Below are 72,089 nucleotides of genomic sequence, written 5' to 3' on the forward strand. Positions count from 1 at the left end.
AGCACAGTTTCAGAGATTTCTGTCATGTCTAGTAATCATGTGGAATTAACCTGCTGGGTATAGAATGGGGCTAGAAGTTGAATGGTGGTAGACTGGAACCCATTCCTACTACAGGTTGCAGCTACCATCACCTCCCCACTTCATCTTGTTGCTTGTAATTGCAAATCAGACTGTGAACCTGTGACTACAGACAAAGAAGTCTGCTATATTGTACAATGCTGATTAGGAGATGGTGCATGAGCATAACCTCTGGAATGAAATTTCTGATGAAAACCCTCAGGATAACATTCCTAATGAAAGCCTGATGAAAAGCTTGAGATTGACATTTCTGATGAAAACAGTGATACACCACCAACCAGTAACTACAGAGTGCGATAATCACGGAATTCATCATCACATAGCATTTGGTAGTTTGATTGAAGGAAAATCTTGATTTCCCATAAATGCACTTATACAAGCTGTAAAAATAGTATTGGTCATAGGAACATAGGAAGCTGCCTTATACTGAGTTAGACCATTAGTCCATCTGGACCAGTTTTGTCAACCCTCACTGGCAGCAGCTCTCCAGTTTCAGGCAGGGTTCTTTCCAGCTGTACCTGGGGATGCTGAGGATTGAACCTTGGACTTTCTGTTTGCAAAGGATGTGCTCTATTGCTGAGTTGCATCCCTTCTCTTTTAATGTTACTATTCAACTATATTCCAAATATGAATGCAGATTAAAGTTTGGGGAAAATTTGAAAGAAAAGTTAGATTTCAATTCATAAGACTTAATTAGTTTCAAACTTTCTTCCTGATTGTAGACATTAAAATCTTGGTATAGAAGTTACGTTGTGGTCTTTTCACTGTTCTAGCAGTCATATTTGCAGACATTTTAAGGTATTGTCATAACTAGTGAACAAAAAACCTGGTATAGGTCATAAATGGAATACTTCACTCTGAAATTTTGTTGTAAATACAAAAATCATGGTACAAAGTGGTACAGAACTACATTCAATTTCCATATTCACATAATATTTTTCATTCCGAGATGGTGGCTATTTTTGCTCAGGACTTTTAGTATGTTGTTCAGGAGGTCAAGCTACAATTGTGTATTAAATTTAAGCTTGTTTTGAATTTATTACATGTCAAATCCTAATATTTCTGTACTACATCTAACTGACGGCAGCCCAGTTATCACTGATGCCTTAGCTAGACCTAAGGTTTATCCCGGGATCATCCCGGGGTCGTCCCTGCCTGCTCCCGGGATCCCCTGTGTGTCATTTACATGAACAGGGATGACCCCGGGACAATTCTGGGATAAATCTTAGGTCTAGCTAAGGCCTAAATTTCCACTGAAGCAATTTCTGTCTCACACTGAAACAAAGGCTAAACTAATAAAGCATCTTGCTGAGAAATCTTTATTGTAGTTCTCACAACAACATGACACAGTTTGTGATTTTGTCAGGAAAAAACAGCACATTGCTGTTGTAGCTGGAGAAGGTCAGCACAACAAGGAGGAACCTTACAAAATAATTCCCCTTCATGTCATTGATACCAGTAAGAATTCCCTTCCAGGAGAAATGGACATATATTCAACTGACAATGTTCCTCTTGTTGTTAGTGCACTGGTGTCCACAGCTCTACTGAACACCCAGTTTATTACAATAGCTCCCCAAAGTGCACCAGTTGAGCCAATATTTTGAGCCCTGGGTAACGAAAGAACCAAGGCCCTTCTTGGCTTTCATGCCTTCACTGGTGCTGACACAGCAAGACAAATTTATGGCATAGGCAAAGGTACATTGACCATATTTTGGAAACCAAAAAGGAGGGCAATATGGTCGGCCAACAAGTGGGTGTGTCCAGCACCAAGGGGAGATGCCCACCCGAACATAGGTCACATATCTGATTTTACAGCACTCTAAAAACTGTAAAATTTTGAACTTAAAAAAAAATATCCTAAAACTTAATGGATAATGGATGATCAGATCTGTTTCAAACTTGGCATAGCTAAAGTCCTTGTTAAGAGCAATCATGGTGCCAAGTTTCATCTCTTTATCTTTAAAAATGACGGTTTTAAAAATAATAATTTTAAAACCTCAATATAAAAAAATCCCTAAAAAATCAATGGATGAACGGATCTGTTTCAAATTTGGTGTGGCTAAAGCTCTACCTACAACCTATCATGGTGCAAATTTTCATCTCTTTATCTTTAAAAATGACAATTTAAAAAATAATAATTTTAAAACCTCAATTTTAAAAAAATTCCTAAAAAATCAATGGATGAACAAATCTGTTTCAAATTTGGTGTGGCTAAAGCTCTACCTACAACCTATCATGGTGCAAAGTTTCATCTCTTTATCTTTAAAAATGACAATTTAAAAATTAATAATTTTAAAATCTCAATTTTAAAAAAAATTCCTAAAAAATCAATGGATGCACGGATCCGTTTCAAATTTGGTATGACTAAAGCCCTACCTAAGAGCTACCATTGTGCCACGTTTCATGTCTTTATCTTTCAAAATGATGGAGTTATAAGCATTTTTGTTAATTCCCATTAGAGCTGCTCTTTGGCTGGGGAAGATTGAAAAAAAATCCGGATTTCCCCTCCCCCTCCTGGATTTGTCATCAAAAACCCGGGCAAAACCGGTCATATGGTCACCCAAATCTGAGCCGTAGACTTGGCCATGAAGCAGAACCTTATGAAGCCTTGAACTTGTATGCAGATTCAGTAACTATAATACACCACAGAGAGAGACTTTGGAACTCTGTTAGAATTTGTTTATGCAGAAGCATGCTGAAAGGGAGAAACTGTCTCAAACTAATGGATCTCTATTTTCAAATATAACAAGAATACATTAAAACAATATCATAAACATCATAAAGACAATTAAACATATAAAACATATATGCAATACATTAAAAAAAATCCCAGCAAAGTAAAACACAGAAAAACAGTTTTAAAATCCAAACCAATACCAGCAATTAAAAGTGAATTGGAATAAAAAGGCATTTAAGGTATTTAATTAAAGAGGGGGACAAATGCACATTCCATGGGATTTTCACAAAAACAGGGCCACCACTTTAATGGTATTGAAAGGGTAAGGGGAATCCAAATATAAAGACAAAAGTACTCCTAGATACATCCTTGTCGCTGATGGCCCAGGTGTATTTTGGATAATCTGCCAGCTATGGCCTTTCCTGGACAGGGACAACCTATCCACAGTAGTGCATGCGCTGGTAAGCTCCCGATTAGACTATTGCAATGCACTCTATGGAGCTACCCTTGAAGAAAACTCAGAAGTTGCAAAATGACTGCTGACCAGAACATCACGTAAATACCATATAATACCATTCTTAAAGGAATTACACTGACTGTCTATACATTTCCAATTCGAATTCAAGGTGTTGGCAATGACAGTTAAAGCCCTAAACAGCTTGGGACCTTGATACTTGAGCGAGCGTCTCTTCCTATATATGCCTGCCTGAGATTTGAGATCTGTAAGAATAATCTAAACTTCTGAAGTGCTAAACAGTAGCACTGCTACCCATGCAAGCTAAAGCTACCAATGGCTACTAGTTATGATGTCTATATAGAGCTTCATCCCACATACCCGTTTCCCTCGAATTATCCCTATAGCATAAAGCTGTTGTTGTTAGCTAAATCACACCCTGGGCTATGGCGCTCCTAAGATCCTTTGCGTACCAGGAAAAGGGTTGAAGGGGGGAGAAATGTAAAAAATCATTAAAAAAATCAACGGATGACCCAATCTGATTCAAATTTGGTGTACTGAAAGCCCTCCTTAATATATATTACTGTGCTGATTTTGATGTCTTCATCTTTAAAACATATGCAGATGTAAGCATTTGTTTAATTTGAAGTTTAAAAATCATCCTTCTGCGGCCCCAGCGGAAGCTAACAGGACAAGGAAGTATGTTAAAATTAGCCTTGGGATTGTGGGGGAGTAAGAAGAGTTGCTCTTTCCACAATTCTATTTTCGGCACTTCTTTTAGGAAAGCAGCGCAATCACAGCAGGATGCATCGGAGTACTTCACAATAAAAGCAGATTATAAAGTTGAAAACATTGGAGTCCTTTGCATGTAATTCGCAGTGAATGCACAGTATAACACTTGTGTGATGAAGCTCATATTCTCTTCAGCATCAGGGGCAGTATGACAGTTGCTGGGAATACAAGTGTGTGGGGGGTGGGGGTGGGGTGCTGGGATGCTGTTGCACTCACGTCGTGCTTGTGGGCATTGTATGGGCATCTAGTTGGTCACTGTGCAAACAGAAAGCTGGCCTAGTTAGGCCATTAGTCTGATCCACTATGGCTCTTCTTATGCAATGTCCCCCGCCCTTGCCCCACCTTTGTGACCTTTTAACTTTTTAAGTACTTGAAGCTATTGCACTGAACGGGAGTGAACCTTTCAGCATTTTTTAATTTGTTTTTAAAGGAATGAACAACAGCCCAGCTATCCTCTTCCCTCCAAGCCATTTTGCCTAGACAGGATTACTTTATTGAATAAGAGAGACGGATGCATAAAACTAAAATGCACCCACCAGTTTAGAGCTAGTGTCTTCTTGCATGCATTGAAAAGGGTTGGCGGCGGGGGGAGGAACCGTCTCTTTGTGAGAATGGCAGAGCACCTTAAAGCTCGCTGCAACACGAACACTCTAGAACTTTTTGCACTCATGGAAAGTTAACTCAGGAAGACAATGCAATGTTATTGAACCACCCCACCCGACCCCATAAGCCGGAACTGGCCCCGTGCAATTGACTTCACGGCGAGGGGAGGAAGGAGGCCTCTGTTTGCGCTCCCCCGCCCCGCATTCCCTCGTCTCCCTTTTCCACCGCCTCTTCGGTGCCTGGGAAAGGAAAAAGGAATTAACAGCACAGAAGCTCCGGGCTCAGCAGAGCAGGAGCGTTGCCCAGCAACCGCCCCTCCCCCTTCCAAACAGCCAAGCAACCGCTGGCGCCGCAGCCACCTCGCGCATGCTCCGTATGGTGGGAAGAGGGAGGGGGCTGCGTGGAGGGAGTGAAGGCTCCGCTTCCCCTTCCGGCTGGTGGTTGGCTTGGTCCACCGGCTCCTGTCAGGATGGGAGCAGCGAGGGAAGAGCTGCGGAGCCTGCTCTTGGCAACAGGTACAAGGGGCAGGGGCGGGGGGTTGGTTTCTCCTGGGCGGGGGCGCAGAGGCAGCTCAGCGGGGGCGAGTGTAGCTGGCGGAGGCAGGAGGAGGAAGAGAAGAAGGGTCGAAAGCTGCCTCGCTGAGGGGGCGGGTGACAGGGGGTGGTCATGGGCGGGGTCGTGGGTGCAGGGAGTGGGTCGGTGGGTGGGTCGCCTTTTTCGGGAGGCGGCGGCTGAGGGAAGTGACGAGGAAATGGCAGCGAGCGTGGGCTGATGCCGCAGGAAGTGGGTTGGAGAGGAAGGAAGGCGACTGCAAGACCGCTCCAGGGCTGCCTCAGAGTCAGTGCCTGGGCAGCTGCTCGGGCCCCAACGCTTCAGGAGGGCCCCAGTGGCTCGACCACTGGCCACCCTGGCGCCGAGGTGCAGTTGGGCCCTGGCGCCATGCATAGAAACCCAACAGCCTCTCCTCGCCCACCCACCCACCAACCCACCGTCCCCAATGGGTGGGTGAGGAGAGGGTGGCAAACAGCAGCAGCTGCCTGTGTGGTTGTGAAAGCCAGTCAGGAAGTGATGGTTACAAAGATGGGCTGCCATTGTCACCCTGCCTTGTTCAGGAGGGCTGGGAAGTTAAGAACATAAGAAGAGTCCTGCTGGATCAGACTAAGGGTCCATCTAGTCCAGCATCCTGTTCACACTGTGGCCAACCAGATATTGACCAGGAGGCCACAAAGCAGGACACGGTGCAACACCACCCTCCCATCCATGTCCCCTAGCAACTGATTCATATAGGTTTGCTGTCTCAGATGCTGGAGGTAGAAAAGTTAAGGAATGTGTGGGTAAGCAAATGGGCAAGAGGAGGCTTTGGCTACCCTTGCTTTTGCTTGTTTGCTCCTTTCCTTCTGTCTGGGCAGTACAGCAGGGGGAATCGGAGCCAACAGGGCTGCCCAGAAAGAATATGCAACCCGGAAAAGTGAGGAGCTTACTCCTTATAGGAACAGTTGTGTTTTTCTCTTGGTTGCACATGCTTTCTTCATGTGTGTGTGTGTGTGTGTGGGGGGGCAATTGAGTTCCCCAGGACTGCTCAGAGAATCATCTGCCTTCGCTTTGCTTCTCTCTCAGACTCCAGTGTCAGCCATCATGGCACTATGAGGAGAGTCATGGCATCATGAGAAGAGCAGAGATGTGCAAGCAGGCAGAGCTGGCTCCTTCACTTGCTCGCTCACTGCTCTACTCTCCCTGTGGATAATAAAGCACAGAAGCTTGGACCCAGTGAATCCTATCCTCCTTACTCTGCCACCTTGAGAGGAAAGTAGAGTAAGCAAATAAGCTGTACAGAACAATCCCAGCTTCGGCTTACTCACTCTGTTCTGGGCAGCGCAGCTGGGCCTAATACTCTTTGCTGTACAAATCAGGAAGAGTGGGTGAATTAGTAAGTACAGCCTCCAGAGAGAAATGATCAGAAGTAGTGATGGCTGCTCCTTTCAATCAAGACTTGCCCCTGCTACTAGGGGTTGGGAAGTGGGCAATTGAAGAGACACAAGCTCCTCCACAGTGCCACACTTTCCATAGTAAGAACATAGTGCAAGCTGTGGTTGCTCCTTTTTCTTGCCTCTCTGACACAGTTCACATGATCTTGGAGGGGGAAATAAACTACAGTGGTTTATTTCTCCCTCTGTGTGTGCCTGTTGCATGCTGAGGGAATTAGCGTAACCCAGCCAGGGTGGCTTGTTATGGGGAACAAGCCATCCAGAAGCCATGTTGATGTTACCCACATGACTTATTTCCCCCCTGATGATTGTGCAAGCCCGGTCCTTATGAGTGATGCCATGTAGCCAGGAGGATTGGTAAAGTGTTGGTTCAAATCACTTGCCTTGCCCCTCTGAGAAGCTCTACCTGCTTGCTTGCCCTGTCTTTCGTACAGCATGTTGGAGGGACAAAAGATTGTAGCTAGTAGGGCCTACAAGAGTCAAGAGCTGCTACCACTGATGGTGTTTGTTTGCTCTCTGTCTCTCTGGTGGTTGTTTGTTGCACAAAATCACCAGTGTTCAATTTCCCCCGGGGTGGGGAGCTGCTGAGCAAGTGAAAGGATAAAATATTTGCTCCTTGCAGAAGCATTCATCTTTGTCTGCTTGCATGCCTGTGGTGTCCCTCTGCTTTAGTCCCAGGGGGCCTAAGTCTTCCTGCTACCACATCCAGAGAGAAAATGCTGGCAAGTGTCAAAGGCAGCAGTAGAATGTGCTGGATAGGATATGAACTAGGATTAGTGGGTATCAGACTGAAATAGATTGATACCCAAACATATTCTCTTTTTCTCTTCTGCCACCTTTTCTCTGGTAGTTGCTGGCCTTATACTTTCTGTAGATGCATCTTTCGTCGAAGATTTGGATGACTCGTAAGTATACAGTGTTTCTCTTTTGAATTATGGGTTTAGAGATTTGCATTTACATATTAGGTGAAGGTGCTTTTTCTTTAGCTTGATTCAATGATGGGTTGCTTGATACATCATGCTCTTCCTGCACATGAGCATGTTGGTGATCACGAATACAGCACACCATTACTGCATGGTAGCACTTTTCTGTACCAGATATGAAATACCTGAGAGAGAGCCTTCTCCCTTACCAACCTGCCTAGTCACTGTCATCCGAGGGTCTGCTCCTGGTGGTCCCACATAGATCCATCCTCCGATTGGAGTCCACCAGGGGAAGAGCCTTCAGCATGGTGGCTCCCCTCCTGTGGAATTCCCTGTCTCTGGAGGTCAGGCAGGTGCCAGCTTTGTACTCCTTTTGGCGCCTCCTGAAAACATCATTATTCCAGGAAGCCTTTCCTTAATGTCCAGCCATTAGTCACTGTATTTGCTTCTTTTAAAATCTTTTTAAAGTGTTTTATTCTGGGGTTTTTTATTCTCATTTTATCTCCAAAATTTTCAATGGGGAGTGGTACGTAAATATTGTTAATAATAATAAGAGTAACTAGTGCATTTAAGAAGAAATAAAAATGTGAGTTTGAGTACATGGCTCCTATTAATAATGTATTGTCTAATATTTCTAGACAATATACACTGTACAAAAATTAAAAACACAGGTCCTGTCTAAAGATTGTTGCATAGTCTCAGAGTATCTTAAGATGCAGTCATTTCTGTTCTTCCGTTTAGTTATTCTTAAAAGCTGTGGCCAGTCCCTCTTTGTATCAATCTCCAAATTCAGTTGAAACAAAGAAAATAGTCCAAAACAAATTCCTACTTATCTTCCTTCTTTGGAAGAAAAAAATCCCCTTATTTGGCTTGTAAGGTTTATTTATTAATTTACAAAATACAATATAAGAGCATCAAAAATCAACAAAGTTTGAGATATTGCAGAAGCACTTGAATGAGATATCTTAAAATTCCAACAGACCTAGCTTGTCAGATATCATTTCAGTTGCAGTTCTATAAAACTAGTGCCGATTTGGCTAGTGCTGAAAATTTATTTATTATTTATTTATTTATTACATTTTTATACCACCCAATAGCTGAAGCTCTCTGGGCGTTTCACAAAAATTAAAACCATGATAAAACAACCAACAGGTTAAAAGCACAAATACAAAATACAGTATAAAAAGCACAATACTAGTGAAAAGGCCCAATACTGATAGCTGTGGCTCATAGAGCAGAATGTCTAATTATTCATTCACACCCATTTCACTGTTGAGCTCAGGTAGTTATTCATGGAAAAACCTGATGCCAAGGGAAGAAGAAGAAAAAGTGTTACTAACATACTCAGCTTGGTATGTACATTGAAGTACCCCAGCTTTAATAAGCCATGAATCTTCAATACTACCTAACAAGCTGTTAGGTAATGTGGTGGATGGTACTCCTTTTCTGTCGCAACATCCCAGTACCACAATAACGCACACTTGAAATGGACTATCGTTTCAACAGAAACCTGCCCACTGGTTTCCAGGGTCTTCGTAAGGCATTTGGTTAAAAGTTTTGATACCTCAAATGTATTTTAGCATTACTGTTAATTGCTGTTTTTTTATAAACTACTTGTTTGTTTATTTGGGTTTTTAAGATTGCTGACTTTGTTCAACGGTTTGAATTCCCTTTCAAGGAAATAGGTTTTTAAATTAAATAAACACGTAATTTTTTATATTATAGTAACTCAGTATCCTAGCTGATTGATCTTATGTTGCTCCTTTATGGATCAGTAGTTTGGCCTAGGTTGGTCCCCTGCTTGATCTAGTCAGGTGTGTTTGTTATTTACACCAGATCAGTTCCTTGATGGTATTGTCCCTGATCGAAGTTTTATTATGGACTGACATGACATTTAAGAGGACCAAATTAAGAGTAAATGGGATCCAATGGCTAGTTAGAGACCTGAAAAGAGACCAATATTCTTTATGATGTGGAAAGGTCCTAAGGGCTGATTAGATGTGATGATGTTTCAACCCTCATAACAGGCTATTTACTTGGGTGCTTTTCTCTTCAGTCAAACTGTGATATTGGCAGTGATCTTGGTTACAAGAAAAGCACTTGGAGAGGGACAGTGAGGATGTGAGAGGCCACTATAAGGCTTGTCTCTTCCAGATTCTGGTTCAGTTTCTGAAACCATCTATATATTTTGAAGCTTCCCTCCAACATATGAAGGTTTTGAGAGAGAGAAATACCTGAACAAATTGGCAAAAATTGTTTTCCAAAGCATGGAATTATTAGACTGGTCTCTTACTTCAGCTCCATATTTAAGCACTTGCCTGGTAGCCACAGGAAACAAGGAGTGCAGGCTGGTGGAGAGAGGATGAGGTGCTCTGTCCCCCGCCTGCGCCAAGCATAGAAACAAAGCAGGCTGCTAAAAGAGGGAAAGCACCATCTTCTATGCCTTACACAGAAATGTAGTGGGCTGCTGAAAGAGGGCTGGAGTTACTCATCCCTCCTCTACTAACACCCACCAAGTTAGTCACATTTTTTAATAGGATAGTAACTGACCTCTGGGGGTCAGGCAGCCTCCAACCTTGTACTCCTTTCGGCGCCTCCTGAAAACATCTTTATTCCAAGAAGCCTTTCTTTAACATGTAGCCTCGGATTTCTGTGTTGTTGTTTTTTGCTTCTTTTTAAATTTTGTTTTAACTGTTTTATTCTGTTTTTATTTTCATTTTTACCTTGTACACCGCTCCGAAATTTTTCAATGGGGAGCGGTATATAAATATTATAAATAAATAAATAAATAAACTTTTGTGGGCTCATCTACAAAGATGTTCTACTCCATCTTTTTTTTTTAACTCCTTTTCCTGCCTTTATTGGATTGGTTACTTGTCAAGGGAAGAAAAAAAATCTTTGGGGAGAGTCTCTTTGTTTTGTCTCTTGAATATATATTATTATGACAATGATTATGAAGGATGAAAATAACGTAAAATTCCATTCAATAGTAAAGTATATGAAAAGCTAGTGCATAGTAAGCCCTGTTTCCAGTTTTTTTATCACTTTGTTAAAATATAGTTCACTTCTATCACAGAAATACCTCTGTCTATAAAGCATATTTCACCAGTTATGCTTCTTTCTTAGGTTTAAAGAGAATCGTAAAGATGACATTTGGCTTGTAGATGTGAGTATGACGTAAAAACTTTATGCAAAATCTTATTATTCCTTATTAGTTTGCTTTTTTAAAAAGACTGCAATTCATTCACATTTATCATAATCTCCTGCAGAAGAAAAAAGAAAATTAAGTTATAAATACGACGCAATTAATTATTCTTATTGAGAGTTTATTTTAATAATACACAGTGGTTTAATATAGGTACTCACTGCTTTGTACCTATTGGAACAGATTTTATATGGTAGAGAAACCTGGCATATTAATGTTAATGCTATTGACAGATGGATAATCCCTCTGTATTAAGATAATGATAATCTAGGAATTATCTTGCTTGCAATTTTGCAAGTATGTTGTCTTGTATGTAAGAACAAATATTGAATAATACCTTATTGCTCTCTGAGAAAGTCACTGGAGGTCACTATCATAAGCAGAATTTTTAAAGAAACTGGCATATAAAATTGTTTGATTTTGAATTTGTTTAATACCTTTTATTGAGTTTTGCGTATTTACAATAAGTGCTCTTTAACAGAATCAGTGTTTATGATTCAGGCATAGATTTGGAGGGCAAAACCCTCATTTTGCAGTAGAAATGTAGTGATAAAAAAGAGCATATAGTGTTGAATAGCACATTTGGTACTGATTTGAAAAATGTGGTAATTTTTCTGTCCAGATCAGTAAGCTCATGTCCAACAACACACAAGTCATCACAGTTTATTTGTTAACTACAAGCAAACAGTGGAAGAGAAAGGTTCAGTAGTTTTGAATGCTGAGAATACATCATACATAGTAGATGAAGAGTTGGGGCATATCCCAACTATCCTCCTATAAAGTTGGTTTCTGAATTAGTTATTGTCACTCAAGGAAGTAATTGTGAATAAGCCTCTGGAACTGCACTGCAGAGCTCTGTAGCTGTTAAAGCAGCAGAACGTTAGCAATGAAATACAAATATGTTTGTATTTTATATAAACAGTCTAAAACGTGTCTCTCTGTGTGGTGGGTTTAAACAAACGTATAATTTGTCTTTGCTGTGGTTAGAGTACAGTTCTGTTTTTCTCATCTTAAAAAACATGATGGAATTTAGGCATAATCAGGGATAAAAAGTCAACAGGACTGTTAAAAAGCACATAGGAAGAACCATGTTGCATCAGATCAAGGGTCTATCCAGTGCAGCACTCTGTTAACACAGGGGCCAACCAGCTGATTGAATTGAACCCGTAGCCAGCCAGCTGTTTGAATAGTTAAGTCTGACGATTTCAAAAATGGCTAGATGTTCTTGTTCCACATTTAGTGGTTTAGGGGGGAAACTGAAGGAAAACATGGTAAACTTTTCACCTTGTTATGTTAAGGTATGTTAAGAAATTAATTTGGCAGGCTAAAAAAAGGAAAAACAAAACCCCAAGACTTGTGCATAGCTGTTTCTAGAAAAACTCACTGAAAGCAATGACTGCAGGTAGTAAATGATCTAGAGTGGAGTCATCTGTTAGCTGTAGGACAAAAAGCTCAAGTACCTTGATCTGGTTTCTGACCATAATTTGGTTCCCGCTTTCCCCGAAACACTTAAGATTTATGCTATTTATTGCATTCTTAAACTGAAATAGGAAAGACGAATTTGCAGAAGCCCAGCGGAGGACATTTTATACGGAGGTTCCAAATGTATGTGTGAACGATTCTCTAAAAACTTCACTGACAGCTTATTTTTGGCTTGTTCTCAGTTTTATGCACCATGGTGTGGCCATTGCAAGAAATTGGAGCCAGTGTGGAATGAAGTTGGTAAAGAAATGGGAAGCATTGGTTCTCCAGTAAAAGTTGGGAAGATGGATGCAACTTCCTATTCCAGTAAGTGCACTGTTAAAGTCTTCTGTTCTGTATTAGAATTTGCATTTTAAAAGTAATAGAAAAGCTATCAAACAATATAAGAAAATTAGCTGTTGGTAGAGATATTGGCACAGTTAAAATTAAGAGCTCAATGAGTGAATGGGCAAGGCCTCTTACTCTGTCACAATAGGAAATACACTGCAAGTGTATGAAGATGAAAAGTTCTTCATCTGACAGCATACTCATAAGGTAGTTCTATGTATTAGCAGCTGTTTTAAATTATAGTATATTTGATGCTTTGCATTATATTTGTTTCCACAGGAATGCCAGTAAAATATTTTGGAACATTTGAATTGTGATAAGGGAAAACGTACCCTTTTAAATTCTTAATTGAACTGCTTTTTTTTAGGTGTTGCCTCAGAGTTTGGAGTTCGAGGCTATCCAACCATTAAGCTGTAAGTTGAATTCTGACTCTTGTGTCTTAAAATGCCAGTGCTTTATAGTGTCACTATTGTCTCCTACCCCAAGCATTCTTTCCTGTTGATGAATTCTGAGTCTCCATTCCCACCTCACTTAAAAGCTAACTGGCACTGTGAGAAGGATCCACTGTTCTTCTGCTTCCCACATACCCTCCCTGTAGTAAAGTTTTTGAAATGTATTGCTACTCTGTGTTGATAAAATGTAAGTGAGCCCTGTGTGGGGTTTTTTCACTTTGGTTATCTGTTGTGCAATGTTCTTCAAATATTCATCCAATATTATTTTATTCAGGTTAAAGGCTGACTTGGCATACAACTATAGAGGACCTAGGACCAAAGATGATATTATTGAGTTTGCAAACAGAGTAGCTGGGTGAGTATTTAATGGGCTAAGTCAAGTGTTGACACTGTTCTGGAAACGTAGGGCAACAAAAGAATGTGGCTAAGTCAGCCCATGGTGTCTATTACAGCCAGGGTGGCTCTGTGTCCTAATTGACAAGAGACCACACTTGGCTGAGGTAGCTCTTATTCTTTTGCTGTAATGTATAAAAATGCGAGAGGTTGTGTGAAGTGTTACTAAATTCACCAAAACAATGTATTTAATCTGCCATAGATATCTGTGAGCCCTTGAACCTGTTTCAGGCAGAAGATTCCGCTTCTCTCATGCCGCCTCCACTTCAGCCTTGCCTTTATGGTTTCCTCCGCCTCACCCTTAGATTGCTCTATTACAAAGTGTTCACATAGCTGGAGCCATTAATTCCCTGGACTTGATGGGGTCTATGATTTGATGTAAGGATTTGTCAGCCAAAGCAGCTTGATTATTAAGTTATTATTATATGTGCCTGTCATTCCAAGGTCAGTCCCTTGTTATACTGTCAGAAAGGAAGGGGAGAGATCTTTGTTTGCTATTGTCATTTACAGTGGTTTTCAGTTAAACCTGTACACAATTAACCAACAATTGTTGATGAATTGCTTGGTAATAACATAACATTTTTCCTAGACTTTCCTTCTGTGGCTTATTCAAACTTATAGCAAGCTGCTTTTGCATGTTGAAAGATTTAAATATAACACCTAGCTACCCAGTATGACTCCTTTTGGGTTTTTAAAGTAAACTATTTAAAAACCAATTTGTGGTGTGTGTGTTTTAAAAAATTGTTTTTTTAACATAACATCAATATCTGGCATTTAACATAACATCAATATTTACAGCTATAAGGTATGTTTGACTAAATTTCCATTAGCACTGGAACAGTTATGTAAAGCAGCTTAATGTGGTGTTTATATAGAACTGTTTAGATGACTGTAGCAGATATTTCTTCAACAAATGCCAATTACTATCATTTCTTAGAAGTCTTCACAAGTTAAAAGTGTAAGTGGAGCTGTGCTGAATCAGACCAAAGGTCTATCTAGACTAGCATTTATTCATACAGAGGCCAAACAGCTGCCTGTAAGAAGCCCACAAGTAGGATATGAGAGCCATAGCACCCTCCTACTTGTGTTCCTCAGCAAGTGCTATCTGGAGGTTTTAACTTCTTTAAAATGCAGCTATCCTAGTAGTAAATATTAGGACAAAATGCATCTAAGTGTATGATGAAATTGCCACTTACCATCCTTAATTAAATCTTTAAATGTTTCTATATTAACTTCATTAATGATGCAACTATAGAACATAGTTGCTGAACTGGTAAGATAGGATAGGGTGATGCAACATGTACTAATGACTGTTAGCAAGCAAGCCTTTTTATTTTATTTTTCTGTTTAAAACATCTTGATGCTCTTTTAAAGCAAAAGTATGCTAATGCTTTTGCTACATTCTGCTATTACTCTTAACTCTTAAGTATTTCTGAAATTATTTCGTAGTGTTGTCATCGGATACGTAAAAGCTCAGCCTTTAATTTTAACTAAAAATTCAATGGATAGTAACGAGTATATGAATTTAGCGCAATTTAGTTTATACGTTTTTTCCTACGTACATGTATCTATATGGGTTGGAAGTTACACTTTGGTTACAAGTTTAGAGTGGACTTGCTGGTGTGTTCAAGTACTAGTTGTGCTGAGTGCTTGTTGGTCCAGCTTAAAAGAAAAGGAAAAAAGACCCAAACGACAGAATAATTTAAAAGTTCAACCTCAGGAAAGGTAGTTAGGGAACTGTTTTGCTTATTATTATTATTTTTATTTATTGACCACATTGATCTGTTTCCCCCCTCAATTCTTCAGACCTGTTATCCGACCCCTCCCTAGCCAGCAGATGTTTGAGCATGTGCAAAAGAGGCATCGTGTACTTTTTCTGTACATTGGTGGGGAATCTCCATTAAAGGTTTGAAACTTCATAAAATTCAAGAGGTCTTTTTTCTTTTGCTCATTACAGAAGTATGTTCTAATAGTTGGCACCTCAGTGCTAACTATTTTTGCCAAGTGCTGTAAGTGTACAGTAGTTTACATTACAGCTTCAAAGTGATTGTTTCAAAAAAGGTTTAGCATAACGAAGGGTATATTTTATAATACTAAGGTGATAAAAGTACTATATATTTTTATTTTCAAAAAGAAAGAAAATAAGGCTCCTGCAAAGTTAACACCTTGGTAAAATATAAAATGGGTTGGCAGAAAGTGATATGAGATATTGGCTTAAAACCCAGTGTTGTGAGACTTGACATGCTCTTTGTCACATCCCCTCAGTAGCTACCCTGTTCTGGAGGGTCCCCCAACTCTCTGGATCAGATTTGGGAGGCCTGTTTGAGGAGCTGCAGGGGTCAGGGAGAATCTGTTTTATCAGTGGTTCCCATTCCCCCAGCAGATAGTCAAGGTTGGATACACTCAAAGCACAATATAAGCTGTAAAATTAGGGGTGGGTGGGGAGGACCAGGAAAAAAGCATGCTGTTATGATTGTCTGGCATGTTTGTAACAATTTGGAGTGGGGGACAGCTGGCAGTGGGGATATGTATTGGTGCAGTGTGATAATATTGAGATACAACCATAAATATGAAGAGCAAAAGATGAAGAAGCAATACAGTAGATTTTTTTGCAAAATAGGCTACAGCAAAGGATGTGTATAGTCTGCCACTTGTCTATGCAGAAGATACATTATTGTATATTTGGAATTGTATAGTCCCCCAGGCAAACCTTGTGGTCACTTTTAATCACCTTCTACACCCTGGAACTCTTCCCTTTAAATGCTGTAGAATAAACATTTAGCAGTGAATATTATGTAAAAATGTCTTAAAGTAGACATATTTATGAAGATTGAGATACTGTTTTAAAATATCTATTTGTATTTCCACAGGAAAAGTACATAGAAGTTGCTTCCGAACTAATTGTTTATACATACTTTTTTTCTGCCTCAGAAGAGATACTACCTGAGGTAAATTTAGGTAAACTGTATTTAAGTGTAACACTGATTCATATTAGAATATTCCACAACTTCCTTCTATGTTGACATTAGTTTACATGAATACAAGTTTACTTTTTCTCCATGACCTCAAAGAGTTGTTTATGTGACACAGGGAGATTTATTCAGCTATGGCTTTGTGAAGCAACCACATCTGACAAGGCAAGGTGTCATTTGACTTTAAAAACCGCTTGCTTCAGTAGCTTTGACACTGCGCTGTTTAAAATTTAACAGTAGAACCCAAACTGGACCCACACTTCAATGAGACTCACATGGTTTGGACCTTTTTTCCCCTTGAAACTCTTTCAAAAGGCTCAAGGGACTAATTTGTTTGTGCACGATAGATACGGAACTGTTGGGATATAGTACTGTCAAGTCCTTGTTGCCCATGAGCAACTGAAAGGGGAAACAGGGATGCCTGGAGGTTATGGGGTGATAAGAGTAGATCAGCCTGCACTACCCCCAAGAACCCCAAATGCCTGATGAGATAGTAGCCATTCTCTTTGCTGGTCTATCCACCTTCATTCTTGTCCTCCTGATAAGTAAATGATACTTCTACCTCCTCCTCATCCAGCCCTGATTGGCCAGACTGTGCTTTCTCTAGATCTCAGCCTCACAGCTCATATTACTAGGTTACAACCATATGGAATCTATTGCAGCAAGATGAGGCTGTGTGCAATCACCCAGGCTAATGCCCAGAGGCCCATGCCTAGCATGGGAATTAAGTCATTGATGCTTGCCCTGAATCTAGGGCTGAACTGGAGAAAACATGTGTTACTAGCTGCTGATATACATGAACATTTATCAACCTTGTATATCTTGTCCCTATGCATGTCCTTGGAAGAGATAGGATAGTAGCCTTATATTGCTGCATTAGAATTTTCACTAATGTTTTATATTATTGTTTATATAAAGACACCCAAATGCTACTTTACAGTTAGATTTGTAAAGCTATGCTATGATGCATTTAAGATTGGTAGATCTCTCCAAGTCTAGGTCATAAACTTCAGTTTGAATATGAACTAAGAGAGGTTTTCTGTACTAGTTATTTGGTGGGGAAGGTGTGGTCGGGAGTGGTGGTTTAAAGCCGAAAATCTGTGTAGCTTCAGGACAGAGCTTTACCAACCCACATCGACTAAGGTCTTAAAAAGAACAGTTTCAAAAGAACTGTTCAAAAGAACAGTTTCAAAAGAACTTTAAAAAACCAAATTCCTAAAAAAATAGATATTTGACAGTCATTATTTGGGTGTCAAATTCACACATGCTGATGGCTGATAAATCAAACAAGTTAAGTTGGAGATAAATTTGATCTTCCAAAATGTCTTGGTCTCATCTGCACGCACAGAATTGAGGTTTTTTTAAAAAAATAAATAAATAGAAAAACCATTTAAGACGATTTTTTAAAAAATAAACATACCCTTACTAATTCAGTTCACTGAATTTCACCAACACGATCGAAATACTCCTTTTAAACATTCTAATCTTAAACATATTTAAACTGGAATTTCACCTATGATATAATACACAATCTTCCGCATTTAACTGACATACTGACTTTTTGTATCTTGGTGTAGCTGATTTATTATAAGAGTGGCATCCTGTAGCTATCCTATGGCTGTGAGCATGGCCACTATGGTGGCAGACTCCTTCTCTTAGTATTAACTAAAAAGGGGGTTCAAGGCAAAGTTGGCAAGAGTGTTCATTGCATTTTTATTTTTTGACAGCAGAGTTTAATCGTTTATATTGTAAATATTTTTAGTGGCTCCAGTATACCTTTAGGGTTTAATATCATAATAGCAGCTATGAGGCTGTTTTAATTTACTCAGGGGATCATTCTACCTCTGTGTTGACTTGGATCTTAAGAGTTTGAAACCCTCAAAATTAGGACAAGGAATTTCAGGCTAGCTGGAGAATAAAACTGCTGGTTTCCAAATCTCTTTTCAACTCTAATTTTAAAAAATACACCTTACTGTTACAACATTATTTCTCCAAACCTGTCAAGAGCACCTTATTAAACTTAGGTGTAGCATAAACACTATGGAGTATCTAATTCCCCACCACCACCAATTAGTTCCATTGCTTAATATACAATCTGCTCCTTTGCTTAGGAAGCTGCCTTATGCCATGTCAGACCATGCTCTATCTAGCCCAGTATTATTGACAGTGAGTGACAGTGCCTCTCAGGGGTTTAGGTTGCATTAAAACAAATCATAAATTAAGAAGTCAAGTCGGCTCGACCAGCCAAAAGCCTATCTAAATACATTTTCTAAAACACCACAGCAGCCAATAAAACTGTCAAGAGACTTTTTTTTGTTTTGTTTTTAAAAAGAAGATTTTTCTTCTTATAGAAAGCCAGGAAGTCAAAATGTATGCAGGCTGTTTGTTTTGCGTGCCATTGAAGTGTTTACGTCATCTTACTTTTTGTCAACATTATGCTTTCAGCATGTGACACTTCCTGAGATGCCTGCTGTTCTGGTCTTCAAAGATGGAACTTATTTTGTGTATGATGGTAAGTTTAAGAGCATATCATGCTTTTTGTCTCAGCTAGCTTGGAACATTTGCCTGCTGGTTGATCAGTGGCAGTTTTGAAGCTTTCCGGGCTGCCACTTTACTAGCCGCTTCCAGCCAACTTCTTCCATTACTGCCTCCCAGTTTTGTTGTCCAACTGATTCAGTATTCAATAGGTACTGGGTATGTTCAGTCCTCATTAAGCTCTTTTTGGTCCACCATCCCCTTGTGTTTTTGTTTAGAGGATGTTTGTGGATAGTGCTGCTTTAGCTACATATGGGTTGACACTATTAGTATATATGATGTTGGGATGAGAAAGCATAAGTTAATATGAAATGCTGATAACATTCCTCTCACTCCCCCCTCCCCCATTTCTTAATGGTTTTTTTTAAAAGAATATGAAGATGGTGATTTGTCATCCTGGATAAATAGAGAGAGATTTCAGGGGTATCTTAACGTAGATGGATTTACACTCTATGAACTTGGAGACACAGGTATGTATTTCTTTCAAACTTCTATCATATATTTAATGACATATTTCTGTATCTAAAGTCATATTCCACGAGGTATTTCTGTATCTAAAGTGAGAGGTGGGGGTGTTTTTGTTTTTAACACATTTTTGGAATTCTTAGAAGGATTGTGTGAACATGTCTTTCCCACTCATACACCCATGCTTCTTTGGACCATGGTGTAATGACACTAAGCACCCACACTGTTACTTAATGCTAAGAACTGATCAGCACATCCGAAAATTAATTTCCCTATGGATATCTTAGATGTTAGGCTAAAACTTTTCCTCCCAGGCACTCTATCTTTACATGGACAGTAAATACCAAGAATGAAATTTCCCCCTACCTGTATGTTACTATTCCAGGATAACTGTACAGTATGCTTTTATTGAACATATAGGTCAGCCTATGTTGGTCACCAAAATATGATAGCCTTATATGCAAATAAGGCATCTTAAGAAGAAGGCTAATCATGGTGGGATTTCCTTATTTGAAAACTCTTACCTTCATCCAAATGATCTTCCTTCAGAGGTCTTATGTGGCTGGAATTCATTTTTGTTTGAGAAAGTGTTTACTGAATTACTAAAAAAGTGTTTTACTGAATTTGGTTCTTTGTTTTTTTCTAGGAAAATTAGTGGCTATTGCAATTATTGATGATAAAAATCTTTCTGCTGAACATACAAGGTATGCTGGTGGGTTATTCTGTATGTTAAAACATGACTCATCATTTAAAAGTTAAACCTCTTGAATTTAATACTATTAAGATCTTTAGATACTGATGAGAAAGACGACCCAGATAAAAATGAATCAGACTTCCTCAGATCTTAGGAACAAAGTAAATAGGGCTTTGATCCTAAGCATAATTACTAGGAAATAAGTATCTTGAGCTCACTTACTATCTGTAGGATCAGGCTGTCAGTCAGAGTTGTGGAGCTTCTTCAGTATTGAAAACCACAAAAATTTGAGTGAGAGTATCAGAGTTAACTTCTATGTTGTTTTTTCTCTAAGTTATATAACTAATGTGGCGTGTGTGTATATGTTTCTGTGGACATGGGGTTGAATGTAATGGGTTGATTATGCCCCCACTGATTCTTTCCCACCCTGCTAATTCACTTTTGCAAGTGGTGTGTCCCACTGATTGCATTGCACAATTGGGACCCATTGCTTACCCAAGAGAGACTAGCACTTCCTAGGGAAAGCTCCCAAATGAACGGAAGTACTTGTTCCTGGAAGAAGGCAGTTCAGCAGAGCTTCTTTATGGAAGAGCTAAATTGCCTTTCCACAAATGGTGGGGGCCGCTTGCGCAATGCAGTCGGTGGAACAGAACTACTATTGGTTAATGTGTCATTCTGCTGATGGTGGTATTGTTGTTACGATGCAAAAATGTGAAAAATCTGAGCCATTGTCTGAAAATTCTTAATACATGGATTTAGAAATACAAAGAATTGGACAAATAAGATGTGATGCTTTTTTCTTTCTTTTTTTGCATTGCTCCTAGAATCATTAATAGTTCTATGATAGTGATTTTGTTTTTGTTTTGTTCAGTGCTAGAAACCTGTTCTTGGGCTTTTTAAATATAATTAATTAATTGTTTAATTCTATGCTTGCTCCCAGAAGGAGTGAACGAATCTGACTCGGTTTCAATGTGTGCTGTAACTTGGATTTTTTATTTGCTTTGTGTATAGGAGAAATGTTTGTCCAGTTCAGTGAAAAACATTTATACAGTAGGTAATGGCAGGAAACTGAGTAAATGATAGATTTCTTGTAAAACAGGAGCCCAAAGGACAGTCCAAATGCAAAGGCCAGACTATAGCTTTGCCTTCATTAGCAGGCTTCATCCTTATGCACTATACTACATTTGTGTGCTTGGGGCCATTATGTTTCATTCCTAAGGGATTACTATTTAGATGCTGAACTCCTGTGAAATCTTTCTTTTACAGATTGAGGTCTATTGTTCAGGATGTTGCTAAAAATTATAGAGACCACTTCCATAGGTACGTATACATATTTTACAATGTATTATTTTTAGTGTTCGTAACTGTATGTCCTACTTGAGTGTTAAGTAAATATTTTGAATTCTGGTAGTTTTGATTGTGACACTTGTATAAAGAATCCTTTTGTGATCTCTGGGTAATGCATCTTTGGTTGAAAAGCTCTTTAAGTCTGGAAGAGAAATGGAAGAAACAGTGCAGTGCATTCCTGTGTATGCCTACTTAGAAGTAGGGCTTACTTCCAGGTAGCAGGTATAGGAATAGTGTGTAAATCTTTTGGCATTCTCTACACTTTCACAGTGTGTGTATAGACGTACACACAGACACAATATTTTCATTGTCTTTCCACATAATGATATCCACGGTGAGTAATAAATATGGTAAGATGAAAAATAAAACAGTTGATAGTATATAAAACAGGTGAAAAATATATCCTTAAACCCGACTGTTAAAAACAAAGGAGATGAAAAGGGTCAGTGTTCACATGTCATTGGAAGACCACTAGAGAAGGGGCTAATTCAGCCTCCCTAGGAAAGAAGTTTCAGAGCATCGGCCCAGCTGCTGAAAAGAAATTTTCCAAACACACTTCAGACATTGACCAGACAGAAAAAAAGGCCTCTGCTGATCTTGAAGACCTGTGTAAATTTGTATCAGAAAAGGTGGCCCTTTGGATAATCTGGTCTCAAGCCATTTAGGGCTTCATAGGTCAAAACCAGCACTTTGAGTTGTGCCCAGAAATGGGCTGCTTGTCACTGAAGCTCTTGTTGCAAAGAAGTGACATATTCAGTATGAACAGCTTGTCTTCAGCATTCTGAACCTGCAGCATTCTCAGCTGAAGTTTCCAAACACAGATCTTATTGTGAAGTAACTAAGCTCACCTTGACAAGTTTTTACAGCTGCAGGGATGGAAGCAGTAGGCATATTAGCACCAGCTGTGTAAAAACACTTCTGGCCACCACTAAGTCCAGGACTTCGAGATTAAAGGTTGAATCCAGGAGCACCCCTAAATTGAATACCTCCGTTTTCAAGGGGAGGGCAATGCCGTCTAAGACAGGTTGAATCCCTGTTCCCTTATCTGCCATTCTACTGACAAGGAGCACCTCTGTCTTGGCTGGATTAAATTATGTGCCCGTATCTAAGGTGTTACTGACACAGGAACCGCTGTAAGTCCCGTTACAGACTGGCGGTTCAGAATAGCAATCAGTTATGGAATTGCTGTTTCATAATATTTGTATTTTCCCATGCAGACAAATTTAGGCTGCAAAGTGGGAGTAAGCCTCATTGAAATCAGTGGGACTTGCTTTTGAGTAGACATGCATAGGATTGTGATGTTAGTGCTTTTTAAATATTGCCCAAATTTAAAAGATCCTTTTGTGATCAAACAATCCAAAACAAAATGGAGATCATCTTATGAACCAACTCCCACACTTGATAGAGCTTGTTGTCTTTTGTTCCAGTTGTGGAATATGCTTTGCCTTGCCTTACCACCATAAATTAATTTTATGTTCCCAGATGTTTCTGACCATAGTAATGTATGCCCAAGGGTGATCTATCCCTCTGCATCTCCCCCCCCCCCCCGCACCCTGTCCCTAATTGTCTTATGTTCTGACTGTGCCCATAGGGTCACATATTTTTTCTTTGACTCTACCTCCAATATGAAGAATGGATAGAAAATGGTCTGAGGAGTAGATGTTCCAAGGAGCTATAGACATGAAAAAACTATGGTAGATTTGGTTTAATTGCATTTCCAATACCTAGTCAGATTGGTTAACCACTATGGCCCCGTTCAGACAACATGCTTAAACCATGCTGCTTAACCACAAAATGCATTAACCTTAATGCTTTCTATTAGCCATTTTGTGGTTAAGCAGCATGTGGCTCCAATGATGAGCTGTTTGAAAATACAACTGTTAGATCATGGAGGCCAAGATCATTTTCTTTGTTTTAACTTTTGGGAACATGAACAGACTGGCAAATCCATGGTTGCAGTAACTAATAAAGGTTTGTCTGGCACTGCCCTTCTCAGAACAGTTCTTTTGTCCAGAGGGACCTGAGTGCAGGAGACAGCGAAGCTCTAGTACAATGTTGCCACCCATGGGTTTCATATAACTAAGGCAGCTCCTGAGGTTGCTGTAAATGATCTGTGAGGCGAATGACTAAAGGTTTAGAAATAGAAACAGCTTAAACATATTCTCTTATCTAAGACATTGTATCTCAGCACTAAAGTTTTCTGCCTGGACAATATAAATTCATGTGTACGTTAGCACAATTTTATGTACTTTATTTTCAGTTTTCAGTTTCTAATTCTGTTCTTTCTGGTAATGTGCTAACGCTGCCACGCTAGCAGCTTACATTCCCAAAGCACACAGGTGATTTTATCCTCAACTGAGCTCTGATACCAATGGTGACTGGGAGGAAAAACACTTTAGGACTGGTGGGCAGGGCTTGCCTGAAGGGTATATGGCAAGTAAAGGGTTGGTTCATCACTCCTCATGTTTTAGTTTAAAGGTTTGACTTCCCACCACCTTGCCACATATTTTACCTTTAGATAAATGGATTTACCATTGTCGTTAAGTTTGCGTTTAATTGGGATTTCTGCATTTATCACCCACACACTTTCAAACATACCTTCATACCCATATGAGCTAGAAACATGGAGGAGGGAAGAAGGACAGATAAAATATTCCAAAAGCTGAATTCTGCATCCAGTGCAACAATCTGTATCCTTCTGTACATATATATTTCTGTTAGTTGTCGGGCAGGGTCACTTACTTATAAGTTCCACATATGGCTATATCATTAGAAATCGTTTATTATAGGCATCAGCTATTGAATCGCATAGGTTAAGGAACTAATATAAAAGTAAACAGCAGTGTCACGTATCAACTTATTAACACTTTAATGATCACTCCCTCTAATAGATACTTTGGGTGGTGAGTGACAACGGGGTTAAAAGCCAAAATGGGACCACAGAAAAGAGGTACCGGCATGCTCGGGAGAACCCCAAGATTTACAGAAACTCTTTTTTAAAAAAAAAAAAAAAAAAAAGTCTAATAGATCAATTCCTTCCTTGGAGCAATTCCTGCTCCAAGATCCCAATGGAGGTTAAGCATGCTAAATAGGAATGTTGAGTGTTGGTTGGAAAAGGAAAAGGAGCACATGTTAGATGTGATGACAAAATTCAACATTTTCTTACAGGTCCTACATCTTCCCTAAATATCAAAGTCCTTCAGTTTGTTAATCTATGCAACCTTTAATTAGACATATGGGTTTTGTGAAATGTATGTTCAGATTCCAAGCTCAGCATAAATATGTTAGCTAGGGTGTATTGATTTTATTTATTTACAGTATTTATATACTGTTCCCAATTCAGGAATTTCAGAGCGGTGTACAACTTGAATGAAAGAATAAAAACAGAATGAATACACAATTAAAAATACATTTTTAAAAGAAACTAAACTGCAATAAAACTGTGGCTGGTCATTAGGGGGGAAGTCCAGTTCTTTGCAACCATCATTGTCCTTCAGTCGTGGCCATCAGTAACAGAAACAAGGGTGAGATGATTTTCCAGTTCCCTGTGCCATTGAGAATCTGCTTCTGAGGACTGGGGGACCTTTTGGAACTGCATGAGTGGGGGAAATAGGCAAAAACAGCCCCCTACCCTTTAGTTAGTGGAGGCCGCTGCTACATCAAAAAGTCTTCTTGATCTAACAAAGGCTGTGCTAATGAAAGGAGAGGAGACTCCTTCCCTTTGTGCAAGGTCAGCCTTGGATGCAACTCATTATTTATTTTAAGTTTAATTGACAGTTTTGTGTATTCCGTGTCAACAGGAATTTCCAGTTTGGCCATATGGATGGAAATGAGTACATTAATAGTTTACTAATGGAGTAAGTACACAATTTTGGGGGGATTTCATGCTATTAATTAATGACATGTGTAGTATAATTTCTGTTACTCTTATCTGCTGTAAGCAGGTTTGCAAGAAGATATAGAAAGGTAGTGTATAATCTGGTAAATAAAATAAAACTCAAGTTAGTCTTGCACAGTGTATGTTGATGTGTACTGTATGGTGACTGTGTTCATAAGAAGGGCTTTGTTTTCCCCTATGAGATTGTAACCCTAAGATTGTAACCTCTTGAAACTGGTCATTTGAATTGACAGTTCCAAAGTTATGACCTTTTCCTAGATTTATAATTTGTGCATTTTGGTGATTGTTTCATTTTCAAATATTTTGTATAAGGCCGTTCAACATTGAATGAAATATGAACACTATAAACTACAAAAAATAACGCTTAAAAGTTTATATATCATTTCCCCACTAGATGGCAGTATTGTATAGCCAATGGAGTACAGAGAGCTATAAATATGAACTGAAAATGAAGCTGACACACATTTTGTACTGTAAAATATAAGAATTGTACAATCATATCGGTATCTCATTAGGGGGTTGTTTTACGTGCTTGATGGAACTTGAATTCTTCTGCTGTAATACTGTCATGCATACTTTTGTGGACTAGGAGAGGCTCTCAAATCTTGGAGAGGAACCAGAAATGTGTTGAATTTTGAATTCCTTCAGTGGAAGAATATCCCTCTCTTTCCTTCTCCTTTACTAGTCACTCTAATTAAGGGACTTTTCAATGTCATCTATACGCTTCTATCCAGTTCTGGTCTTTGTTGTTCCTGTAGGCAATAGAAAGGCAAGATTAGCTCTCCGTGTCTTGGTGTATCTACGAAACCACAATAGCATAAAGAAAGCTGGCCACATGCTTCCTGGCATGTGGCTTGTGCGACATGTTACCAGATAGTTGAATCACATAATTTATTGACCACTATTTATTTTATCTGGATTTAATTGTAGTACCTCTAGTTTTTCATCTTCGTCAACCACTGGGTAAGTATTTAGACCGCAAGACCTGTATCAGATGCAAGATAATAAAGCCGGGAATCAATGCATAAAACACATAATTTCACCTAGCAGACCACTATGCATGTTGAATAGGAAGGAGTATTAGGCAGAACTCTTTAGGACTCATCATAATCCTTAGTTATGAGCACATGACCATCACCGTCTTAATTGATCTTTCTACAAGAAATGAACCATTTTATCAGTACCATAAATAGGTTGCCATGCATTCAAGTTCTACTAGGCGCTAATATGATCAAGTTGTTGTGTTTTCTTCCTCCTAATCCTTCTTGCAAATATATAATTCCTGGGCTCATCATTAATGAACTGCATGCTGATAAAACCTTTTTCTAAAAATCTGAATTGTTTGATTTTTACTGTTCCAGTGATGTGAAAATTCCCAGTATTGTTGTACTGAATACATCCAATCAACAGTATTTCCTACCTCATAAACCTATTGAGAGCATTGAAGATATGGTCCAGTTCATTAATGAGATCTTGGAAGGCACTGCAGAAGTAAGTCTTTCTCTGTATTGAAAATGTCTTAACAGTATTTTGAATTGTTCAAAGATGGTTAAACAATTCATTAGCTGCATTTGCGGTATCTTGCTTGAAGATGCCTTCAACTTCTTGAAAAGTAAAAAAGAGTCTGGAGAGCATTGCTAACAACTCAGTGTTCAGTTTGTATCTATAGGGTAGTTAACTGTAATACATTGAACCATAGGGAGATTTCTGTACTGAGAGGATGGAAGAGTTGGGAAGAGTGAAGAAAATGAGCAGGAGAAACTGTGCCAAGAATGATACTTGGGCAAATGGCAACCAGTTGTACATTTGATAGTTGCATCATAGTACTATCGATTAATGTATTTTGTAAAATGACAGTCCCTGAAAAAGCAAACACAATGAAAAGAATTGTAGCCATACATCACATTAGGCAAAATAATTTTGCAATTGGGGTTGGGATGTGTTTCTTGGGAAGCAATGAACACACATACCTCTGACAATGTTGAAAACATAAATGAATTATTATTATTATTATTATTACTACTACTACATTTCTATACCACCCCATAGCTCAACCTCTCTGGGCGGTTTACTTAAGATTAAAACATTAAAAACGATATACCAAATTTAATACCATAAAAACCTACCACACCACAGACAGTATACACAAGAGCATACATCTAAAATTAACTATAAGCTTTCAGCTGAACCTAAAAACACATCTGGATTGGTTAGGCTCATGACATCTTGCTGAATGACTGGGAAAAGAGAAAAGTCTTGACCTGGTGCCAAAAAGGTAGCAATGTTGGTGCCAGGTAGACCTTGTTGGGAAGCTCATTCCATAATTGGGGAGGCACCACAGAGAAGGCCCTCTCCCTTGTTGCCATATTTTGAGCCTCCTTCGGAGTAGGCAACCGGAGGAGGACCTTAGATGTGGATCTCCCGATCATCAGAAGGTAATTTCTCCAGTGGGAAAAGATGATGGTTACGTCATCAATTACTGGTGAGGCAACATTGTGAATGAAAGCTGAAGTGTAAATGAAAAGTGCTGCTGATGGCTTTTACCTTTCAAATTTCAGGCACAGGGTGGAGATGGAATTCTTCAACGAATCAAGAGAATAATTTATGATGCCAAGTCTACTATAGGAGTAAGTAAATTCCCATTAAACTTAAAATAAGTACTAAGCATCCAAATGAACCCATTGAGTTTTCATTTGCTCTTGTGATTCTAGTGTGGTATCTGCCTTTTCAATTAGTTGGCTATAATGTACCTTTCTTTTGAAACACATTTCTCAAGATACAGAATGTGAGACAGGAATTATTTGGATAGTCTCTGAATTTATCATTGGATGCTGCTGATGGCCTACTAGAAACACAAATGGCTGCCATAGCAAGAGTTAGTAGTTTTCCACACGCACATTGAATCTGTTTTGGGGACAAAGGCTACAGAGCTGCTCCCATAACTACTTGAGTGGATTTGCCCTAAGATTAAAAAAATATGATGGTTTTAGTAATTTATTCTTTTCAGATCCAAAAGGATCAGAACAAGTTATACAGTAGGGTATTTGTAAAGACTCCCAGTCCAACACTTTAGCCACTACACCACACTGGCTTTCTCTGTGCCATGCAGTGCTAACTGTGCCCCATCCTCAACATACTAAGGATTTTCCATTAGCCAGAATTGAAGCTGCCTGCTGCTGCTGTCCTAGTGGTGGGGAGAGTTAGGGCAGCAGAAGGAACTACAGTGTAAGCGTATTGCAAAGGAGAGAGATAGAGATTTCCCTGGCTTTTGTGGTTGTATATGGGTGCCATAAAAGCTTTGCATGACATTCCATTCTCAATACCTTTCTCTCACTTCCACATGTGAGATTTTAAACTTTTTAGTGAAGCAATTTGACTCAATTCAAAATAAGTTAACATATAAATAGGATTTAGCAGTATAGGCCTTAACTAAATGATCAGAGTTTTGTAATATAATTGAAATATGAAATAGTAAACATGGGTTTGTAGAATACTCTAAATGTTGTGAAAGTATTACTGATGGTTAATTATTTCTCAACAGTCGGTTTTCAAGAGTTCCCCCCTTCTGGGCTGCTTTTTGTTTGGTCTACCGCTGGGTGTCATCAGCATCATGTGTTATGGGATTTGCACTGCTGACACTGAGGGAGGGTCAGATGAAGCAGAGGCATCTAAGAAGGATACAACAGGCAGGGAACTGACTGATGAAGGCACTGAAGAAGAACCAGAGGAGGAAAACAATGATAGCCCTATAGAACTTCCAGATGGAGAGCAAGAACAGAAATCTACAGTGGAAAAGAAAAAAGACTAAATTGCTTTATTAAAAAGGTTTTTTTCGTAGAATTTCCAAATAGAGACTTATTTATTGAATCGGTTATTTACCTGTGACCTTCAGAAATGAGAACCTTTTTGTTTGATTTACATGCATGCATTCAAATTGCTTGGCCGTGAAGAGGAACGGGTAGAAACATGGATTTTGAAGTCTCAATCTACCTTTTTCCTGCTGAAACGAAATCAAATTAATGGTTCATTTTACATGGATGCACAGTGCTGTTGGATGAAACAATGTTTCTCTCTCTCTCTCTCTCTCTCTCTCTCTCTCTCTTTCTCTCTCTCTTCTGTCTATTGATACCTGTGTTTAAAATTGGTTTTAACAGTGTGGCCAAAATAAATAAGGCTCTTCTCTCTTTAACAATAAATAAGAAAGCAGGGCTGTTCTCAGCCTGGAGTAAAATCTGTAAATATTACTGAGCTTTAGAAACACTTAATGGGAACCACATCTTTGGGATGTTATATAAATGTATTTTTATTTTCGTTACTATAGTTTTCGAGAAGCAATACTTTTTTACATTTTGGTTTTTGAAGAAAAAATGGTAAATTATCTCTTATGGAAGTGACATGGCATCACTAAAGACAAGTATTGCAGTCCACCTAGAATTACTTTTTAATACAAGTTTAGTTCTTTTAAAAGTAATTCTTGTTTACTTGATATATACTTTTGGAGTCCATTGAATACTGCATATTGATCTAATATCTGCATTACTAAAGATTCACTTCTGTATTTAATGTACAGAGGATATTTCTCCCAAATCGTAACTACTTGACAAATTTGAGTGTTCCATTTGTTTATGGCAACATTAGTAGGATGATGTGTGTGTATGGGTGTATTACACAATTTATGACAAACCTTCCTTTAATATGCCAAAATATTTTTCAAGTGGGTTAAATAATATTGCTATAACTTTGGTTTCTACAAGTGGAAAATACTTATTTGAGCAAATATTTTATGGGCTTGTTAAACATTGACACCTGCGTTTGATATCCCTGTTGATTACATGTTGATTGGGAAGGGCAAGTTAATTATCTGTAGCACTGTGGGCATTTATAGAAAAGGGGCTATACGCTAGTGTAATCCATTTTCATTAACTGTTTAATCATATAAGTCATCTCTAATACTGCCCCATGACATTGAAAGAGACTAAGCTCTCTCCAGAGTTGAGATCTCAAGGGATAAATGCTAAGATGATGTTTGGAGTATTGATACCATGGTGATTACCATAGCAACCAAGCCTATGTTGCTCATTTTCAGGACTAAGGCTATGTCACATTCAGTTTGAAAATGGAAAAATAAAAGATTCTAAGCCTTTGGTCATGGTACAACAGTTAAGTATAATATTATATATATATAGAAATTTTAAGCTTGAATAAAAGAAAAGGTTAAGGAATCAAAACTAAGGTTATTTTCTGCTATTCCTATTTAACAAATATTTCTTTCTCTGTAGAGAGAAATCTTTCTCTGTAGAGAGAAAGCAACTTTCTAAATAGTCCAAGAAAACTACATCTTACACAATTATATTAAATGGAAGAAAATGATGCTGACACCAACATTACTATTTTGAAAATGCATAGTGTTTTACAAATAGATATCTTCCTCTTTGAATAAAAAGTGAATATTGCTTTTCAAAGTAGGATACTATGAATAATCTGAAGAGTCTAGAATTTTTGCTGGCAATTGCTCTATCCAAAGAATAAACTACTGTATTTCATGTATCTATTAGAATATTTCTGTGAACTACACATGAAATACTGTAGCTTGAAGTAAGTTTTGTTCTGTTTTTGTTTGAATTTAATGCAGGTTATGAATATTGAGAGGTTATATTATAAGTTGTATTTTGTTTCCAGAGTGAGATGCTAGACTTGGCTTTCAACAAACCAGAGGTCTTTTGAAGTAGCTCCAAAACTGTTGCTGAAAACTCCAAAGCATAAAATCAGCATATTCTGCCTCAAATCTGGATTCTTGTGAAGGGATGGCAGGGTCCCTCTGACTACACTGGACTACCGAGTCATTTTTGTTTTACATTATTATTATTATTATTAGTCGTTTTAAAGAATGTTAGTGAAAGAAATTGGAATTCAACCCATTTCACATGTCTTTTTTTAATTATCTTTGTTCCTTTAGCTACAAATAGGATCAACATGCTGCAGTTTTACTAGTGCTGGGTCTGAGTATGTGCTTTCCAAAAGAACAGATGCAGCTAGCATCTATTTCCATCATAATACGTTAAATAGATTTTGGGTAGTTCAGATGGTGATGAAAATAGGTATATGTTTACCATTCCTCTTATTAAATGTCAAACTCCCTGATGTTCACCAAACTGAAAAGTACTGCAAATTCATTCCAACTTCCTAACAGTGCATTTAAATCAGAATGAAAAGTTTGTGGTATTAAACAAAATGACTATTTTTGATCATGTAAAGAGCTTCACACAGAATGGTATCTATTTTAACTTGAATTGGAAGTGCTGTAATAACTTAAACTTTATTTTACCCTGTTGAATTTATCCATTGTAAATGTGTGTTTTTCTACAATAATAAAACATTTAAAATATGGGTTTTCACTCCTTAGTGCTGCATTTCCATGAGGTTTGAAATCTTATTTAGAGATTTAAATGCATAAGAATACTCAATTTGGAACAGACCAGAGATCCATCTAGTGCAACATCCAACTTCCCATAGGAACCTACCAAATGCCTTTGGGAAGCCCACAAGCATGATGTACGGGCAATAGCCCACCCCTGCTGCTGCTCTCCAGCAATTGACAAGTTTTCTCTCATCCTGGAGGAAACATACGTCATGACTAGTATTCAGGGAAATCTTTGACCTCCATGAATGTCTAATCCCCTTTAAAGCCATCTAAGCTGGTGGCCATGACTATGTCTAGTGGGGTGAATGCTGTAATTGAACTATGCATTGTGTGAAGAAGTAGTTCCTCATATCTGTCCTCAACCTCTTACCATTGAGCATTTTTAAAAAGCTAAAGTCCACAAACATTGTAACTTTTCCTTGTAAGAACGTTGCTCCAGCCTCCTGATCATTTTGGTTGTCCTGTTCTCCACTTTTTCCAACTCTTAAGATACTCTTTTTTAGGTGCAGTGACCAAAATTGATACCACAGAATATATAAAGGCATTACACTATTGGCAGTTTTAATTTCAATCCCTAGCATGGCATTTATCTCTTTCACAATAGTCACACATTGGTTCAACCTTTTCATTGAGCTGTCCACCAAAATTACTTCTCTTATCAGTCAGTGCCACTCAGATTCTGCTAGTGTATATGTGAAGCTAGGTTTGTTTTTGGCAATGTATATCACTTTATATTTACATTAGAATACATTTACTCTTGGAAAATCCATGACCACCTGAAGCTTTGATCATCTGTGTCTTTTCTATTTTAATCTTGAAATGTGACTTCTTTAGTGTGGTGAGTGGTTTTGGTGGAAAAAGCCATTTCCTCCTATGATTGTATTTAACCTTGCTGTTCCATAGCCTTAGGTGCAATGGAACCAGAAACCTGTGGAAAAAGTAGAACATAGGGAACTGGTTACAGGAATAAAAATATTTACATTTTAAGGGTGTAGTCCCAAGGGCCATAGGATATTGTGGATCTCTATCACCTTCTGCAGGTGGAGGTGGGATGTAACATGGAGACCTGTGAGAGCAGTGGATTTAAAGTAGGGCTGTGCACGGACCCCCCCAATCCGCCTTTGCTTGATCTGGATCTCCCCTGATCCAGATCCGAAGCGAGATTTGGAGGTCCAAATCATGATTCGGATCAAACATTTTCCCCATAGCCATGCATTGAAATGCCTATGACGTTTTTTATTTTTCAAGATAGAGGCATGAAACTTGTTGAGGTAACAGATGGAGCCATGCTTGTCATATGTGTAAATTTTCAGAAAGATCCGTGCAGCAGTTTGGTCGCAATACATTTTTTAAAAATGATTTTTCAAGGAAACCGCATTCACTCGCAAAGAGCAATTTCAGAAGGTGTCTTATCTAATCAAGGAACAGAACACACTATGACTTCCTAATCTCTGTGTATTTTGAAGTGCAAATCTGCCTTACTTGAGTCTTTTTATTTATTTATTTTTTATTTTATTTATTTATTTAAGGATTTTTATGCTGCCATTCAGCCGAAAAAGGCTCTCACGGCGGCTTACAAAAGTATTTCTTGACAGTCCCTGCCCACAAGCTTACAATCTAAAAGACATGACACAAAAGGAAAGGGGATTGGGAGGGAGGAGGAGGAGGGGGGAAAGGAACACTTGGCATGCCTAAAGCCCTTTCATAGGCGCTATCATGTTGCCAAGTTACATGTCTTTACCTTTAAAAATGACAGTGTATTTTTTTAAAAATTAAAACCTCAAACTTTTTTTAAAAAATCCTGAAAATCAGGTAGAACAAATGTGCTTCAAAGTTGGCATGCCTAAAGCCATAAAATAAATATTTAGAAGCTATGATGGTGCTAAGAGTCCTCTCTTTATCTTTAAAAATGATGAATGCATTTTTGTAAATGGGGAGACTAATATTGAGGGGGATTTGTAAATGGGGAGACTAATATTGAGGGGGAAATCTTTTAAAAATTCCTAAAAATCGGGTAGAACCAATGTGCTTCAAACTTGGTACGCCCTAAAGCCCAATGTAAGTGCTATTATGGTGCCAAGTTTCATGTCTTTACCTTTAAAAATGATGGAGAGAAATGCATGTTTGTAAATTCCCATGTGTAGTCATTGAAAAAAATGTCTGCATCTCCGAATTGTTTCAGACTGATCTGCCTCGGATCAATTCGGACCTCCCCTGATCCGCCTTAGATCTGTTTTAGAGAGGTCCGAATCACCCCAATCCGCTTCAGATTCAGGATTCACAGCCCTGATTTAAAGAGTTGCTCTGCTTTCTCCTGTTAGATTTTCTTGAAGTGGTATGAGCCAGTGAGACACTGGTGGCTTTGAATTTTAATGATTAAAAAAAAGAGAGGTGAAACCTGCATTACTTGGGAGAAGCTAGGAAAATATATCTATCTATTTTTTTAATACAAACCTCAGACTTGTAATGCTTGCTCCTCTAGCCCTATCTCTGTTCTCTGCTTTGTCTTAATCTTCCTGGAGAAAGAGTAAGCACCTTGCCTCCCTCCCAAAAGTGACTCCAGCCCCCTTCCCAGCTGCCAGTTTATCTTGCCGCTCAAGCAACATTGTCTCACATGCACACTTGGCATTAAGATGGCACCAAACCCGGTGCCAAGAACACTGGGAAATGTAGCTTTCTTACTGCTTCTCACAGATGTTTATCTCTTGTTTTGAAAGTTTGCAGGCAGCTCTTGCCTGAGCTATGCCCTGTTATGAAATAGACAGCAGGATGTGCAATTCCATTTCACTCTGAGCATACTGTTTTTGAAGTATCATCCCAACATTAGTTCTGAACTCCATCCAAAACTGCCTGCCATCATGAAACTGAGCTCTTCTTTTTATCACCTTTTCCATTTTAGTTATTCCTTATCCATATACCTAAAAATACTTTTAAGTGGGAAGTCATGAAACACCAGCCAGGTTTTTGTGTGTGCATAGATTGAAATTGTAATAAAAAGTTAGCCTATGCAGCACTCTGTGTGTACAGAGATATTTTCCATTCCCCAAAAAAGTGGTGCATGGCTGTACAATATGGTGGAAAGATTTTTTCTCATACTGACACATGCACAAAAGGAATACCAAAATAAATGCATGGTTCATAAGGGTGGTAAGTATGTTTGCCAAGGTGTTCTGATGTATGTTTCAGCTCAGTACCTATCTCGTAAAATGTTAGATATATGGGGTGATATTGTTTCCGATGGCACAAAGTCTACGGGCCATTCAAGAGGAAGAAGCTTTGGCAAGCTCTAAATGTTTTTTTGAAAACTTAATTGTTTTCACAGACTTTCACTGGTTTGTAATGGACCGTGATGGTGCTCTTTTTCAACAGTTTATTGTTTCTGTGGTAAGTTTTCACAATTATTTTATGTTACACTGCATATTACAAATAATTATGCATGTTATTATAAATAATGCATATTATGGTAAATAATGAAGAGCAACATGTAGATAGACACCCCCACCCCACCCCACACGCCATATATGATTTTACCCCTCCCAGTTATGGGATCTACAATTTTAAGTTCTCCACCTGAGAATGCACACACACTAACTGTATGAAGAAAAACCACTTCATACATAATATGACCACGAGTTGATTTATGGAAAACTGCATGCATGGAATAATGGAATACTTATAGATGCAGCAGCTGTAAAAGGTGTCATGATAACTCACTCGGTCTGCCTGCGAAGGTGCCTGCTCAGCGTCAGTCAAATACATTTTCTGTGAGTTTGATATGCATTCCATATGTATGTTGATTGATCATTAGAACTGTTTCTATGATTTATGAATAAATATAAGGGGGGGGGGAGAAAAGCAAAAGTAACATATAGCCCTCAAATGTGTTATGTCTGCTACTATGCTGTGGGCCAGTGTGCATTTCTTACAGTAGTGCATGTTTTGTTAAGGATCAGCAAGAGGGAAGCTGTCAGTGCTACTAAGTAGGAATGTGTTTTGTATTAGTTTCCCCTGCAGTACAAAGCAGGATCATGGTACCCCCTTTCAATAGGTCATAAGCATCTGTCATCCCCAGCTAGAAGAAAGCAAGCCTGCTGGCACAACAGTTGTCAGATGTTTTGATATGTGGCCACATTTAAGTGTAAGACCTTTGGGGGTTAATCTGAGGCTTCTATTCTTGTAAACAAGAAAGTAGGCTATATCCCCCCCCCCCGTCTGATTTAACTGTTTCTATAGAGATCCTCGGGCACCAGGCAGAGTATAATTGATTTGACCCAACTGTACTGCTAGTGGGAAATGTATACATCCCCTTGGTCCAGGTGCTATTCCATTGGGGACTTACCAAGTTAATGTTAACCTGAGGGTCAAACACATAGCTAGCAGCCATGTCTATTTTTCTTTTTTACTTTTACTGTTTGTGGGCGGAGGTTCAATTTTTATTGGGAACCACCCTGTATGGGAAGGCTTAATCTTTCCCTTCCCAATTGTGATTTTACTCCTATAACTTCCACCACGTGGCTACAAACAGGGCTTCAAAAAAACCTCTACTGATGTGCAGAGGAGGCCTTTTCCCCCCCCTTAGCCCTCTAGCATAACTGTGAGCAGGAAGGTGTTGGTGAGGAGATTATTTAGGGAGAGAATCCCAGCTCCTCATTTGCAGGGGGTCCCAATACATCTGATCCCCTAACTTTAAAAAAGGAGTAATCTTTAAAGTAATGTGTATTTTAACCTTGCCCCATGCTTAAAAATAACTACAAAATAACAGTTACAAGATCAAAGGTGTTCCAGATTTTTATAAGGAAGACTTTTTCTTTGGCCGATAAAATAGCACACTCTACAGGTCTGGAGATATTAAAGGAAAATACATGGGGACAGAACAGTGATGTTATCGCACATGGAGAAAAAAAACCAGATTTTCCCTGCGCCAAAATAACACGGAAGAGGAGGGGGAAATGGCACAATCACAACGAGATCACGGATAGGTATGACGTCATGTGAGTGCTGTGCTGCAAAACCAGACACTAGGCATGTTGAGAGTACGTTAAAATGCTAATCTGATGGAGCTCATTAATTCAAGAGTGATTGGATGACAGTTTTAGGAACTAGAAAGGCTGAGCAGGGGCATGGTGTCTGTGTGCTTTCATGCAGCATTTTCCTTTCGTTGCAAGATGGAGAGGTTGGAAGAATACTTACATGTACTGATGCAACTGGGGTGGTTGGTACTGAGCACCCAACTTCCATTCATCAATTGTCTCTAGTTCGGTTTGTAATACCCCATTCTCAGAAGGCATTTTGTACTAGTACATGGCTTTTCTGTTGAAAATACTTGCAACAATGCAAGGGTCAGGTCTCTGCTTGTGAGTAAAAGAGAATGCTGTGATATGTATAAGTGTACACCCTTCACCTCAGACTCTCACTGCTCTGTTATATAGGTCAATAGTCATCACAAGTTGTTTCTAGTACTAGGAATTAATATTAATGTGGTAGCAACTTAGAAGTTGCCTCTTGTGTACATTTCAAATAGTGTTACAGTGGCTGAACCCTGGGCAGAAAAGACTGGCAAGATATTGAGCCCTGTTTCTTTCCACGGAGAACATAGGAGTTAGCATTTTTCTGCTATCAGTTGTAAAGGGAAGAAAAAAAGATGCCAATATTTTTATTTTATAAATAAAATGTAGCATCCCAAAATTCACAACATTTAGAACTCTCAGCATAGCTTGCATTTCTAACAAAAAAAATCAAAATCAAATTACAGTACAAAACAACAACAACTACAACACAGCAGTCCTAAAAGAAACTGAGAACAGCTAAAAGCAGGTGAGAAATTAAAAGGCATGAGTAAGTCAAAAGATCATTGCCTAGCACCAAAAAGACAAAAGACTGGTGTGCTTCTGTGGAGAGAGTGCCATGAGCAGAAGGCCACTGTTAAGGAGGCCCTGTTCCCATCTGCATCACCTTTACCTTTGAAAACCCTTTAAATTAGTTCAGAGCAGGGTTAGTGCCAGACTATTTTGCACCCTAGGCAAGGCGAGCTACTTGCACACACACACCCAAAATTGCCAACTTCGTTTTTTAAGAACACGTTTTGTAGAAAAAATAAAAAGCACAAAACTTGAACTTATTATGTTTTTTTCTTAAAACAGCTAATTTGTATAAAACTGTGACCCCTAAAAGTCAGTACTGTGCCCCTCTGAGGTCTGCGCCCTAGGCGGCTGCCTAGTTGGCCTAATGATAACCCCAGCCCTGGTTCAGAGACTACTGTGTGTTCAGTATTTGGAATGCCATAATAATTTAAAGGGTTTTCCCTTGTCTCATTCCAGCTTTCGTCACTTTTCACAGCAGAAGAAACACTGGTACATACATAACTAGCAAAGAGAGCAGGTGTGAATAGACCACTCCAGGGATAAGCAATTCACACTCGCTTTTCACACTAGGAAAACTGTTCAGACTTACTAGTGTATAATAAGCAAAAGGAAAGGAGACGTTCATATTGTTCTTTCCTCTTATTACTCGGTTAAGTATGAACTTACAGAGAAAAAAATGCAGCTTCCTCTTTTGATTACGACAGCTGGGTCCCAGATGAAACCATTTCTCTTTAGAAAGAAAGGTTTGTTCATATAAATGCTTAATAATGTATTTAGGCTTCCAAAGAAAGTATTAGTATTTTTTTTTTTTAAAAAAATAGAATATGAAGTAATATGAGTACTTCGTGGCACCCAAATACAATAACAACTGAAGCTGTACAAAATGTCTTGGCTGTAATCTTCAGTGCACTTAGCAGAGGGTAAACCACACTAAATGGGACATCTGAGTAAATATTAGCAGCATCTAGGGGTGTGCACTCTGCCTGGAATTATCTGGTAACTGTGATCATCCTCAGCACATTCGATCTTCCAGAGTGGAAATTGACAGCTTCCAAACCCGTTGATTAATATCAAAGTGGAGACGTGCCCAATTGGAGCTTCTAAAGTGTCCAAATTATCTGACTGTCTTTCAGGTGACAATGGTGTGTGTGTGTGTGTGTGTGTGTGTGTGTGTGTGTGTGTGTGTGTGTGTTAGAGAGAGAGAGAGAGAGAGAGAGAGAGAGAATTGAATATCTCCATTTTTGGAAGATGCTAAGTGGGGTGAGGGGTAGCTTTGATATTGATATCTGTGGCTAACCAATTAGGAATTGTCACAGCGCTGTCTGTGACTGTGTTTTCCTCTAATAGCAGTGTTTGGGAGAGTGGGAAACACTGCTGAATCTTGCTGGGCGGTTGAGAGGGAACGCATTTCTACTCGGACTCATAGAAGTTAATCATCCACATTTCCACAGTGTGAAAGTGCTGCTGGGCTAGCTGGCTGGCATTGTGAGTGAGAAAGTTTCTACACCTTTGTCAGGCACAGGCAGGCTCTTTATTTCAGGTAAACTATTACTCCTGTTGGCTGGCTGGCTGGGCTTACAGTCCAAGGGGGGTCCATCCAATAGATCTGGAGGGGCCCAGAATGGAGAAGAAACTTCCACCACCAGCAGTGGAGCTCTGCATCAGCAAAGTAAAAAATAAAAGCTCCCTCCATAAATGCACAGGGGTGAATTAACCTCTCTCTCTCTCTCTCTCTCTCTCTCTCTCTCTCTCTGTGTGTGTGTTTGTTTAAGGGGGATAATGGTTTGAGGGGGAAATTTAAAAATTCCTTTAAAAATCAAGGCGTGAATGGACCTGTTACAAACTTGGCATGCCTAATGCCCTCTTTAAGAGCTACCACTGTGCCAAGTTTTATCTCTTTATCTTTAAAAGTTATGCAGATATTAGCATTTTTGTTAATTTGCATTAAAAAATTCCTAAAAATCAAGACATGAATGGATATGATACATACTTGGTGGGGCTAACATCCTCATTAAAAGCTATCACTGTGCAGTTTCATTTCTTTATCTTTAAAAATGAGGGCGCTGTAAGCATTTGGTTAATTTCCATTGACTAGAGTGGTTATCCAAAAATGGGCAGTTCTCCGATGGGTAATCTGAAGGGGCAGGGTAAGAGGAGCTGCTCCAAAATCAGGGCAGATAATTGCTTCAATGGAGCTCTGGCTCAAATTTCGAAGTGGAGAAGACCCACTTTGCACACCCCTAGTAGTATCAAGCTGTTAAACTACAACTGAAAGCACCCACTAAGAAGATGTGGAAAGTTTGGACATTCATGCTACTTGTATAGAATTCTATGGCAAAGAAGAAAATTATGCAGCAACTAAAGTTCTGAATATATATTCAAGAAATGTTAGGGTCAGCAGTTACTAGCATGATTGAAAAATCCATATTTGAATTCATGAAACTGGTGAGATAGTTGATTGTTTCTCCTTTAAATCATGTAGTCTAGACTACACTCACGTGATGTAGAATTCTACTGTTATAAAGGTGTTAGTTTAATCCTATCTAAATGATATTTGGCAGGAAGATCTTCCATGCACAGTCATTCCTGAAAGGATGCTGAGTTATGTCATGTCAGATGAAGAAAGAGTCACTTTTGTTTAACTTGATTGATTATTAAGGAGTACTAAAGGGCAGCTGATGGTCTAGACCCAGCTGAGGATGTTTCTGCAATGGCTAGAAGCTACAGCCTTGCTACAACTATCCATGCTCTGTTAACCTCCCAGTTGGACTATTGCAATGCATGTGGAGCTGCTTTTGAAAATGTTCAGGAAACCAGCTGGTCTAAAATAAGGCAGCAAGGTTGTTAATTGGGACTAGCAGATATGAACATTTTATGGTAGTGTGGTGTCATCTGCACTGGCTTTAAGTTCAAAGTGTTGAGATTAACTTTTAAAATCTTAAATGACTTGGGCTCAGATAAAGAACATAAGAAGAGCCCTGATGCTGGATCAGACCAAGGGTCCATCTAGTCTGGCACTCTGTTCACACAGTGGCCAACCAGTTCAGGGATGAACAAGCAGGCACCCTCCCACCCATGTTCCCCAGCAACTGGTGCACACAGCCTTATTGTCTCAAATACTGGAAATAGCACACAACCATCAGGGCTAGTAGCCATTAATAGCCTTTGCCTCCAGGAATTTATCCAACCCCCTTTTAAAACCATCCAAACTGGTGGCCATCACTACATCTTGTGGTAGTGAGTAGGGCTGTGCATGGACCCCCTGATCCGCTCTGGATCCCGATCCACAACTTTCAGATCAGGTCCATTCCACTTTCAGGCAATCCACCTTCGCTTCGCGGCAGGGCTTCAGATCCAAGCTCCGTATTCCCCCCCCCCATAGACTTGCATTGAAAATGTCAAATGCCTATAACTTTCTTAGTTTTCAAATTAGGAACATCAAAATGGGCACCATGAGAGCTTATAAATGTATCCAGATTCATGCCCATTTTGAAGGAAATCCGAGCATGCCCTGAATTTTGGGGAATATTTAAAGTTACACCTAATTCAGAATCTTCCTCTCAGGTAACCACGTCAAAAATGAACACAGGGAACTTCAAGATAGAAAATAATTAAACAGGGTGAGCGTACAGACCTTGCGTTGCCATGCTTGGGTCGCAATACTTCTAAAAACTTAATTTCTTTCATGCCATCCACTCATTTCAAAGTGCTATAACGCGTTGGTTTTTCAAGATGCACCCCCCCACACACACACCTCCATCACAGTACACACACTCCAGGGTATGCCCAGCCAATAATTGTAATAACAATTACAATAAAAATACTAATAATCACAACAACAACAAGAATTAGAACAAAAACGCTGTCTGACTTTATTACCAGTAAGGGGAAAGTGGACGTGCCCAGTGGGACAGTGTGGACTGTGCCACCAGTCATTCAGCTGGTCCTGTCTAGGTACCTGCCTTTGAGAAGCCACATCACACATTAACTCGTGCAAATCATTGGCTTCCACTGTTTCCCCTTTGGAGAGTTCTGATGACCCTCAAGGGCACTGGGCATGTCCACATGCCGTGCAGGACATCATCCACTTGCACCACATCTATTGAGTTGTTCACCAAGGTTATGGTGGGTACCTTGCAGTGCTGTGTTGCCTATCTGTTATTTTACTTTGTATATTATTTAAGGTTGTGTGTGTGAATTTGCTGGGGCTACTACTTCACCAATCCACTATAAACTGGAAAAAGTCAGAGCCAAAGATAAAGAAATAAAAGTTACTACGTATCCCTTTTTGCTTATTCCCCACCTCCAACATTGTGATTGGAGGATGCTTCGTATAGGCTGATCACTTATCACAATTGGGAGATGAACCTGTCAATCAACGTTAAAAAAAAAACAGGTTTCCCCCTCCCGCTTTACCCTTTCTATAAAAGTTAATAGCAAGCAAACCGCATGATGAAAAATTCTGAAAATCAACACGAATGACCCCAATAATCAATCTCTAAGCACAGTATGTTTCAGGGATGTAGCTTTAAAAACAAAGACGTTATAGGTGTTTCTTCACCCAATGCAATGCTATGGGGAAAAATCCAAAATGGCAGGCGGAGCTCTGTGAGTGAGCGGATCACTCCACAAATGAGAGACCCGCTCCGCTGGCCACCCGACCGGATTCAAATTTGCCTTGGGCAGAGGCGAAGCAGGCTGCTCCGCTACTGCTTCTGTGACCCGAAACGGAGTGGAGCACAGCCCTAGTAGTGAGTTCCATAATTTAACTACGCACTGTGTGAAGAAGTACTTCCTTTTATTTGTCCTGGATCTCCCACCAATCAGCTTCATGGGATGACCTCAGGTTCTAGTATTTTGAGAGAGGGAGAAAATATCTGAAGGATGATGTCTTCTCCTACTTACCTGCCTAAGACAGAGCCATCTCATAGTACTTTGGCACCCCAGATAAGGTACTATTTTGGCATACTTCCATGCCACTGCTTTTACCTTAATCCCAGATGGAGACAAAGGGAAATGGCTTCAATGTATGCTCAGAGACACTCATTATTGAAAGTCTTCTGAAAGCAGATGCCAGGGGGCACTCAGATTTCTTCATGCACCTAGGAACACCTCCTCCCATATATACCTGCCTGGACCTTAAGATTATCCACAGGGGCCCTTCTCCGTGAGCCGCTGCCAAAGGAAGTGAGGCAGGTGGCTACTAGGAGGAGGGCTTTCTCCACTGTGGTGTGCTTGGCACCTACACTGTACTCCTTTCATCGCCAGCTGAAGACCTTTTTATTCTCTCAGTATTTTAACACTTAATTTTAACTTAAATTTAATTTTTATTCTTCTAATTCTGTATTTTAATCTTATATCAATTTCTGCTGCATGGTTTTATCCTGGTTGTGCTTTTTATATTGTATTTTGTATTTGTGTTTTTAGACTGTTGGTTGTTTTATTGTGGTTTTAATTTTTGTGAACCGCCCAGAGATCTTCGGCTATTGAGCAGTATAAAAATGTAATAAATTAATTAATAAATAAATATAAATACCCAATCCAGTGCCAGAAGATAATACAGTTCACGCAGACCAAACAAGGGTCCCAAGGCTCAATACCCACAATCTGCATTCAACATGCACAGAGCCAGACATCCCATTTCATCTGCCTACAGTTCAGCTGGAAAACACTTTCCATACATTCTCTAAAACCACACCTGCACCATTGGTGGAGACTGCCTGGAGTGCAATGGCACTAAAAGGGGAGTCCACATATGATTGGGTGCATGCTTGCATAATCCCACCTATGTTGTACATAAGTTCCGAAAGTCGTGCAAAGAAAGAAATCACTCTGTTCATTCTCAAGGGCATTTTTTATATAGGGTCATGCCACTACTTCCCCACCCTTCTCTCTCTCTTTCTCTCTCAGGCAGGATCTACACTACTGCTTTAAAATGGTTTATAACAGTAGTGACAACTGTTGGGGCCCAGGACACACTCCAGATACCGTTTTCAAACTATTTTCAAAGTGTCATATCCTGCTTGGTGTAGATCTGGCCCCAGTCTGGCATGTCCACTCAGCCAGCAGTGCCATGTTTGACACCTTTCCACAGGCAAGCTGGGCCAAATTGAGGAGGCAGGACTAGTCATTGGGGTAAATGGGCTGGTTCTAATAAGAGGGCCTTTTCAATGGTAGAATGCTCTTCCCAGAAAGGCTCCTGTGGTGCCTATATTGTGGTGTTTTGGGTTCCAGTGTTGGGTTATTGTGCCAGAACTTTTCTCTCTCTGGAACTCTGTTTGTGCTCAGAAACAAACACACATCACGCAGGTCTTACACAGCAGAGCTGGTTTATTTCCTTCAGGCTTCTGTGCAGTTCAATTCAGATCAGTTCAGATCAGCACACTGAGGCATACACAGAGAGCAGAGATCGTAGAGCAGTGATCGTAGAGCAGTGATCAGTTCCATTTTACACAAGTGAGAAACTATATACAGATCTACACAATTCTTATCTACATTACATACAGCTGTGATGAGGCTAACTTAGAATCTTGGCAAGGTTCCCAGAACAGCCTCTATCTCAAAGTAATTGCCCACAGATATACTTTCTCTGTTTAACCCTGAGATAGCCATACACACACAATTTTAATGACTAAGCAAGTATTTCTTTTCATATACTTAACAGTCCTCCTCTTGCGCATGTTGTTTAAATTGTGTTACAATCTGAGACCCAGCTTTAAAAACATCTCTTTGTGTTTTACCATTGATACTGGTTTTGTGAATAAATCAGCCAACATCATTTCAGATGGACAATATTCAAGCTTAATCCAGCCCTTCTGAATTATATCTTTCACATGAGAATAACGAACATCCACATGTTTAGTTCTTGGTTTACACTTTTCAGATGTAGCCATACTAATACATGCCTGATTATCCTCAAATATGGTTACTGGTGTCTCAATTTCCAACCTTAGATCAGCAAATAATTGTTTATACCACTCAATCTCATTACAAGCCAGAGATAAGCTGATATATTCTGCTTCTGCACTAGAGGTTGCTACACAATTTTGTTTTCTTGTATACCAATCAATCAAGGATTGATTGTAAAAGAATGCTGCTCCACTGGTAGACTTTCTATCAATTGCGTTAGCCCAGTCAGCATCTGCATAAACACAGAAATTTCCATCTTTGTGTGTAGATATTTCCAATTTGTAATTGATTGTACCTTTTAGATATCTCAATACACGTTTTACAGCTGTCCAATCAGTTACAGAAGGTTTTGTCATTTTTCTGCTTAAAAGATTTACAGCAAATGTAATATCTGGTCTACTTAGGTTTGCTAGATAAAGTAAACTTCCAATCACACTCTGATATTTCTGTATGTCTTCCATTTCAGTACTGTCTGTCTGATTTTGAAAATCAGTGACCATAGGAGTGGCAACAATTTTACAATTCTCCATGCTGTGTTCTTCCAGCAATTTTTTAATTTTGCCACTTTGTTCAATCAGAAATGACCCTGTGTTAGAATCTTTTGAAATTTGCATTCCCAAATAACTTTTCACTGAACCAAGGTCTTTTAACTCAAAATGTCTTTGCAGCTGGTTTACAAATGTGTTTTTCTGTTCTTCTTCATTAAAAACCAGTAACAAATCATCTACATAAATCAGCAAATACACTACATTTGAACCATCCTGTTTTGTGTACAAACAATGATCAGCTTTGCTTTGTTTAAAACCCATTTTGATCAATACATTGTCCAGTTTCTTATTCCAACACCTTGCTGCTTGCCTCAAACCATATATGGATTTTTTCAATTTACAAACTAACCCTGAATTTTTAACAAAACCTTTTGGTTGAGTCATGTAAATTTCCTCTGTTAAATCTCCATATAAGAAAGCTGTTTTGATGTCAAAATGAAATACATTCAATTGTTTTTCTGCTGCAATTTTTAACAAAAGTTTTACACTTGAGTATTTTGTTGTAGGTGCATAAACTTCTTCAAAATCTATTAGATATTTTTGAGAAAATCCTCTTGCTACCAATCTTGCTCTGTAACGTTCCACCTGTCCTTTCTCATTTTGTTTTACTTTGAATACCCATTTACAGGTAATGGCTTTACGACCTTCAGGTAAAGGTACTAGCTCCCACGTTTCATTTTTTTCCATTGCTCTGATTTCCTCTGACATTGCTTCATGCCAGCCCTGAGCTTCTGTAGGTTCCATTTCCTGAATTTCCTCAAATGAAGTAGGTTCATAGGCTATTAGTAAAGCTCTATGAGAAACCTGTTTGCTTTGGTATTCATCTGAGTAACGAATTGGAGCTTTGCGTTCCCTTTCTGATCGTCTTGGCATAGTTACAGGCATAGTTTCCTCCTTTACTTGTCTCAAAAGGACCTGCAAGATCTGCATGAATTAATTCAAAAATTCTTTTTGTTGTTCTCTCACTATGTTTTGGAATGTTTGACTTATGACACTTGGTTTCACTGCATACATTACATTCTACATAGTTAGAACATGGTTTGATTTTCACCCCTTCACACAATTCTGGAATCTTAGAAATTGTTTTATAGTTAGCATGACCAAATCTTTTATGAGTTAAATGGATACACTCTTGGTGTGGTTTGCAATTGGCTATTGTTTTTGTTGTGACTTTGCTGGCTACAACTTCATTTTTTGTACAAGTATTAATCACATACAAAGATTCTTTCATTATTCCCTGCACACACACCTTGTTTCCCTGTTTTATAGTACAATTTTCTTCAGTAAAACAAACCTCATACCCCATTTCTGTTAACTGAAACACACTTAGAAGGTTTGTTTCTAATTCTGGTACATATAAAACACTTTGTAGTTCAACTCCCAGACAATCAAAATATACATTACCCACACCACAAATCTGGATTTTTGTTCCATTTGCAAGGGTAACACACTTTTGCTCTGAAGTAGAAGTTTCCAAGGTTACAAATGAAAGTTTGTCTTTTGCCATACTTATTGAAGCCCCAGAGTCCAAAAACCAAGGATTCATTGTCTCTTTGACTCTTGCTAGAAGACACTTCTTTGTTGATTCAGCTTCATTCATGTTGTTTTCTTCTTGTTGTTGCAATCCCGCCTTAAGTGTTCTGTGGAACCACAGTTAAAGCATTTCTTTGCCTTTAATGCAGCCACCACGTCAGAAGATTTATGGCTTTGTTGAAATTCAGCCACAGAATGTTTAAGGCTCTGTTGTTTTGAAGCTTGTCTTCTTTCATAGGTTTCCAGTAGTTTTCCAGCTACATACTCGAGGGTTAAATTTTTCTCCTCTTGACTTTCCATCATGGTGACAACCGCGTCGTACGATGAATCAAGACTTGACAAAATCACATAGACTTGGTGTATAGTTGTAAACTCCATCCCTCGTGCCCTGAGTTGATTGAAGATTTCTCTCATGCTTTTCAAATGGTTTGACATAGACTCCCCTGGTTTCAGCTTCATTCCATACAGCTTCCGGGTTAGAATTATTTTACTGCCCGCTGTTTCTCTTTGATATACAGCTTGTAGCGCATTCCAGCACTCTTTTGATGTATTCAGAAACTGAATGAAGGAAATTTGAGAGTCTTCCACAGCTAATGCAATAACTGCCATTGCTTTTGCATCGTCCTTAAACCATTTAGCATTCTGTGGATCTGCTCTATCTGGTGGATCCTCTGTGACTACATACCACAGTTCAGCCTGAATCAGATACATTTGCATTTTGTAAGACCATAATGCATAGTTAGAGTCATTCAGCTTTTCTAACAATTGATGCAAACCAGACATATTAGCTCCTGCCATTCCCTCTGCTTTAGGAATTGGTATCTCACCGTCCTCCTGCTCAGAGTCCTCCTCAGAGTCAGCCGACTGAGATTCTTCCTCACTTTGCAGCACTGGCTTTAGCTTGATGTCTTCCTTCATCAACAGTTTTCTGTTTTAGCAGACTCCTGGTTCTGATACTGCACCGTTCCCATCAAGTTCTGGTTCTTCTGCCTGGATTAGGCTGGCGTAGGCTGGTCTAGGCTAGACTGGGCCCATAACCTTTGTTGGGTTATTGTGCCAGAACTTTTCTCTCTCTGGAACTCTGTTTGTGCTCAGAAACAAACACACATCACGCAGGTCTTACACAGCAGAGCTGGTTTATTTCCTTCAGGCTTCTGTGCAGTTCAATTCAGATCAGTTCAGATCAGCACACTGAGGCATACACAGAGAGCAGAGATCGTAGAGCAGTGATCGTAGAGCAGTGATCAGTTCCATTTTACACAAGTGAGAAACTATATACAGATCTACACAATTCTTATCTACATTACATACAGCTGTGATGAGGCTAACTTAGAATCTTGGCAAGGTTCCCAGAACAGCCTCTATCTCAAAGTAATTGCCCACAGATATACTTTCTCTGTTTAACCCTGAGATAGCCATACACACACAATTTTAATGACTAAGCAAGTATTTCTTTTCATATACTTAACATCCAGGCCAAGACCTGATTCTTTCCCAGGATTTTTAGTTTTAGAAATATGTGTTCTTCCCCCACCCTTTTTTTTTCAGGTCTCTGGCATGACTGTTCTATTTTTGTTTCTAGTTTTATCCCTGGTTTTCTGCAGATACTGTTTCAATCTGTGTTTGATTGTATGGTTATGCTGCCTATTTTACATTTTACACTTTATTTCTATTTTTCCGCAGTGCATGCACTATCTAAACACAGTAGTGCATGCACTGGTAACTTCAAGGCTCAGCTTCTGCAATGCGCTGTACATAGGGCTACCTTTGTGCCTAGTCCAGAAACTTCAACTTGTTCAAAATATGGTAGCCAGTTTGGTCACCAGTACACCTAGGGGTGACCATATTACACCAATTTTAAAATCACTTCACTGGCTGCCAATTAGTTTCCGGGCGAAGTATAAAGTGTTGGTTATTACCTTTAAAGCCCTACAAGGTTTGGGTCTAGGTTACCTGCGAAATCACCTTCTCCTGTACAATCCGCCCCACACACTCAGGTCCTCTGGGAAGAATTTACTTCAGCCATCTAAAACTAGATTGACAACTGTTACCCAGAGGATCTTCTCTTCTGCCGCTCCCAGAGTGTGGAATGGCTTGCAGGGAGAGATTTGCCAACTCAACAGTCTTTTTGAATATAAAAAAGCTATAAAGACTGATCTCTTCCAGCAGGTCTGCCCAATTGAATTTTAAAATGTCGGCTGCTATTTTAATAATGTATTAGTTTTAAATGTTATAACCAGTTTTATGTATTTTATGATGTTTTTGTATTCTATGCTGTTCTCTGCCTCGATCCAGAGGGAGAAGAGGGTAAGAAATAAATTTATTATTATTATTATTATTATTATTATTATTATTATTCATTAATGGACAGTATAAAAATGTTGTAGATAAATAAAATTAATACCTAACTAGAATACATTTTCTTCAAAGCCCTTTCCAGAGTTGGCTATTATGCTTTGAAATGTTTTACATGCTTGGGGCAATTTTCCAGCAAAAGACAGATGCCTGAATTTTGGACAGGTTAGGAATGAACTGTAAGCAGATGCTATTTACTTTTAGCAGAATTGATGCTCCTTTACAGAGTAACAGTGTGTAGCTGGATGCTTTCCTGGTCTCCAATGCTCAAAATATCTCTTTCCTTTTCTCCAGGTCATTCCTCTCATATGCATTTTTTTTTCAAAGCAGTTGAGTGGAAGGTGCTTAATCCTTCTCACCCACCATCACCATTTTCCTGCTCTACATTCCCAACCACATCTATATTGAGGAAAAATAGTAATGTGTGAGAGAGAGAAAGGAGAGAGGTTTTGGGGTCTTGTTTTTGGGGTACTGGACAAAGAATCTAGATGTGACTGTATTGCAGGTTTTACCTCTTGAAAGTGACATTTTAAAATATTAAATATAGGGATTTGTCAGTTTGTGTTTCGGTAATAACACAAGCAAGGACATGATGCAACCAGACTTGAGCACTTGTATATCCCATGGGTTTTAATTACAGGAATCACTGTAGTGATTCCTGGTGTTAAGGCTGATGAGTAAGTTGAGCATTCCACCATTATATTTATTTAGCGGGGGGGGGAGGGGAACCTAGGACCCTAAAATGAAAAATATTTCAGGAATCTTTCTGAAACGCGGGTACTGCCAGAAAGAAATGCTGGCTTTACATTCCCTGCGCGTTTCAGGGAGATTCCTGAAATATTGAGGTCTGGGTGGGAGTTTAAAGGAGAAAAAGGGAGAGAAACTCTGTCCGTCACAATCTGCTTTGTTTTTCTCGGGGGGTGGCGACTTTTTTTTTGCGCACTCGTAGCGCAAAAGGGGAAGCCTCCCGGTGGAATCCAAAAACAGGATTAAATTCCCCTATCCATCCGATTGATGGAATGGCCTTTCTTTTTTCAAAAGACCGTTCCATCAATTTTTAATTAATTTTTAAAATCCCCATGTTTCTCAATGGGGAATCTGATAAGCTCACGCATGCGCGTGAGCACCAGAATCCCCAGAGGGAAACGGAGAGCAGGGAGAGCGCGATGGGCCAGGTAAGTGGGGTTAGGGGAGCTTGCCTGGAGCCGCTGCTGCATTCGTGCAGCGGCGGGCCCAGGCGTAGCGGGGGGGGAAATTGGGGGGGGGGAAGTCGCCCCCCACCCCCCGGTTTCACCTTGTCCGTCGGCTGCAGCCCGGGGTTTCAATTGAGCGCCCGGCTGCACCCGAAAGCAAGCCGGGCGCTCACTTGAAACCCCGGGCTGCAGTCGACTTGGGCGGAGGGGGGGGAGGAGAGGGGCCCCCGCGTCGCTGGGGTGGGGGTGCGGGGGGACCTTCCCTAGCCTCGCCGCAGCTCGAACTGCGGCGGCGAGGGCAGGGAAGAGCCGCGCCGCTGGTGTGTGTGTGTGTGTGTGTGTGAGAGAGAGAGAGAGAGAGAGAGATTGATTCCCTGGTCTCTGCTGCTGCCAACCGCGGCAGCGGCCGGAGGCTAGGGAGTCAATCACTCACTCACTCACTCACTCACACACACACACACACACACACACAGCCGGCTTGCAGCCGACTTGGGCGGGGGAGAGGGGGAAGAAGAGGAAGGACTTCCCTTACCTTCCTCGTTGCTGCTCTGGTGGGGAAATGGGCTTCCCTGACGGAAACAGAAGTGACGTCACTTCTGTTTCCGGCAGGGAAGCCCATTTCCCCACCAGAGCAGCAAGAGGAAGGTAAGGGAAGTCCTTCCTCTCCCACGGCGCGCGCGTGTGTGTGTGTGTGTGTGTGTGTGTGTGTGTGTGGAGTGTGTGTGTGTGGGTGTGTGGGGGGGTGTTGGGGGTGTTGTGTGTGTGTGTGTGGGTGGGTGGGTGGGGTGTGTGTGGGGGGTGGAGTGTGTGTGTGTGGGGGGGTGTGGGGTGTGTGTGGGGGGGGGTGTGGGTGGGGAGGTGTGTGGGGTGTGTGTGTGTGGGTGGAGGTGTGTGTGGGGTGGGGTGGGGTGTGGGGGGGTGGATGTGTGGGTGTGTGTGGGGGATGTGGGGGGGTGGGGTGTGTGGTGTGTGTGGGTGGAGGTGTGTGTGTGGGTGGGTGGTGTGTGTGTGTGTGTGGAGTGTGTGTGTGGGTGGGGGGTGGGGGGGGTGTGGGGGGGGTGTGGGGGTGGTGTGTGTGGTGTGGGTGGGGTGTGTGGGTGGGTGGGGTGTGGGGGTGGGTGTGTGGCGTGTGGGTGGGTGTGGGTGTGGGTGTGGGTGTGGGGTGTGGGGGGGTGGGGTGGGGTGGGGTGGGGTGGGGTGTGGGGGGGTGGATGTGTGGGTGTGGGTGGGGGATGTGGGGGGTGGTGTGTGTGGTGTGTGTGGGTGGAGGTGTGTGTGTGGGTGGGTGGGGTGTGTGTGTGTGTGGAGTGTGTGTGTGGGTGGGGGGTGTGTGGGGTGTGTGTGGGTGGGGTGTGGGGGGGTGTGTGTGTGTGTGGGTGTGTGGAGTGTGTGGGGGGGTGTTGGGGGTGTTGTGTGTGTGGGTGGGTGGGGGGTGGAGTGTGTGTGTGTGGGGGGGTGGGGTGTGGGGGGGTGGGGAGGTGTGTGGGGTGTGTGTGTGTGGGTGGAGGTGTGTGTGGGGGGTGGGGTGGGTGGGTGTGGGTGTGGGTGTGGGTGGGGGATGTGGGGGGGTGGGGTGTGTGGTGTGTGTGGGTGGAGGTGTGTGTGTGGGTGGGTGGGGTGTGTGTGTGGGTGGAGTGTGTGTGTGGGTGTGGGGTGTGGGGGTGTGGGGGGTGTGGGGGGGTGGTGTGTGTGGTGTGTGTGGGTGTGGTGTGGGTGGGTGGGTGTGGGTGTGTGTGTGTGGAGTGTGTGTGGGGGTGTGTGGGGGGGTGTTGGGGGTGTTGTGTGTGTGTGTGTGTGTGTGTGGGTGGGTGGGTGGGGTGGAGTGTGTGTGGGGTGGGTGGGTGTGGGGGGTGGGTGGGGGTGTGGGGGGTGTGTGGGGGTTGGGGAGGTGTGGGGTGTGTGTGTGTGTGAGTGGAGGTGTGTGTGGGGTGGGGTGGGGTGTGGGGGGGTGGATGTGTGGGTGTGGGTGGGGGATGTGGGGGGGTGGGGTGTGTGGTGTGGGGGGGTGGAGGTGGGTGGGTGGGGGGTGTGTGTGTGTGGAGTGTGTGTGTGGGTGGAGGTGGGTGGGTGGGTGGGGTGTGTGTGTGTGTGGAGTGTGTGTGTGGGTGGGTGGTGTGTGTGGGTGGTGGGTGTGGGTGTGGGTGTGGGTGTGGGTGGGGTGTGTGGGTGGGGGTGTGGGGTGTGGGGGTGGGGTGGGTGGGTGTGGGTGTGTGTGTGGGTGGGGTGGGTGTGGGTGTGGGTGGGTGTGTGTGGGTGGTGGGTGGGGGTGTGGGTGGGGGTGTGTGTGGGGTGTGTGGGTGGGGGTGTGGGGTGTGGGGGTGGGGTGGGTGTGTGTGTGTGTGTGTGTGGGTGGGGTGGGTGTGGGTGTGGGTGGGTGTGTGGGGTGTGGGTGTGTGGGTGTGGGTGGGGGTGTGGGTGTGTGGTGTGTGTGGGTGGAGGTGTGTGTGTGGGTGGGTGGGGTGTGGGTGTGTGTGGAGTGGGTGTGTGGGTGGGGAGTGTGGAGAACCTGGTGAAATCCCCTCTTCCTCACAACAGTTAAAGCTGCAGGAACCCTGCTATCTTGACCAGGTACAAAAGAGGCAAGGCTCCTGCGACTTTAAATGTTGTGTTGAAGAGAGAATTTCACCAGGTGCTACATGCATACAAATGACACCTGCTGAAATTCCCTTTTCTATGCAACTATTAAGCAAACAGGAGCCCTGTACTCTTTTGCATATGGCCTCCCTAGCCACATGAAAAGGAAGACAGGGCTCCTGCATTTTTAACAGTTGCCTAGAAAAGGGGATTTCAGCAGGTGTCATTTGTATATATGGAGAACCTGGTGAAATTCCCTCTTCGTCACAACAGTTAAAGCTGCAGGAACCCTGCCATCTTGACCAGATACAAAAGAGGCAAGGCTCCTGTGACTTTAAACATTGTGATGAAGAGAGAATTTCACCAGGTGCTACATGCATACAAATGACACCTGCTGAAATTCCCTTTTCTATGCAACTGTTAAAGATACAGGAGCCCTGTGCTCCTTTTCATATGGTCACAGGGGCAGGGGGCTGGTGACTCCGATGTCGGTGGGGCTATGAATCTGTGGGTACATAAATCCTACAATCCTATGCAAGGTTAGACATAAAATCCTACAATTCTATGCAAATACCCACAGATTCATAGACCCACTGACATCGGAGTCACCAGCCCCACCTTGTGACCATATGCAAAGGAGTACAGGGCTCCTATATTTTTAATAGTTGCATAGAAAAGGGAATTTCAGCAGGTGTCATTTGTATGCATGTAGCACCTGGTGAAATTCTCTCTTCATCACAATGTTTAAAGTCACAGGAGCCTTGCCTCTTTTGTATCTGGTCAAGATGGCAGGGTTCCTGCAGCTTTAACTGTTGTGACGAAGAGGGAATTTCACCAGGTTCTCCATATATACAAATGACACCTGCTGAAATCCCCTTTTCTAGGCAACTGTTAAAAATGCAGGAGCCCTGTCTTCCTTTTCATGTGGCTAGGGAGGCCATATGCAAAAGAGTACAGGGCTCCTGTATGCTTAATAGTTGCATAGAAAAGGGAATTTCAGCAGGTGTCATTTGTATGCATGTAGCACCTGGTGAAATTCTCTCTTCAACACAACATTTAAAGTCGCAGGAGCCTTGCCTCTTTTGTATCTGGTCAAGATGGCAGGGTTCCTGCAGCTTTAACTGTTGTGACGAAGAGGGGATTTCACCAGGTTCTCCATATATACAAATGATATCTGCTGAAATTTATATTTATAAATATAACTGTAAAAAAATTATATTTTTTACTTAATTAACATTAAAGAATGCACAATGCACCATTGTGCATTCTTTAATGTTAATTAAGTAAAAAATATTTTTTTCTCCTGCACCTTTAACTGGTGTGAGAAGAGGGAACTTCACCAGGTTCCCCTCTGCTGAAATTCCCTTTTCTATGCAACTGTTAAAGATACAGGAGCCCTGTGCTCCTTTTCATATGGTCACAGGGGCAGGGGGCTGGTGACTCCGATGTCGGTGGGGCTATGAATCTGTGGGTACATAAATCCTACAATCCTATGCAAGGTTAGACATAAAATCCTACAATTCTATGCAAATACCCACAGATTCATAGACCCACTGACATCGGAGTCACCAGCCCCACCTTGTGACCATATGCAAAGGAGTACAGGGCTCCTGTATTTTTAATAGTTGCATAGAAAAGGGAATTTCAGCAGGTGTCATTTGTATGCATGTAGCACCTTGTGAAATTCTCTCTTCATCACAATGTTTAAAGTCACAGGAGCCTTGCCTCTTTTGTATCTGGTCAAGATGGCAGGGTTCCTGCAGCTTTAACTGTTGTGACGAAGAGGGAATTTCACCAGGTTCTCCATATATACAAATGACACCTGCTGAAATCCCCTTTTCTAGGCAACTGTTAAAAATGCAGGAGCCCTGTCTTCCTTTTCATGTGGCTAGGGAGGCCATATGCAAAAGAGTACAGGGCTCCTGTATGCTTAATAGTTGCATAGAAAAGGGAATTTCAGCAGGTGTCATTTGTATGCATGTAGCACCTGGTGAAATTCTCTCTTCATCACAACATTTAAAGTCGCAGGAGCCTTGCCTCTTTTGTATCTGGTCAAGATGGCAGGGTTCCTGCAGCTTTAACTGTTGTGACGAAGAGGGGATTTCACCAGGTTCTCCATATATACAAATGATATCTGCTGAAATTTATATTTATAAATATAACTGTAAAAAATTTATATTTTTTACTTAATTAACATTAAAGAATGCACAATGCACCATTGTGCATTCTTTAATGTTAATTAAGTAAAAAATATATTTTTCTCCTGCACCTTTAACTGGTGTGATGAAGAGGGAACTTCACCAGGTTCCCCTCTGCTGAAATTCCCTTTTCTATGCAACTGTTAAAGATACAGGAGCCCTGTACTCTTTTGCATATGGTCTCCCTAGCCATATGAAAAGGAAAACAGGGCTCCTGCATTTTTAACAGTTGCCTAGAAAAGGGGATTTCAGCAGGTGTCATTTGTATATATGGAGAACCTATTGAAATTCCCTCTTCGTCACAACAGTTAAAGTTGCGGGAACCCTGCCATCTTGACCAGATACAAAAGAGGCAAGGCTCCTACGACTTTAAATGTTGTGATGAAGAGAGAATTTCACCAGGTGCTACATGCATACAAATGACAGCTGCTGAAATTCCCTTTTCTATGCAACTATTAAAGATACAGGAGCCCTGTACTCTTTTGCATATGGTCTCCCTAGCCACATGAAAAGGAAAACAGGACTCCTGCATTTTTAACAGTTGCCTAGAAAAGGGGATTTCAGCAGGTGTCATTTGTATATATGGAGAACCTGGTGAAATCCCCTCTTCGTCACAACAGTTAAAGCTGCAGGAACCCTGCCATCTTGACCAGATACAAAAGAGGCAAGGCTCCTGTGACTTTAAACATTGTGATGAAGAGAGAATTTCACCAGGTGCTACATGCATACAAATGACACCTGCTGAAATTCCCTTTTCTATGCAACTATTAAAAATACAGGAGCCCTGTACTCCTTTGCATATGGTCACAAGGTGGGGCTGGTGACTCCGATGTCAGTGGGTCTATGAATCTGTGGGTATTTGCATAGAATTGTAGGATTTTATGTCTAACCTTGCATAGGATTGTAGGATTTATGTACCCACAGATTCATAGCCCCACCGACATCGGAGTCACCAGCCCCCTGCCCCTTTGACCATATGAAAAGGAGCACAGGGCTCCTGTATCTTTAACAGTTGCATAGAAAAGGGAATTTCAGCAGAGGGGAACCTGGTGAAGTTCCCTCTTCATCACACCAGTTAAAGGTGCAGGAGAAAAAAATATTTTTTACTTAATTAACATTAAAGAATGCACAATGGTGCATTGTGCATTCTTTAATGTTAATTAAGTAAAAAATATAAATTTTTTACAGTTATATTTATAAATATAAATTTCAGCAGATATCATTTGTATATATGGAGAACCTGGTGAAATCCCCTCTTCGTCACAACAGTTAAAGCTGCAGGAGCCTTGCCCCTTTTAAATGGAGTCACTCTAGTACAGCTCCTGCAGCTTTCACTGCTGTGATGAAGAGGGAATTTCACTTGGTGCTGTATGAATACAAGTGACACCTGCTGAAATTCCGTTTTCTATGCAACTGTAAAAGAGGCAGGAGCCCTGTACTCCTTTGCATATGGTCACAAGGTGGGGCTGGTGACTCCGATGTCAGTGGGTCTATGAATCCGTGGGTATATACATAGGATTGTAGGATTTTATGTCTAACCTTGCATAGGATTGTAGGATTTACGTACCCATGGATTCATTCAGCTTGCACTGTTGTGATGAAAAGGGAATTTCACCAGGTGTCATTTGTATATATGGAGAACCTGGTGAAATCTCCTTTTCATCACAACAGTGAAAACTGCAGGAGCCATACTACAGTGACCGCATTTAAAAGAGGGCAGGGCTTTCGTCATCCTTTACAAAAAGCCATGAAATTCAATGAACAAAAAACCTACGGTTTATAAAACAACGTTAAGGCCGTACAGTTTCCCACCAAGCACCAAAAAGCGGGGAAATTGGGAGTTAAGGCTCGCCAGCCTTAACGCCACATCCTCCCTAAGGAGGCAGAAAGTACCAGTGAAATTCTCATTCTGCCAAAGCAGATAAACCATGAGGACAGGATGGAGAATAGGATATGCAGAGGTGACTGTGGGGTTGTGGAAAACTGATGACGAACAACTTAGAGCCACCTACTTCTTTTTTTGTTTAGAGCAGCCCTTCCCCCACCTGGTGCCCTCCAAAGGTGTTGGACTGCAACGATGGAGCAGGTAAGAAACCCCACCCCATCCTGCCTGGCCCTGCTGCCAGGTAAGCCCCAACCCACTTACGTGTTCCATCGTCACTGGGCCCGGGCTTGAACTGAGCACCCTGGTCCATCAGGAAACTCAATTCAAGCCTGGGCCCGGGGACGACGGAGCAGGTAAGCACCCCCCTCCTGCCTGGGCCCTTACCTAGACCCACTGCCACTGCTGTGCAAACTGCAGCAACGGCTCCAGGCAAGCCCCCACCCCAGCCCACCCCACTTACCTGCTCCGTTGTTGCTGGGCCCCAGCTTGAATCGAGTGCACTGGTCCACCCGGAAGCAAGTCCGCATCTGCAGCCTTGCTTCTGGTTGGACTCAGGGGCTTGATTCAAGCACGGGTCAGGCCATGACGGAGAAGGTAAGTGGGGTGGGCTGGGGTGGGCTTGCCTGGAGCTGCCACTGCAACAGTTTGTGCAGTGGCAGCTCCAGGTAAGGGGCCAGGCAGGAGGGGGGTTGGCTGGAGCTGCCACACTTTGTGCAGCGGTGGCAGCAGGTCCAGGTAAGGGGCCAGGTGTGTGTGGGGTGTGTGTTCTTACCTGCTCTGTCATCGGCTGGCCCTGACTTGAATTGAGCCCCTGGGTCCACCCAGAAGCAAGGCTGCAAGTGTGGCCTTGCTTCCAGGTGCACCAGGGCGCTCAGTTCAAGCCCGGGCCCAACGGTGACAGAGCAGGTAAGCGGGGTGGGGTAGGGGGGGGGCTTGCCTGGAGGCGCCGCCCTACGTTCCCCATCCTGCTGTCCCAGCATTCCTGACCATGGGACATACTGACTTGCAATGATAGATCGTTGCAGTCCAACACCTTTGGAGGGCACCAGGTTGGGGAAGGGCTGCTCTAAACAAAAAAAGAAGTAGGTGGCTCTAAGTTGTTCGTCATCAGTTTTCCACAACCCCACAGTCACCTCTGCATATCCTATTCTCCATCCTGTCCTCATGGTTTATCTGCTTTGGCAGAATGAGAATTTCACTGGTACTTTCTGCCTCCTTAGGGAGGATGTGGCGTTAAGGCTGGCGAGCCTTAACTCCCAATTTCCCCGCTTTTTGGTGCTTGGTGGGAAACTGTACGGCCTTAACGTTGTTTTATAAACCGTAGGTTTTTTGTTCATTGAATCAAAGAGTTAACCATGCAGTTGGAATGACCTCTATTGTATAGTATGAAAAACCATGGCATGAAATATGAATGGTCTAAAGAGACAGTATATGACTCCAGCTGAGCTTCTTAGATAGGCCAGCTCTCAACATTTCATCGTACTTTAGCATGGCCAAAAAATGTAGACTGGGGCCATAGCTAGACCTAAGGTTTATCCCTGGATCATCCAGGGGTCAAACCTGTTTATCTAGGTGACACACAGGGGATCCAGTGCTCAGGCAGGGGCGAACCCTGGATGATCCCAGGATAAACCTTAGGTCTAGCTGTGGCCTGGGACTCAGTTCAGAAGACACACAACCTGACTTCCAATCATACAATCATAGAATAGTACAGTTGGAAGGGGCCTATAAGGCCACCGAGTCCAACCTCCCGCTCAATGCAGGAATCCACCCTAAAGCATACCTGACAGATGGTTGTCCAGCTGCCTCTTGAATGCCTCTAGCGTGCCAATCCTGGCACTGAGATTTAATTCTCCCTTGCTACCAGTCACTCCCAATTGTACACTTTTTGAAATATAAGAGGAATTGTTGCAGGTGTTGATAATGGGGATCCTGTGCCTCACTGGCAGGGATCTTGTAGGTTGTACAAGACTCTACCCTTCATGAGAACAAGCAGGGCCAGCTCTAGACAAGACATCTCCCCAAGCAATTATGTCTTCAGCTGCCCCTCTCAATTTCTTCAACTTTTGAATACCCTCCTTTAAAAAAGAAAAGAAAAAGATGCATTTGCAGCCTATTTCATAAATATGATGTACAATTTATATGCATGACACATCTCTACTACATATGGTAATACATTTCCACACATCATTCTATAAAATGTATTTATTCATGCCATATATACACAAATGGAAAGTAATATGTTTTTCCTAAGCTTATAGAAGTTTTTAAAATGTAAGAGTAATGTCCTAAATTATGTCATGAAATTGAACTAACTGTGCATCAACATTGGCTGGGCCAGTATTAAAGGGTGCTACAACAGGTGATGGGTCTAGAATGTTAACCTTAGTCCATTAGTTCGCCAACTGAAGCACAGCATCGGAGTGACTGATGAAATCGCTCACAGTGACAGTCTCTTGTCAGCCAGAATCGACTGAAGATATATTTTAATGAACTGCACTGATGTTTGTACTTTTCCACTGTGAATAATAATTTTAAAAGTAAGCACAATGCAGGCTATACAAGAAAGTGCTTCTAGTCCTCCAAGAGTAGATAAATGAATGTCGCAGCTATTGTGTGGAGATAACCCAGAATAGGCATACCCCAAGCCCAGATAAGTCCAAGCCAGGTGCTCCAGATGGTCACCTCTGCCTCCATCCCCAATGACTAGCTTTTTGCTAGTATTTGATACTGGTTGCTATCAGAGGATAGATTTTCTCTTTTAGACTCAATCTATACAGAAACAGAATAAGAAGTGCTTCCTGGTTATATCTGGATTAGAGACTGAAAGAACTGGGCATGTTTAGCCTTGAGAAGATAAGACTGATAGCACTCTTCAAATACTTGAAAGGTTGTCGCACAGAGGAGGGCCAGGATCTCTTCTCAATCATTCCAGAGTGCAGGACATGGAATAGTGGGTTCAAATTACAGGAAGCCAGATTCCGGCTGGACATCAGGAAAAACTTCCTGACTGTTAGAGCAGTACGACAATGGAACCAATTACCTACAGAGGTTGTGGGCTCTCCTACACTAGAGGCCTACAAGATACAGCTGGACACTCATCTTTCAGGTATGCTTTAAGGTGGATTCCTGCATTGAGTAGGGGGTTGGACTCGATTACCTTATATAGGCCCCTTCATGTTCTACTATTTTATGATTCTGTGATCATGAAATCATATCCAGTTCAAGTAGACTTTAGTGTGATTTCATATTTCTGTTGGCAATGAGTACCTCAGTTCCTCCATTACAGAACAAAAAACATAATTCTCTAGATATTAGTTGGAACTCTCCCATTAAGGGATAGATAACACTCAAAGGACCTGTTCAGATTATACACTAAGCCATGGTTAGGCCTCTAACCCTTTTGCATAAACTGTGGTTATGTAGTCCCCATGGTAAGGAATGGTTCACATGGCATGCTAAGCCATAATGTTTAGCTCAAAATGCCTAACCACTGCGGCTTATCATTAGGCATGTGCCTAATGCTCCGATTAGAAGTGTAGAAGCAAAAGCGAATTGGCCTGCTCCGCCTTGCCCAGAGGCGGAGTAGAAGCGGACCGCGGACCCCTAGAAGCAAGGCAAAGAGAAATGCCCATTTTCGGAGCGCTTCTCTTTCCGTGGACCGATCCGATCGCCATTTTGAAACATTTCGCCCATAGGATTGCATTGTGGAAAAGAAAAGGGGATAACTGTGTTGTTTTTGAAGCTATCTTTCTGAAACTTCTTGTGCTTAGAGAGTCATGGATGGGGGTCATTTTGAGCCTACTCTCAGCTCTCTGCGTGGTGCGGTTCGTTTGCTAGAATTTTTTTAAAAACTGGCGGGAAAAATACCTTTTCCGAAGGGCTGAGGGGCAGAGTCAACTCCCGGTCATGATCACATGATCCCAAAGTTGGAGGAGGGGATAGGCAAAACAGGTAACTTGGGATTCTGGGAACTTCTCTTTCTTAGTCTGAACGGACTTTTCCCAGTGTTTTTTTAAAACAGTAGCCCCACCAAATGCACAAACACAACCTGAAATCATATACTAAGCCAATAATAAGAGAGCACTGCTCCCCACCCTAACTTTGGGGAACAACTGAAAAGATGTGGTGCAAGGGGATGAGCTCCCCTAGGCCATGCCATGTGGACGTGCCCTCACTCTCTCCTGTACTTGGAGGGCCATCAGAGCCCTCCAAAGAGAGTAACCTGGTGGAGCAATGCCTTTCATGAGTTGAAGTGAGAGCGTTACTTCTTAAGACTGGGTCTCAGCCCTCCAAAGTGGTGAAGCAATGCCTTTCATGAGTTGAAGTGAGAGCTTTGCTTCTTAAAAGACTGGTTCTTAGACAGGACCAGTTAAATTGGCTGATGATTCCCCCTCCCCTGGGCACGTCCCCCTCTTACTGGTAAAAGACAGATATAGCCTTTTTTAAAAAAGTTCTTCTTGTTGTTTATTCAGCAACACTGCTGCTTTTAATTCCACCCCTCCTTCGTTTATTTATTTATTTATTTATTTATTCCATATGCATTACTGGCTTATCCTTGGCTCACTTCCTTATGCCCCCAGAAATGTCTGCTGCCTGCCTGCCTTCCCTTCCTCCTCCCCTGCCCGCCTCGCAGGGATGGTTTGTGTCTGGCTTTGACTCAGGGGAGAAGTCCTTCCTGTGCTCACTTGGAGTTTTGGAAGTTCCAAATCCATTTTTCAAGTGTGGAAGAAGATTCATATTAGGTTGATGATCTCTACTCCCCAGTTCATGGCATCTTGGGATTTCCTTTGAAATGGCCCCATTGAGCTGTCTGCAAGTTTAAGCCCCGCCAAAAATCAGGGGATGATGGGACTGCCTTGAGTCTTGGTGTGCGTGTGTATCCCTGGATAAGCTGTCATGGTGGCAAGTTTGAGGTTTCTAACGTGCAAATTGACGGAGCTATCGAAAGGGGTGTGAATGGGGTGCCTGATTTTCATAAATTCTCCCAAAATCAGGGGATGATGGGACTGCCTTGAGTCTTGGCCTACATCCATGAGGTGTCATTGTGCCAAACTTGAGGTTTCTAACTTTAACAGAAAAAAAGTTGTATACTTTTTTAGCTTAATGCAAGCCTATGGGGGGGGGGAACGGAGCTCCGATCCGGATCTCCGCAGGGGAGCGGAGCGGACATAGGCGGAGCGGGGGCGGAGCGAAGTGGCCCGATCCACAAATCGCGGATCTGGAAGAAAAGCGGAGTGGGGGGTCCGTGCACATCCCTACTTATCATGTCATCTGAACAGGGTCAAAGATAGCTTCGAATAAATTCCCTTTAAGAAATACTTGGCATTCTGGCAATGACCCCCTTTATGTTATAAGGATTGTTTGGACAGCAATACTGTGCCTTTAAGAGCTGTCAAGGTGACTGGTATGTGATCTCCTTCATTGTTTGGCACAAGGTTCTTTATTTATTCTGAATGACTGAAATGAAGTATTTTTTGTACTAAGAAAGAAAATGGAGTTGTTCAAGGTTGTTTCAGCTTATGAGGCGAACATTCTCAGTATATGTATGCTGCCCGTGTTAGAGCTTTTCTTTTGATCCTTAGTGCTCTGTCTTTCTGTGGGGTGTGTGTGTAGTAGCTCGGGGGATTGTCAAGGTTCACTTTTCTGCATGTAGGAAGCCTACATTTACAGGGAAAGTGCAGATTTGGCTTTAAGAATTTGTGCTTCAGTTAACAAAGAATTCATTAACACCTCCATTCGCTGCACATCAAGGCAGATAAGCAATGACTGAATAATTTTGTCTTGACCTTCAGTGATAAACATATTCAAGCAAATTACCACTTTCCCTCTAGCCAAATGTTAATTTCTGTGATTAAAGTACTGCACACACCGACATATCATTCCGCCACTACTGTTGATCATACGTGGAATTGTTAAATGAGTAATTACCAGATTGCTAATTACAACAGGGGGGGGGAGGGATATTTTTTCAGAGCGAAGAACATTGCGTTGCCTGCACCCCAACACAGATATTCAATTTCGTGTGTGTGTGTGTGTGTGTGCTCCTAACGACTCTATTACTTATTAATGAAATATGGAAATAACACCATCTCCTCCACCCCACCCCCTTGTAATAGCAAGGGGAAAGATACTGCATAAATCGTTTTGTGAATGGAGAACAATATTTAAAGCAATGGCTGTTATTTTCCTGCCCTTAGCAAAATTCTGTTGGCTCTGCGACCCATACTTCCATTTGCTATTAAGAGGCATTTCTCGTGTTACCGTTACCCCTTGGATGACTCTGGAAAATGGCTCTGTGTGGTGTCTGATTCATGAAGCAATGCACATGTGCTGCCAACCTTCACTCCTTAGAATGAATAGCGTGACGTGTCATGGAAACAAAACCTCATAGAGGGCCTTAGTCCACATGATGAACTGGTACACACGAACAGCTTACCCCATGGAGCATTAATTATAAAATATAATAAATTTTATTTTAGTACTGAGACACACAGAGAAGGAGGGAGAGGGAGAATTCCCAACAAAATTTTGTGGGGTGGGAGAGAGGAAATTTTGCTGGAAATTTCCTCTCTCCCACCCCACAAAATTTTGTTGGGAATTCTCCCTCTCCCTCCTTCTCTGTGTGTCTCAGTACTAAAATAAAATGTATTGGCACCCATGCCAACAAGTCTGCCATTTATGTGTCAGGGTTGCTCGTTATGATACAGCTGCCAATCAGGCTATTTGTCAGAGATGCTATGTGCCGGATGCTCCATGGGATAAGCTGTTCGTGTGTACCAGTTCATCATGTGGACTAAGGCCCTCTATGAGGCTTTGTTTACATGACACGTCACACTATTCATTCTAAGGAGTGAAGGTTGGCAGCACATGTACGTTGCTTCATGAATAGCCACTACACCAGCCAGTGTGGTGTAGTGGCTATGATGTCAGACTGGGAGTTGGGAGATCTGGGTTCTAGTCCCCACTCAGCCATGGAAACCCACTGGGTGACTTTGGGCCAGTCACAGACTCTCGGCCCAACCTACCTCACAGGTTGTTGTGAGGATAACATGGAGAGAAGGAGAATTATGTACACCACCTTAGGTTCCTTGGAGGAAAAAAGGCAGGATATAACTACGATAATAAATAAATAAATAAAATTCAAAGGCTACCTTTTTCATATAACCAAGATGAAATTATGAAAAAGCAGTGGCGTTTGAATCTTGAGATAAGTTAAATTCAGTTGCAATCCTATGGGATGGCACCCCAGGGGCCACAGTAAACTCTAGAGGGTTTCTCCCTCTAGGGTGGAGGCAGAGCTCCATCCTCAAAGGAGGAGGAGAAGATTCGGGAGGCAGAAAATGTAACATCATTCAGATGCATCCTGAAAACATATCGTTTTAGGCAAGCTTTCCCTGCACTGTAACTTATTCTGGTTTTATATGACATTTTTAAAGTTCTACAGTTTTAAATCTTGATTTTGTATATTATGGTATATTATGGTATATTATTTTGTATACTATTGCCCAGAGAGCCTTGGCTGTTGGGGAGTATAAATATGTAATTTCAATAAATAAGAGTCTTCGATCACCTTTCTAGCACCTGTTCATCTTTCCACAGTCATTCCCTCTTCAACATCAACATTCCAATGGAGAGAAAGTGGGGTGGGAATGCATAGGCAGACTGATTCCTAACCATGATCCCAACACAGGGAAAGACTTAAGAATTTAAAATGGGAAGTAAATAGAGGAGGAGGAGATGGAGATGCTGAAGATAATGGTGAAGATGATAGTGAAGAAGAAGACCAACAACAACTTGGAGAAGAGCAATAACCCAGACTTCCTTAGTTTCAGCAAAGTGGCTACATGACACGCACAGCAGGAGACAGGACTGATCTGGGGACTCTGCAGTTTTCCCCAGGTCTGAGAGGGACTAAAGGTCACAAAAGCTTTTGCTTTGCCTGTGATCAGATAACCTGCAAAACTCCCAAAGTCAAAGGAGACTTTTCTTGGCACCTGGCCTGAATGCAAAGCACAATTATAAAATGAAATAAATTTGCTGGGCTTGTTGTTTGTTGGCCTGCTGGAAACCTTACTTGGTAGGGGAACAAAAAAGGTGCTCTTGCAGTGGATAATTTACTGCTAACCACCTTTCTAATTAGGAATAATTACAGACATTTTTTGACACTGAATGTTGAATTCTATGGGCCATTTCATGATTTTCCCGAGAAGAAGAGACAGGAGTGTGTGTGAATTGCTTATCGTTTCACACTTCTGGCACAACATACCAAATTAAATTTCTGAAGTCTGGAAATGAAAAACAAAACTAAAACACTTTGTGCATATACATTACCCCAGGTGCTTCCTCTTCCAGCGCTTCATTATAATTCACAAGTAGCTCTATGCATATGAAGGCATGTACAGTGATGATCTATGGCAGGGATGGGTGGAAAGTAGATAATCTCCAGATATTGTCGATTTCAGTTCCCAGCATTCCTGACCATTGGCTATTCTGTCAGAGGCTTCTGGGAACTGGAGTCACAAACTTCTGGTGATCTGGCCACTCCTGATCTATAGCATAAATAAGAAGAACATGAAAAGAGCCATGCTGGGTCAGATCAAGGATCCATCTAGTCCAGCACTCTGTTTACACAGTGGCCAACCAGCTGTCGACCAGGAACTCAGAAGCAAGACATGGGTGTAACAGCACCCTCACACCCATGTTCCCCAGCAACTGGTGTATATAGCCTTACAGCCTCTTCTGAGTGTCTTGTACATGTGTGCCACTGTGCCCTGCAGAATGGATTCATTTTTGGAAAGTATAAATGAGCTTACTGGTGAAACAGCTGAACTGGGGTGTGTGTGTGTGTGTGTGTGTGTGTGTTGGCTTTCTTAATTGTAGTCCTGAAAGCTGTTGATGTTTTGCTTTGATTTTGAATCCTTAAATAATGTTGATCTACATTTCTAATTTTACACTTGCTTTTCATCAAGGTCGCCATCAACTCTAAGGTGTATGTGTGTTTTAATCAGAATATAATAAATATAGAACCGGTGCTGTGATTGAGACACTTGATTAGGCACAAGGGCTAAAAATGTATCCACTGGTTTTCTATTTGTTAAGAAAGGGCACTTTTGTGACTGTATCATATGAATAAAACATAAGCTGTGTCATTAAAATGCATTGCTAACTATGCTTTCTTAGTATTGTCATCTATTCATGAATGCATGAGACTGAAAAGCTATTAATATTAATCACCAAAACGTTGCATCTTTACATTTCTATAAATGGATCAAACAGGTAATTTATTTCTCTGAAAAGTTTGGAAGAGAGAAGGAGCTCTCAAAACTTTCCCTCCTTAAGACTGTGTGTTTCCCACATGACCTAGGGTGGTGTCCTAAGGAGAAACCATTAATTTTAAAAGATTGGAACTCTGGAGCTATAAGTGAGAAAATAAGAACTGTGTGTGTTGATGGGGGTGATTTATTGTACTGAGCGAAAGCTGCAATTATAATAAAGCAGCTGCTCAGTGGGGTTAATTCTCCTGTATTGCAATCAGCATTGAAGTGCTGGTAAAGATCTGGTTTCAAAAGAAAGTTAAAATGTATTTGACACAAATGCATGGGCCAAATTTAAAGCTGAACTACCTACCTTGAAATTTGGCATTTAGTACAAGCCTATACAAGATTGATTGATTTAGACCCTGACATGTTCTCCCTATTTGTGAAAGTGACAAGGAAGCCAATGTAGAAGAGTACACAAACTTACAGTGCAATCCTAAGAGATGATTACTCAAAAGTAAGTCCAATGGAGCTCAGCGGGATTTACCTGTAGTAAGCAGCCACGGCGCAAGTTCTCTCACCACCTGAGGAGGGAGAGAATATGTGGTGCCATATCGTGGCCCTTCCCCATGCTGCTACCATATCACACCCTTCTCTCCCTGCTGCTACTGTCGCGTTGTTCTTCCTCTTCCCCTGTCGTGCACTCTTCCACATGGCAGGGCTCTCCATAGCTGCCTTCTCTGGCTGCACAGCTTTCCATAGAGCTGTCACAGAGGTGGCAGCAAGACTAAGTGGGGCAATCAATGAGAGAAAGAGAGGGTGGATGGCTGCTCCAGAGGGCCCTGCCGGCCACTCTCACTGGAGCAAACCCACAGGAAGTGGTGATGCAGTGGCTGTGGGCTGCCCTGGCAGTGGCAGGGGGGAAGTGTTGCAATTCACTACTCCACTGCTTGTTGTGGGTGCTTCACCCTGCTTCATGGGAGAGCTGGCCCTGGTAGTAAGCATACTTAGGAATGTACTTGTTGGTTGAGGGTCAAATTAATGATTATTTATTTATTTATTTATTTATTTATTTATTTATATAGCACCATCAGTTTACATGGTGCTGTACAGAGTAAAACAATAAAATAGCAAAACCCTGCCGCATAGGCTTACGTTCTAATGATACTTCAAATGCACTATATGTTGTAGTATGTGTAAGTAAATCCAGCCAAGCATTGAGTCATAAGAAGCAAGGTATATTGGGTTGGATACAGAATTATTTATTTATTTATTTATTTATTTATTTATTTATTACATTTTTATACCGCCCAATAGCCGAAGCTCTCTGGGTGGTTCACAAAAATCAAAACCACAGTAAAACACCCAACAGGTTAAAACACAATTACGAAATACAATATAAAAAGCGCAACCAGGATAAAACCACACAGCAAAGTTGATATTAGATTAAAATACAGAGTTAAAACAGTAAAATTTAAATTTAAGTTAAAATTAAGTGTTAAAATACTGAGTGAATAAAAAGGTCTTCAGCTGGCGACGAAAGCAGTACAGTGTAGGCTTGTTTAAACCCCGGCACAGATAGAAGGTGGTTTGTTGTTTTTACTGTTAATTTTGTTTTTATTAAATCATTTAAGGGCTGTTCTACATGAAGCTGTTAATCTGGTGAATCTATGCAGAGTTGAGTAGGGTGACTGTATGAAAAGGAGGACAGGGCTCCTGTATCTTTAACAGTTGTATTGAAAAGGGAATTTCAGCAGGTGTCATTTGTATATATGGAGAACCTGGTGGAATTTCCTCGCCATCACAACATTTAAAGCTGCAGGTGCCCTGCCCTCTTTTAAATCTGGTCACTCTAGTATAGCTCCTGCAGCTTTAACTGTTTTGATGAAGAGGAAATTTCCCTAGGTTCTCCATATATACAAATGACACCTACTGAAATTCCCTTTTCTATGCAACTGTTAAAGATACAGGAGCCCTGTCCTCCTTTTCATATGGTCACCCTAGTGTTGAGATCAGAACACTACACTAGGAGTGTTTCCTTTCCTGCTTTCCTGCTACATATAACCTGTAGGTGGCACTGTGGTATAGCAGAATAGTACAAATACAAAAGTAGAAGCAGTGTCTACTTTCTGCCATCAGATATATCTTATTTTTCTTGCTCTAAAAAAAACTTGCTGAAAGTGTTGTTTATAAACTGTAGAGTCACAATATCATCTAAAGAACTCCTAAACAACCATAAGTAGGGAATGATGAGTCTACAATAAATGTCTCATGTAGAAAAGCTATTATAGTCCATTTACCATATCTAAAAGATATCTCATAGCAATTTACAGTACAAACCCAAAACAGTTAACACATTTAAAATAGAAATTAACAGAATGGGTAGCAGAATTGATCACAGAGGGCTGGGTGAAATGATAGGTTTTGAACTTAGTCCTAAAGCACTCACAATTGGTGCCTCCCAAAAACCATGGGGTGGACATTCCACAAGGTGGGCACCATCATGGAGGAGATCCAGTTCTGGGATGCCACTAGATGGCAATCTGCAGCTCATGGTACAATCAGCAACACTGCCTTTGGTGATCTTAGTGATTGTGTGGAAATATATAGGGGAAGGTGATCCACCAGGTAAGCTGTCCCGAGCTGTTCAGGGCTTTATATCCCAACAGCAAGATTTTGAACTTGGCAGAGAAGCTAGAAGAAGCTACTTCAACACTGATGTAATATCAGGTGCTCCATCTAGCATCCCGGCTGTTGCATTCTGCACCCACTGCAGCTTCCAGACCAAGCACAAGAGTAGCCCCCTTTAAAATGCATTGTAGTAATCTAACTGTGAGGTTACCAATGCATGGACTTCAGTGTCCAGGCTATCCCTATCCAGGAAAAGATGGAGTTGGCATATCAGCCAGTAATAGGTGCTCACTCCTTACCACAGAAATCACTTGGGCTTCTGATGACAAAGATGAATCCAGGTCCCGATTTCTCATACCCAAGAACTGCCAACTCATAGGGTCTTCTCTTCAATATTTTTCCTTCTTCTAGTGCAGTAGTTTCCAAAACGTTCTACAGTTTTTTAGGGAATGCTTTCCACATTAACTTATATAGGGAGGAACTTCCAAATGTCTAGCACATGGTCCTGTGTGAAGATGCCGGTCATTATTATGTCATATGAATTGGGAAGACACCCAATATTCCCCCTAGGACTAGTCAGGGGAAGTCTGGGGAAGCTTTTCTCTTGAGAAATCCCAGGGTTTCCCACACAGTTTGAAAAACATTCCTCTGGTGAATTATTTCTAACTATGGCTTGGAATTGGCTTGCAAATGAGAAAGCAAACTCTAACCTGTTTGAAGTTGCATGACACAGTTTCAAACACTTTGGTAAGGAGGTCTGAGAAAGTATATTTACAAATTGTGGAACAGTAGCAAAACTGAAACTGCACCTTCCAATAAAATATCATATAATTGTTACACAAGGCATGATAAACAGGAAAATTACACTGTAACAAAATTATGCCAATTATGGCAACCAAGAGTCCCAACCTAAGAAAACAAGCTTATAAAAGTGAGGAAACACCCAGAAATGACCAAGTTATAAAAGCAAAAACAGGGGGAGAAAAGAGCACATGATTTTGTCATGCATTACAACCGCAAATCTATTTAGTTATTTTTTGGAAATATTTTGGGGAAGCACTGTAGACTGTAGCTTAGCACATGCTTTCCATTTAAAAGGAAATTTCATGTGAAATATAGGAACATAGGAAGCTGCCTTATACTGAGTCTGACCATTGCTACATCTACCCCAGTGTTGTCGACACTGACTGGCAGCAGCTCTTCAGGGTTTTCAGGCAGGAGTTTTCCCTGCCATCCCTGGAGAATAAAGACTTCCTGCAGGCAAGGCAGATGCTCTAGTCACAGCCCCTCCGTAAATATACCTATCTGAAACCCTGGAGAGTGTAGATAATACTGAGCTTGATGGACCAGTGGGCTGGCTTGGCATAGGGCAGGTTCTGTTGTTCCTTCTTATGTCCCTTTCGCCTCTATATTGAGTGTCCTTTTACCCTTGCTTTTGCTCTAGATCATTAAAAAAAAAACAGAACTCATCTGCATTTTTGCTCATGACTGATTTAGGCCTTAGGTAGACGGGGACAGTCCCTGTGCATCCACATGATGCACAAGGGATCCCAAGATCAGGGAGGGATGATCCCTCCCTTGCCCTGGGATCTCACCCTCCACTTTAGGCCTGGTTTTTCCACAATCTCCGGCTGAGCCCGAGACCACGGAACGTGTGGCCGGGCATTACAGTTTGTCCTGGCTCCTCGCGGTTCCTTGCGAGGAGCCGGGACCTGCACAGAGCTCCTCCTCAGGAGCTCTGCGCCCATCGGGGGTGGGGTGGGGTGAGTGGGGAATTTTTTTTTAAAAAAAGGACTTACCTTTTGCGCATGAGCGCTCATGCGCTCCCGACGCTTTAAAAAAACGAAACAAAATGGTGGGCCTGACGCCTCTCCCTCTGAGGCTGTTGCATGCCGCATGTGAACAGAAGGGGAGATCTTGTGATAAAAATATCATGGGATCTTCACCCCTCCACTGCGCTAGACCACTAAGTCCAGCTGAGGCCTTAGATAGCTGGGACCTGGGTTTAAATAGAATCTACTTCTATTTAGTACTACACTTTGTAGATAGTGACCTGATGGAAATTTCATACATGTTACAGTTGGCTATGAAGAGGTCATTTGATGGTTGTCTCACTGCCCCATTGGACATGTGATAAGTTTGCTATTCACTGCTTGGCACATGTATGATCAGCTGGCCACATGATGGAATGAATCATTAACTATTTCACCATACAGTCAGCCCGATAATCCTGAGCATGATATAGAGAACCTTATGCTGAGCACAGAAGCATCTGTACACATGTTGCCAAAATCTGCTGATGAACAGATAGTCAGTGGTTTTAGCTTTCCTGGTTATATTGGTACCAGCAAGAGCCCAGAAGGAAAACAACAGAGGTGTTTGTTTTTTAGCCTCTTTGTCCTCCTTTAGCGCATTTTAGTGCATTTAGCTTGTCTAACTCATGCTTGCTGTAGGGGGGGGGCAGGGATGGGAGCTGAGAAGACATCGGACCCACTGGATCTGCATACTCCCCTTTCCCCCCACTCACTGGTAAGCCCCTGTGCTTCTTCATCCTCCTTTCTGAGGTTGGAGCTTTGACCTTGGGAAAGGGAGCCGCTGTAGAGCTCCCATCATGTTTGGAGGGATTTGGGGATCAGGGTGGGGAAATTCCCTTCTCTGAGATCACAGCTCTATCTTGGAGGGAACGAAAACCTTGGGGGGGGGGGGGAAATCATCAGCATCCTATGGACCCTCATCCAAAGGATGAGGTCTTAGTGACTTTCTGGTCAATATATTTTAGAGCCAACCAACATGGAATAGCTCCATCTAGAATAGAGAGTCAATGATTATAGTTATTTCTTTAGGAGAGATTTATAATCTCTGTTTTAAATTAAACAGCAGCATTCAGAGTTAAATATTTATGTTTATCCGTATAGCCCCTTCATATATCAGTTTCTAAAAACGTTTTCAATAAAGCCAAGTAAATTCTGCATTCTCCACTCTATTGACCTTTGAAAATATTTCCCTTGCCAACCCATCAAAAAGCAATATAAATTAGGAATGCTTGCATACTTATGGGAATACTAGTCATTCTGCTATGCAAAAAAGAAGAAAAAGAAAAGACTGAGCACATTAACACACTTTTCATTTCATTTTCAAAATGAAATAAGTGGTGTGTGTGTGTGTGTGTGTGTGTGTATTTGTAGAGATAAACATATATTGCTGATTAGCATTTATTTCTTATTGTGCAGTTTTATAATGTTTTATTGTTGTTTCTGACATAACAACATTGTATGTTCACCATTTTGACACCTCTGTGGAAAACAGTATATGAATCTAGATAATAAATAAATGTTGCTAGCTGAAACCCTCCCCTCCCCACCCCCAATGGGCGCTCTGTGCCATCGTGCCCAGGTCCCGGCTCCTTGTAGTTACTTGTGAGGAGCTGTGACAAACTGTG

At 41.2% G+C, this 72,089-nt stretch overlaps 1 protein-coding gene across 1 annotated transcript; it reads left to right on the top strand.

Moving 5' to 3' along the window:
- Positions 1-5,047: 5,047 nt before the first annotated feature.
- Positions 5,048-31,667, top strand: TMX3 (thioredoxin related transmembrane protein 3). Its single transcript, XM_063130510.1, has 16 exons — positions 5,048-5,119; positions 7,440-7,494; positions 10,639-10,678; positions 12,382-12,505; positions 12,894-12,939; positions 13,253-13,333; positions 15,178-15,277; positions 16,242-16,319; positions 18,789-18,855; positions 19,250-19,348; positions 19,990-20,047; positions 21,304-21,357; positions 25,185-25,241; positions 26,644-26,773; positions 27,841-27,909; positions 28,824-31,667. The coding sequence occupies exons 1-16, from the start codon at positions 5,074-5,076 to the stop codon at positions 29,088-29,090; spliced, it is 1,371 nt and encodes a 456-aa protein (XP_062986580.1). The 5' UTR covers positions 5,048-5,073; the 3' UTR covers positions 29,091-31,667.
- Positions 31,668-72,089: the final 40,422 nt, after the last annotated feature.

The sequence above is a fragment of the Elgaria multicarinata genome, chromosome 7 (assembly GCF_023053635.1).
Source record: "Elgaria multicarinata webbii isolate HBS135686 ecotype San Diego chromosome 7, rElgMul1.1.pri, whole genome shotgun sequence".
NCBI classification, from domain to species: Eukaryota; Metazoa; Chordata; class Lepidosauria; order Squamata; family Anguidae; genus Elgaria; species Elgaria multicarinata.

Excerpts from the sequence above, each read along its gene's own strand:
- TMX3 (XM_063130510.1), top strand. The coding sequence starts at position 5,074 with ATGGGAGCAGCGAGGGAAGAGCTGCGGAGCCTGCTCTTGGCAACAG. Across the intron at positions 12,940-13,252 it reads GGCTATCCAACCATTAAGCT|GTTAAAGGCTGACTTGGCAT; the intron begins GTAAGTTGAATT and ends TATTTTATTCAG. Across the intron at positions 13,334-15,177 it reads TTTGCAAACAGAGTAGCTGG|ACCTGTTATCCGACCCCTCC; the intron begins GTGAGTATTTAA and ends TCAATTCTTCAG.